This window comes from Echiichthys vipera (assembly GCF_963691815.1).
Source record: "Echiichthys vipera genome assembly, chromosome: 6".
NCBI classification, from domain to species: Eukaryota; Metazoa; Chordata; class Actinopteri; order Perciformes; family Trachinidae; genus Echiichthys; species Echiichthys vipera.
In genome coordinates, this window is record NC_139831.1 from 15,481,177 (window position 1) to 15,533,626 (window position 52,450).

A 52,450-nucleotide genomic window follows, 5' to 3' on the forward strand; every position below is an offset into this window, starting at 1 on the left:
CTTATGCCAGGGTTAGTCTGCAAATGTCTCTCTCTTCCATTTAAGTTACAGCCGTTTACACTGCACACTATGTTTATAACCAAAGATAAATTGAGTTTACTCTTTCCGTTTCTCTATGCACCTTGCTGTGTATTTAAGTGACAGATTGAAATTAAAAAAGCTTGATTTCTGCCTCAGATAAAGGACCTTGTGGCGCAATGGTAGCGTGTCTGACTCCAGATCAGAAGGTTGTGTGTTCAAATCACATCAGGGTCAATCAACAGAAGTGGTCATCGACTTCTTATACAACTTAAGTTTCTTTCAGCTACATATATTAAATGTTTCCATCTCAGATCAGAAGCATTCACGTGAAACATCAGGTGGGGACATGAAAACTCCCAGCAGGCCAAGTTCCTCTAAATGCCACATGCAACAGTAGTTTGTCTGACTCTGAAGGGAACAGAAGGCTGCGTGCCATTATGTATCTAGTAGTCCAAGAAGTAGAGGACAACAGGAAGAGTGGTTCACCACAACGTATTATAAGCAAAGCATGTACTCACACACAAACACAAAAGAATGAGGAGAATATGACTGGCATGAGGCACTTCACTCAAAGTAAAGACAATTATTTGAGACGATCCCTCAACAATGGCAAATAAACATGACAATGGTAATCACACAGTAGCTATAAAGTTATCATTTGAAACAGGCAGGCAAAGTAACATAAAAACACTCTCACTGTTTGGTCACCTGTTGTGCTTTAGTGATTGGGTCATGAGCAGGAAGGAGTGGGACAGATACACAAGAAGGCGGTGACATATTTATAGCCCACGAGGCTTAGACAGAAGGGAGGAGGAGAAGAAGGAGGGTTTGGGGGGTGAAGAGGATAATGACAGACAGAGTGGGAATAAAGATAGACATTTATTTTTATAACCATCTGTTTTGTGTTGAATGAGGGCTGTTCGGCCGGGATGACAAGTCTAAAAGTAGTCTTGTTTAACCATGGATCTACTTTATATGTATCCTCTATTAGAACATTTTATGGTTATCATTTGCAAGTAAAGAGGGAAGACCATTTGTTGAGAAGCTAGATAGTGCTGGACAGGGAGAGTCAAATTGGAGAACAGATTAAGAACAAATGAGAGAAAGATGAGACGATTGAAGTTATGTATGTATGTCTTTTTATTCAAATATTTTTATTGAAGATGAATGCAGAAATAGGATGTGAGTAGTGATTGAAATGATTGAAATTTTAGGTGCCTGGGTTATATTCCTGTTAAGCCCTTTGGACAAAGTGTTGATGAATGACTCTGTAATATCACCAGCATATACGGTATATGATAAGCTCTATATGACCCCTCTGAAGACGGTATTCATTACCTCCACCAGAGTGCACGTTGAATATATTCACCGGAGACGTGCGTTTGTGCGAGCTGGGCCACGTGTTGTCATTTGCGTGTACTTCCATTGACTGTGTTTCTGCCAAAACTGTTGAACTGACAATAAAGTTCTATCGTATGGTAATGTACTGCATCATATCGCATGGTACTGTATCATATTTTGGGAATATGTTGTTGTTTTCTTGCTGAGAGTTAAAAGGGGACATTGGTCCCACTCCCTTGTTTGTCCGTTAAATATAAAGCTACAGCTGAGAGACAGTTAGCTTAGCTTAGCATTAGCTTAGCATTAAGACTGGAAACAGGGGGAAACATCTAGCCTGGCTCTGTGTAAGGCATAGTCCATATTTTTGCAAAGGTAGCCTTTTAGAAACTCCTGATAGAAGATTTTTAGAAACTCTTGGCACAAATGAGGTAAAATTTTGTGCAATGGTGGACGTGGCCAAAATAATGCTGTAACCTTGCTAACGGAATTTTTCACATGTTTACACATGAATGTACAGTTACTCTTCCACTATACTGATAAACAGAGGTGTCCGAATGCACTACGGAGCGATAGATGCGCCATCCACCTTCCAGCAATAGCTTATTTTCAGGCTTCTAATTGGCAAACTTGCTCTTTGTGTGATAGGCCAATGTGGCTTTAGGGTTAGGTCACCACCCGTGGTTTGGCTTGCTCTTGACAGCGCTTTTGTTTGCAATTTGTTATTCTTCTCATCTAACTTTTGGCAGTAAACTGAATAGGTGTATCCAAATCAACATTTCCATATTAAGAGCAAAAATGAAGTGGCAGATTGTGTGTCTTTGAGCATGTTAAATGGACTGCATGCATGCACCCACGTGTGCAATATACTGTATATATGTGTGTGTGTGTACAGCCATGGTTTCCACAGCAGACGCAGCTGCTGGCCCATTGGACTGCACCTATGTCACTATGACTCTATTTCAGGACCCCGTGTTGTTCGAAAGGTCAGATAAAGAAGCAAAGGCATCCTCAGAAAGCAGAGGGTGGGGGTGTCTGGTGAAGCAGGGTGAAGGCGGATATCCACAAACCAACAGACACATCACAAACACAGGGGCAGTGCTGACAGAGACGGGGAGACAGCAGCAGAGAAGCAAAGTGGAGTAGTGAGAAGCAGAGAGTGAGACACTGAGCAGGCTTTACGTGAAGAAGATTTTGAAGAAGAGATTTTACCCAATGAAAACTTTCTAGGGAAGATAGAAGCAATCATTTAAGAGTCCTGGGAAATTAGTTGAAAGAAAGTCTGATTTGACCTTTGATCCAGTGGATAAACAGACATTTCTGGACATCATGGACGGAGAATCGCCCAGCCAGGAGACATCTGGATCTACAGAGATGACCAGTCGGACTGACACCAACAACAACAACCAGGTCTGTGTTTTTTTTTGCATGTCATATTCAATTTCAGCGTAAAAGTTTTCAAATTGTTTCATGATCCATACCAGGAATAAGCAGCGAGTCTATTTGTGACCATGGCAGGTGTTTTTATTGGACAGCAATACAGCTCACTACACCTGTTTTTACTTCTGGCTTTAGGACACAGAGACACAGAAGTTATGCAAAGAAATGCACATTCATACACACACCACACACACACACACACACACACACACACACACACACACACACACACACACACACACACACACACACACACACACACACACACAAACACATACCATGGAGTTTCCTATTCCCTCTGATGAGTCACCAGTGCAGGGTCTGACCTGCTGTGACTGTTCCTGCAGAGACAGACATTTGACCAGATATAAAGGATTTCAAATAAACTTCAAATCATCGCTAGAGTGAAAATTATGTGTGCCACATTGTGTCTCAATGGGACCTAAAATCAGTGAAGACTCTAGTGAAGTTTCAAAGAAGACTGCATGACCCTCAACTGACTGATGAAACATTTTCTTCCTCAAATTGGTTAAAAGCACTCGTGGTCAGGGAAACAACTTGAAATCTAAATGAAGAGAGCCCAAAGAGGTTTTGCTTGCTCATTCTCCTTAGAAGGAAGTTTACCCAGAATTTTAAAAACTACAAAAGGCAAATTTCCCATCTGACAGTTCAACCTCTCAGCCGTATTCAAATAAGCGAGATACTTAACAAGTCCCAGCTGCAGGTCTTGCATTACATTATGATCTTATGTTTGAGGACCGTGTTATCCCTGGAGTAAAGCGTGGACACTGATTTTAGTACATCTGACATAATGTTACCTTTCAAACAGAAGTCATGTTCTTTATCATTCAAACATGACTATGCAAGATACATAATGTCCTTTAATTAATATTAATGCATAGATAATGTATTTGTATTGTATACTATACAGTATATTGGTTATGTATTGTGTGGGAATAGTACACATTTCAAACATGCTTTAGAGAAAAGCCTTCTGTGGTAGCTTTCACATCCCTCTACACTAAAACTCTTCATTCGCTCCAAGAATAATGAACATCTCTTTAAAGGAATGAAGTGAGGCACGGGTTCCTTAAAGTCTTAAACAGCTGTATTATCATTGCTATTATCAACAGATGTTCAGAGAAGTTGCTGCATGCTATTTAAAGTTAGCTGGCTAATCCTGCTTGACGCAGTAACACCAAAGCTGATATTCTTTGCACTTTCCCGTGAATAATAGGTTATTTAATGTTTTGGGTTTATGTATGACCTGTAACCGACTCCGAATCTATTCATCTGACAAATCTGACTTATACTTATTTCATCCCCCTTTCCCCATTTTTAAATGTAGGTTATTATTTATTTTTTATCTTTATTATACTCCTCATGTAACTTACTGTATATATTTTAATTATATGTTTAGCTATTTATTCTCTAAGTTATGTATCATCTGTGAAAAAGTGGGCACAATTTTTCCGATAAACTCAACTGGTTGACATTTTTTGAAAATATATTTACTATATTCATATAATTTTGTATGCTGTACACGGTCACTTTGACTATTTTACGAAGTCGTTTGAACTACTTTTTCTAAGTTGTTTTAGTTACCCAAACTATATTTCCTCCTAAACTTCGACCAGTGTGCAGTAGTTGGTAGCTTGCAAAGTTATGCTTTCAAAGCAGCTTCCCTAACAGGGTTGTCAAGATATAAATACTAGCATGTCTTTAAGAATAAATAAGTATTGAAGATAATCCACAAATATTTACAACTTACTTGAAAACAAAATGTCATATCATGTCTTTCCTCAACAGATCAAGATGCTCACTTCTCACAGAGAGGGTTTAGTTATTATAATGTATTGAATTTCAGTCACCTGCCTGAATTTGATTACATGTGAAGGTGATGTACAAGTCAATTTAATATTTAGATACTATAAAAGCTGCATAAAGTCAAGACATATTTGTCATTAAAGGTATCGGTTAGAAGTAAATGCGAAAGTGTGAATTGCACATATAGAAATGTGTGTAGAGGCACAAACATGCATTGTAACTTTTGTAAAAAATATATGCAGGTAAATTTGATGCATAACTAAACTTTATTTTACTTTGCTTGTCCTGCAGACAGATGAGCGAAAGCCAGAGGAGAGTACAGACCCAGTAAGTGCACCTCCAGCAGGGGAGCCAGTGCAAGGTCAGGGTGGGGTGGAAGTGAGGGAGAACGTAGAGGAGGATTCAGCACCAGAGCAGGGAGGAGAAGTGGAGACCAGTACTGGAAATACAGACGAGCCCCAGACTCCTTCATCAAAGCATGATGACGGTGACGCAGAAGAAGCTGGACACAATAAAAACAAAGCTGACGTGGAAGATCCTGAACCGACAAGTGGAGAAAAAGATGGGGAGGGAGAGAGGAAAGAAGACAAAACAGGTGAGCAGGTGGAAGAGGCCAAGAGTTGTGAGACTGGGAGGGATGGAGAGGAGGTGACGGATAAAAACAAAGAGAAAAAGAAGAGTAAAACAGAGGAAAAGGCGAAAGAAGCAGAAAAAGATGTCAATGAGAAAGGTGCAAAAGGGGCAGAGAAGAAAAAACAAGTTGTGGAAGTGGATTCAGACAAAGACAAAGGCAAGATTAAGGAGGTAGAGAAGCAAAGTAAGCCCAAAAGAAAGAGTGGTCCTCCCGCTTCTTCTGTCTCCCGACCGAGACCCTCTGCACGCTCTATGAGAGCAGCCGCTAAAAATGACATCATTGCCAAGTTCAACCAAGGCGCACCAGAGTAAGTCATTGTACGTACAGTAAATATGGTCTGCTAAATATTTAATTAGAAACTGGGTAATCTTGGGACATTTTTAGGAAGCCAGCACCCCGCAACTTCAAAATTCAGAGGTCATCTACGGCTGCGGTTACGGGAGCTTCAATCAAACAGAAGATGCTCCAGTGGTGTCGCAACAAGACTCGCAAATACGAGGTGAGTTCAACACTCAATCAAATTTCAAGTTTTGTCATCTAGATTTGGGACCAGAGAACTTTCAAAATATTATGTGTGTCCATCTTTCTCTCCCTTGACCTGCCAGGGTGTCAACATAGAAAACTTCTCATCGTCCTGGTGTGACGGGCTGGCGTTCTGCGCTCTGATCCATCGTTACTTTCCTGATGCTTTCGACTACAGCTCTCTGAATCCAAAGGAGAGGGAGAAAAACTTCACTTTGGCCTTCCAGACTGCAGAGTATGGAGTATTTAATTATCTCGTCTTCATTTCTTTCTCTCGGCTCAGTTCAGATCTTTATTATCCCACAATATAGCATGAAACAATCACACAATAAGACAACTGAAGACATTAAAAGTTCTGATTCTATACACACATTGCATACCACTTAGAAAGTTCCTGTCATAAAAGCAATGAACTACAGGAATAAGAAGTCGTTAGTGTATTAATGTTTTATAATAAAAATGTATCCAATGACGATGTTACAATGTGAAAGGGGTCACTGATAATGAAGAACTACACTGGACAGAGAGTTATCACCTGAATCTGCAGCCCCTCGCAGTTTTATAGAACTCTCTATAGAGTTTCAGCTCATTGTTGAGCTCTCTGACAGCTACTTTACCTGGCCTACTCTCACTGCTGATGAACACAGTGGAGCATCATCAGCTAAAGAAGCAAATTTTTTCCAAGAAGTCATAGAGAGTCATATTAATATTCAGTGATATTGAACATCTGTTCATGTTCATCAGGACAGAAATATGACTCCAAATCAATGATAATGTCACTCATTCCTGCTGAAAGTTGTTGGACAATTTAACTTTTTCAAAATTAAGTTATTTTAGGTTTAAGAGTGCATATGAGGAGCTCTTTTCCAAAACGCTATAAATCCATTTTAATAGTTTTCAGGAAAATTCCATTTTTTGGCATGAAACATTGATGAAGCAGTGAATAGTTTCTGTATACAGCAAAGTGGCATGACAAACTCATTTTCTTTAAATTTGGCTTTTATCTCGTTTTGGAAAAGAGCTCTTCATATGTATATATTACACATATATCTGACTGTAGATGGATGTTAAATTCCTCAGAGAAAGTCCAAATTGACTATGATGAATTTATCTTTGATTGCAGTTTGCTAGATAAAAGTCTGCTAATTTAAAATGACCATACCAACAAAACAATGAAGTCAGGACTTTCTCTGCATGTACTGTAGTTATTATATGTCACTGCTTTATCTCACCTCAGTTCCTTCCTTTCCTTTCCTTTCCTTTCCTTTCCTTTCCTTTCCTTTCCTTTCCTTTCCTTTCCTTTCCTTTCCTTTCCTTTCCTTCCCTTTCCTTTCCTTTCCTTTCCTCTGTCCCCTTATCACCTCCCTCCCTGTCAGATCCCTGGCCGACTGCTACCCTCTGCTGGAAGTGGGCGACATGATCATGATGGGTAACAAGCCAGACCCTATGTGTGTGTTCACATATGTGCAGTCCCTCTGCCACGGCCTCACCAAAATAGAGAAAGAGAGGAAGGACAAAGACAAGACTGGTGATGAGGGAGAGGAGAAAGAGAAGGGGGAGCTGTCTACGGAGAAGGACGAAGAAGAAGAAGAGTCAGCTGAGAACGGGACAACAGAGAGCCAAGAGGAGAAACAGAGAGATGTTACAGAAACAGAGGGTGCTGGGGAGGAAGAAAATGCATCAAACAGCTGTGAGACGGAGGGAGATGGGGGAGTGTTAGTCCAGGCAGAGTCCTAGAAAAGTACTGACAGCAAACAAAAAGACTGAAAAGACCAAAGGATTTTTAATGGTTGCGGTACTTCAATGAAAAAGTCTTAGTTTGATGTTGGATTGACTACTGGCAATGTGATATAGCTCTTTGTTTGAATTTGCACTATGCTGTGTTTTTGTTACATTATGTTTGTTTTGAGCACATAAAGTAGAAATGTTTTGTTTGATGTGTTGTAGAAAAAAATGATTAAATGAGAAAGTTGTTTGTGCAACAAGAAAATCTTTGTGTTGAAGGCACATGTGATGCTCAGCCAAGCTGAATGGGAATGAACTATGACCATAATATGATGGGTGATGTATGTCACAATAGAAACAGGTTTTATTTCATCTCTTTGTACACAAATTATATTACAATTATAGAAATATCTCAAGTACAATACAATAAAATGTGGCATAAAGTCATAACTCACTTTTGCCTGATTTTTAGGAACGTATTCAAAATGCGTAAACAGCAATTCATTAAAAAATCTTAATCCACCTTAAAGTTTGAGCCAATTAAGGATAGTCTTTTTACTTATTTATCAGTAATACAGTTATTGTTGTTGAATGATGTTTAAGGGAGGCTCTAAGGTCTATAAAGAACAGGTTTGCCCAAACATAGCCAGCTATAAACTCCCACTGAACTAAAGTAATAAGGCAAAGCCGTACCCACACATTAAGCAATATAAGCAGTTGTTTTTCACCCTATGGTCTAAAAAATATATATTTTATGAAACAAGAAAAAGTAACACAATTGAAATTGAAATTTCTAAACAAAACTGATAATATTTCACGTCATGATTGCCAAAACGCAGTGACAAAACAATTAACTCTGAGACATGCAAAATGAACAACTTCGGTAGGCTAAGTACATCATTTACTGTCCCCGATGAAACAAGCACTCCCAGGATTCTGCGGTAAACAAGCAATCATTCATAAGGTGAGGGGGTAATAATAGCCAAATACTGTATTTACTGTAGTCTATTTAAGGGTTCAGTGGGTAATTTAGTGGCATCTAGCGGTGAGGTTACAGATTGCAATCAAACTCCTCCTGTGTTTCAAGAGTGTGGGAGAATGACAGTGGCCGACATGAAAACACAAATGTGTGTGAAAGAGGACTTGCCCTGCTTGTAGATATAAACCGCTCATTCAAAGGCAACCAAAACAGAACAAATTTTATTTTAATTATAGTTTAACTTTAAGACTTTAAAAAAAAACATACTTTATACATTATATTCCATTTCTACCAATAGATCCCCCTGAATCCTACACACTGGACCTTTAAAGAAAATGTTTCTGCTTGTCTCACTTTAGTCTCTACACGCCTATGTCTACATCCTGTGTGCTTAATTTTTACAATACACAAGTTGGTTCAGTGTCATGTGAAGTGACAACATGTAACAATAAGGGTGACCCAATCCTGCTTATTCAAGAATTCAAGAATTCAAGAAGCTTTATTTATCCCGAGGGAAATTATTGTGCAACAGTTTCAATACAAAGATGGGAAAAGACCAAAGTAACAATAAGCTTACATAAATCAAATAAAAATAAAGCTAACATCAAATAAATCAAACAATAACTAATGTGACAGAGTGCAACGGACATTGTGGTTAACCGTAGGAATATACAATATACAACAAAACAATATGCACCGTGCTGTTTAGCAGCATATTGAAATAAAATAAGTACAAACTAAATAAGTGATAAGGAGCGATCAGTGATAACAGTGTTAAAAGTGTAGCAGCATTTCTTACTGAGGTAAGTTACAGTACAACTAAATAAAGTGATGTAGTGATAATATTAGGGCCCCCGAAAGTCTAGGGCCGGCCCTGACCTAAAGAAAAACAATTAAAGAAACAACTAAAGGTAAGTAGAATGTTAAAAATACTTTAAACCCCCTTTAGAAATGTTTCTAATAGTAATAAATATATATAATGTTTCTAAAAAAATGTTCTAAAAAGATACATTTACAAATGAGTAAAGCCTTTTTTCATACTACTCTTTAGGCTAAGATCTCTCAATTGTTGATAACAAAATGTATTTTGCTTTTAATATAATTGCTATTTCTCATTGATTGAACCAAGAGGCAGTGGGCGCTGGGAACTGCTTTGGGTCCCAGGCCAGTAGGGGACCCGAGGACTGACAAACTTTAAACTACAGCAAAGACAGTAGAGGAACTTAACTCCCTCGGCCAGGCAAGTTTATTTGTATAGCACAATTCAACAACAAGGTAATTCAAAGTGCTTTACTGTACATAAACCATTAAAAGCATTGGTTATACATTTTTTGTGCACATTTTATGTTGATGTCAGATTATTTATAACATAATAATGATGAACGGTGGTTCGAGGGGGGCCCTGTGGATTTTTTGCACACAGACTCTAGCCTTGCCTTTGAGTAAAACCGTTTTCAATGTAGGCCTACTCTTTAGTCTGCTCACCCTTTATCTATTCAATTCAATTAAAAAAACTTTATTTGTCCCCGGGGGCAATTCAGGGCACACAGAGCAGCAAATAACGACAGTGCAACTATACAAAAACGTTTTAACCTATCAACAAGAATAAAGTGTAAAAGAAGAATAAGTGTCAGGATGTTAGTGTGTTAGTACAGGTAGAATAAATGTCAGGATGTTAGTGTGTTAGTACAGGTAGAATAAGTGTCAGGATGTTAGTGTGTTAGTACAGGTAGAATAAGTGTCAGGATGTTAGTGTGTTAGTACAGGTAGAATAAGTGTCAGGATGTTAGTGTGTTAGTACAGGTAGAATAAATGTCAGGATGTTAGTGTGTTAGTACAGGTAGAATAAGTGTCAGGATGTTAGTGTGTTAGTACAGGTTAGAATAAGTGTCAGGATGTTAGTGTGTTAGTACAGGTAGAATAAGTGTCAGGATGTTAGTGTGTTAGTACAGGTAGAATAAGTGTCAGGATGTTAGTGTGTTAGTACAGGTTAGAATAAGTGTCAGGATGTTAGTGTGTTAGTACAGGTAGAATAAGTGTCAGGATGTTAGTGTGTTAGTACAGGTAGAATAAGTGTCAGGATGTTAGTGTGTTAGTACAGGTAGAATAAGTGTCAGGATGTTAGTGTGTTAGTACAGGTAGAATAAGTGTCAGGATGTTAGTGTGTTAGTACAGGTTAGAATAAGTGTCAGGATGTTAGTGTGTTAGTACAGGTAGAATAAGTGTCAGGATGTTAGTGTGTTAGTACAGGTAGAATAAGTGTCAGGATGTTAGTGTGTTAGTACAGGTAGAATAAGTGTCAGGATGTTAGTGTGTTAGTACAGGTAGAATAAGTGTCAGGATGTTAGTGTGTTAGTACAGGTAGAATAAGTGTCAGGATGTTAGTGTGTTAGTACAGGTAGAATAAGTGTCAGGATGTTAGTGTGTTAGTACAGGTAGAATAAGTGTCAGGATGTTAGTGTGTTAGTACAGGTAGAATAAGTGTCAGGATGTTAGTGTGTTAGTACAGGTAGAATAAGTGTCAGGATGTTAGTGTGTTAGTACAGGTAGAATAAGTGTCAGGATGTTAGTGTGTTAGTACAGGTAGAATAAGTGTCAGGATGTTAGTGTGTTAGTACAGGTAGAATAAGTGTCAGGGTGTTAGTGTGTTAGTACAGGTAGAATAAGTGTCAGGATGTTAGTGTGTTAGTACAGGTTAGAATAAGTGTCAGGATGTAAGTGTGTTAGTACAGGTTAGAATAAGTGTCAGGATGTTAGTGTGTTAGTACAGGTAGAATAAGTGTCAGGATGTTAGTGTGTTAGTACAGGTAGAATAAGTGTCAGGATGTTAGTGTGTTAGTACAGGTAGAATAAGTGTCAGGATGTTAGTGTGTTAGTACAGGTAGAATAAGTGTCAGGATGTTAGTGTGTTAGTACAGGTTAGAATAAGTGTCAGGATGTTAGTGTGTTAGTACAGGTTAGAATAAGTGTCAGGATGTTAGTGTGTTAGTACAGGTAGAATAAGTGTCAGGATGTTAGTGTGTTAGTACAGGTAGAATAAGTGTCAGGATGTTAGTGTGTTAGTACAGGTTAGAATAAGTGTCAGGATGTTAGTGTGTTAGTACAGGTAGAATAAGTGTCAGGATGTTAGTGTGTTAGTACAGGTAGAATAAGTGTCAGGATGTTAGTGTGTTAGTACAGGTTAGAATAAGTGTCAGGATGTTAGTGTGTTAGTACAGGTAGAATAAGTGTCAGGATGTTAGTGTGTTAGTACAGGTAGAATAAGTGTCAGGATGTTAGTGTGTTAGTACAGGTAGAATAAGTGTCAGGATGTTAGTGTGTTAGTACAGGTAGAATAAGTGTCAGGATGTTAGTGTGTTAGTACAGGTAGAATAAGTGTCAGGATGTTAGTGTGTTAGTACAGGTTAGAATAAGTGTCAGGATGTTAGTGTGTTAGTACAGGTTAGAATAAGTGTCAGGATGTAAGTGTGTTAGTACAGGTTAGAATAAGTGTCAGGATGTTAGTGTGTTAGTACAGTTAGAATAAGTGTCAGGATGTTAGTGTGTTAGTACAGGTTAGAATAAGTGTCAGGATGTAAGTGTGTTAGTACAGGTAGAGTAAGTGTCAGGATGTTAGTGTGTTAGTACAGGTAGAATAAGTGTCAGGATGTTAGTGTGTTAGTACAGGTTAGAATAAGTGTCAGGATGTAAGTGTGTTAGTACAGGTTAGAATAAGTGTCAGGATGTTAGTGTGTTAGTACAGGTTAGAATAAGTGTCAGGATGTTAGTGTGTTAGTACAGGTTAGAATAAGTGTCAGGATGTTAGTGTGTTAGTACAGGTTAGAATAAGTGTCAGGATGTTAGTGTGTTAGTACAGGTAGAATAAGTGTCAGGATGTTAGTGTGTTAGTACAGGTAGAATAAGTGTCAGGATGTTAGTGTGTTAGTACAGGTTAGAATAAGTGTCAGGATGTTAGTGTGTTAGTACAGGTTAGAATAAGTGTCAGGATGTTAGTGTGTTAGTACAGGTTAGAATAAGTGTCGGGATGTTAGTGTGTTAGTACAGGTAGAATAAGTGTCAGGGTGTTAGTGTGTTAGTACAGGTAGAATAAGTGTCAGGATGTTAGTGTGTTAGTACAGGTAGAATAAGTGTCAGGATGTTAGTGTGTTAGTACAGGTTAGAATAAGTGTCAGGATGTTAGTGTGTTAGTACAGGTTAGAATAAGTGTCAGGATGTTAGTGTGTTAGTACAGGTTAGAATAAGTGTCGGGATGTTAGTGTGTTAGTACAGGTAGAATAAGTGTCAGGGTGTTAGTGTGTTAGTACAGGTAGAATAAGTGTCAGGATGTTAGTGTGTTAGTACAGGTAGAATAAGTGTCAGGATGTTAGTGTGTTAGTACAGGTAGAATAAGTGTCAGGATGTTAGTGTGTTAGTACAGGTAGAATAAGTGTCAGGATGTTAGTGTGTTAGTACAGGTAGAATAAGTGTCAGGATGTTAGTGTGTTAGTATAGGTAGAATAAGTGTCAGGATGTTAGTGTGTTAGTACAGGTAGAATAAGTGTCAGGATGTTAGTGTGTTAGTACAGGTAGAATAAGTGTCAGGATGTTAGTGTGTTAGTACAGTTAGAATAAGTGTCAGGATGTTAGTGTGTTAGTACAGGTAGAATAAGTGTCAGGATGTTAGTGTGTTAGTACAGGTAGAATAAGTGTCAGGATGTTAGTGTGTTAGTACAGGTTAGAATAAGTGTCAGGATGTTAGTGTGTTAGTACAGGTAGAATAAGTGTCAGGATGTTAGTGTGTTAGTACAGGTTAGAATAAGTGTCAGGATGTTAGTGTGTTAGTACAGGTAGAATAAGTGTCAGGATGTTAGTGTGTTAGTACAGGTAGAATAAGTGTCAGGATGTTAGTGTGTTAGTACAGGTAGAATAAGTGTCAGGATGTTAGTGTGTTAGTAGAGGTAGAATAAGTGTCAGGATGTTAGTGTGTTAGTACAGGTAGAATAAGTGTCAGGATGTTAGTGTGTTAGTACAGGTTAGAATAAGTGTCAGGATGTTAGTGTGTTAGTACAGGTAGAATAAGTGTCAGGGTGTTAGTGTGTTAGTACAGGTAGAATAAGTGTCAGGATGTTAGTGTGTTAGTACAGGTTAGAATAAGTGTCAGGATGTTAGTGTGTTAGTACAGGTAGAATAAGTGTCAGGATGTTAGTGTGTTAGTACAGGTAGAATAAGTGTCAGGATGTTAGTGTGTTAGTACAGGTTAGAATAAGTGTCAGGATGTTAGTGTGTTAGTACAGGTAGAATAAGTGTCAGGATGTTAGTGTGTTAGTACAGGTAGAATAAGTGTCAGGATGTTAGTGTGTTAGTGCAGGTAGAATAAGTGTCAGGATGTTAGTGTGTTAGTATAGGTAGAATAAGTGTCAGGATGTTAGTGTGTTAGTACAGGTAGAATAAGTGTCAGGATGTTAGTGTGTTAGTACAGGTAGAATAAGTGTCAGGATGTTAGTGTGTTAGTACAGGTAGAATAAGTGTCAGGATGTTAGTGTGTTAGTACAGGTTAGAATCCAGTCACAGAGTTAGATAAGAAGAACAGCAGAGAGGAAAGTGTCTAGATGTTATCTATAATAAACAAAATATCATGTATTGTGCATTTAATGTGAATCGCTACTTCTCGTTGATATCTGAGTCCAGGTTAACTTCTGATATTAATAAAAGAGAAACACTGTCCAAACAGAACAACAAAACCTGATTTGAAACTGCCCCTGCTTTCTAGGGATTACGGTAACCAGCGTCATGCTACCGGAAGGCCATTCTGTTGTCCCTTTTGTGAGCTAACATAACGATTGTGTCGCGCTTTTCTCCCCACACAATTGTCGGCAGCAGCCCAGTGAAACATGTCCACAGACATGCCGCCGGGCAGTCTGAACGTGGAGTCGCAGCTTTTGTCCATAATGGACGTGCTGGTGAAAGCGGCCGTGGCGGAAATCAGTCAGCTGTTCTCGGAGAGCTCGTCGTCTCTCCGCCTGCATCTCACCCAGAGCCTGAAGGAGAACGAAGCCCTGAGGATGAGGATGAAGGTGATGAGGAGTGAGCTCTTCTCCCTCCGGCTGCAGACCAGGAACAACCGGCCGACCAGCCGCTTCTCCCCGATCAGAGGACTTACACCCAAACCACGGGCGAAATCACAAGGTAACGAGTACTTTCACTTTAACATCAATTATACTAATACATCACAGTCCTCCTCCTCGTGTATTAACAGTTAAATACCGACTTTTGCTAAATGTACAGTCCATTGTTTTTTTTGTTTTTTTTAATTAAACCCTGCTGTAACAGTTGCTTTGATCTTCTTCTTCTTTGTTTTTTTAATGGTGACTGACTGGCATCCAAACTGTTGCATTACCGCCAACTACTGGATTTAAACTATAATCTTTACTTACAACAAAATAATAACAACCGAGTCCCCCCGTCTGTTAATAATACATGTCCTATGTTCTTGATGTTTGAGAGAGTTGTTGCAAACCTTCTCCAGAAATTCCCAACAAAACACCCAGAAATCTCCAGGCTTCATAGATAATTATGTCAATTTTCTCACGTTTTCTTTCTGCTCCAGCAGCACAGTTAACTACCATCACCACCGAGGCCAAAACACCATCCGATCTTTACTTAAACAGCCTGTCTGTCCCCTAATATATTGCCTTAGGCACTTCCTCATGCTTGTGTCTATTCTTAGATCAAGCTCTTATTATTTCTGTCACTCTCTTTGAACAGTTATTCTCCAACGCTGCACGATCCCCTTTGTAGAGAAGACGCTCTGGTTCTTTCTCACATTCATGCTCCCCACATTTACCACATGAGTCAAAATCACTGCTGCACACAAACACACTATGTCCAAACTACTACTACGTCTGCATTATTGTCTCTCAAATACTCTTTTCTAGTTTGTAAAGTTGCTGTTTTTATTGTGTTCTATTTTAGGTAATGCACCTCTTATTATAAATGTCCTGTTACCATCTACCAAGTATCTCATTTTACTGGTATAATCCAATGGTTCAAAAACACTCAATCCGGAAAGTACTCTAAATCAAAGTGAAGCAGATTCAGGGTTACAAAGGTGTCAGATTTTCATGGAACGATAACCAACTTAATTATTCCAACCAGGCAATCTGATTAGTCAACTAGACATCTCAAATGTGAACTAACTTTATATTGTTGACACAGGCTTGGATAGATTACTGATTCGGCACAGGCCCAGGGGTTCTGACTCATAAAATGCTGCTGAAAAAAGCACAAAATGATTACATACAGACTCTAAATGACCATAAGGAAACACAAAATGACCACAAAGAGACAAAGAATGACTAAAGGGATGCCAACAAAAACACAAAATGACCACAAAGACATTCTAGATGACTGAAAACAGACGCTAAACGACCACATAGAGACAAAAAATAGAGACAAAGACATGCAAAATGATTAAAAATAGATGTACAAAGACCACAGAGAGAAACAAAACGAAGACAGAGAAAATGCAAAACGTAGATGCAAACCACCACAAAAAGATGCAAATGACTTAAAATAGATGCAAAACAGTCACAGAGATGCAAAACAACTACAAAGACATTCAAAACAACTAAAAATAGATGTAAAACGACCTCAAAGAGAAACAAAGTCACTACTTTTAAAAGCGTCTAAAGATAAGTGCACAGTGACCACAAAGAGACCCAAAATTACTACAAAATGACTAAAATAGACTCTTTGAATGTGTGTGTCTCGATCCTTTGTAGACACTGTGTGGGGCCTCTTGCATGTCTGTCTTAACCAGAAGCTCTCCGTCATATTTGTATAAAATGATTCGTCAGATTAAATTAGTTAATCTTATTTTTACAACGCTCTGGAGTTGACCTTTAGTGGGTCACTGTTTGGCTCACATCAGCTGTGCCGGTGAGTTGATGACACAGCACTTTCTTAATCTTAAAATAACCCCACTTGTGAAATTTGAGGATGTAGTAGCTTAATCTGTCCTCGGAGAATGTATTTGTTTCAGCAGATGTCTTAGTTACAACAAGATTGATTACCCTATTTTGTGACTTGGTTTTCTTTTTGCCTTGTTTTTGAGTATCAATTAATACTAATATTGTATCAAAGTTTAAAATTCTTGTATCTTATGGGGAAGAGCGGCTGGGTATTCCCTCCAACCGCACAATTCAATACATACTGTAATACCATACACAGACCGAACACGCTGATACTGACTAATGTGCCATGTTGTAAATTTATAAATCTTCTTTATACTGTCCCTGTTATTCTGATATTTTATATTTCCCTGCATTTATATCGTTCATATTTTTCTATATTTCCTTAATTATATTGTTTGTTATAATGTATTGGCTCTTATTGGTGCTTCTTTTTTCCCCTTTGTTGGACTAATAAAGGAATATCTTATCTTACCTTATGACCATGTCTTACACAGATTTTACTTCAACAGCTGTTTATTCATCTGTATAACAGCGATCACACAACTTCAATTCCAGGCCCCACAGAGATCTTAAAAGGAAAATATCATATTCGGTTTCTAATCCAAGAGTTATTTATTAATGCAAATTAAATATTCTTACATGGTTAAATTTAAAGTGGTTGAATGAATCTTTGTGTAGTGTGGATTGGCCTTTTGCACTGCACCACAGGTCATTTGCTGCTGCATCGATACAGTAGCACCGGCATGGATGGTCGTATCAGCGAGGAGTACGTCCCGATATATTACCCTATCGATATTTTGAGCACAGCCTTATGGGGAAGTGCTCAAGATATTAAAAGATCTTATCAATAGCGCCATCATTTGGTCAATTATAAAATGTATTTTTTTTAATTTACAGCTGGAAGCAGGATACTTATTCTCACATGTGCAGCATGTTTAGGAGATTGATGCTGAGCTTTCTGATATCTGTTTCTTTTTCCCCCTGTAGTTGTCATTAAGCCACCAGTGGTTCAAAAGACTGTTGAAGAAGATGCTTCTGTTTCTCTGCAATCAGAGACTTCCTCCTCTGCCACTCAAGTGGGGGTAAATACAGTATATGTACTTTCAGCGACTAACACTTGTGTTTGAAATGCCTGTTCAATGCGTATCTGTTCTTATTTATAAGTGTGCAGATGTGGAGGACATCCCAGATGTCATTCTGATCAAAGATGAAGACGAAGGCGGCAGATGTGGCCCAGCTGTAGGTGAGGAGTCAACAGATGCAATAATTCTTGATTTAGGTTGTCAAAAGTATCATTACATACCTGATACCGTGTGTTTAAAACAATATGATCGTCAATAATTATACATTCAATAACATTAAAGGTACAAACTCTATAAAAAATCTCATCTAAAATCAGATTTTTAATCAAACAATCCCCTTATTATAAGTCTATTGGCATACGTTCAGTGGCTTTTTTTTTACCAGCACTGTGCAGGTTTTTAATTTTTTTTTCAAAGAAAGAAATATCCTATTTTGTGTGGGGTCTGTAGGCACTTTATCTTTATCTTTATTTATTTAAAAGTTGTATTTGTATTTTTAAAGGTAAATATCTTATTATACTTAGCGCTAATAAGCTTTTTTCACGCATGCGTCAACATATTGAAGCACATGTCAGGTTGGATGTTAATGAGTCGGCTTTCAGGGTGATTTAGTCCAACATTGTGAACTGAAACACGATGAATGGCATGATTCTGCCATGACACACACAACTGTTTAAAGACCAGCACTGGCTGATTCAGTATTAGAGGAACAACGTTTTGGGTAGATGGAACTGCTTTAATAAGTAAATCAATATGATTGCCAGTTTAATACATCAGAGTTTCATTCTGCAGCAACGCACTGCTGTGAGTCCATGAACAAGGCAAGTGTCTGTGGTTAGTTCACATGTCTGTATTCACAGTAGGACAGTCCAGTGTTTGTTGTCCGTTTTGCAGGTGAAGTGAGAATAACATATCGTTGATGCCCTTGTTGTACTCCTGTAGTTTGACTGCATCAAACAATCAGACAACATTTAAAGAAAAGAGATAAAAAGCCTCTAAAATGCCACATTGCGTTTCAGCAGCTGGTCATATTTTAAATTGGGCTGCAGTTTGGCCTTGTGTGATCTGCATCTTTTGTCATGCAGGTAGCGCACCAGTCATAATTTTGTTTTAATGAAAACACAACTCCTGCATTTGATTTTGTTCTTCACCACAGCTTTGGAAAAAGGTGTGTTTCTACATCAAGTGCTGTGCGGTGGATATGAAGCTGGCTCATGTGATTTCCAAAAATAACTGATAAATATTTAAAGTCACTCACATTTAAGAACAGAATTAGGCTAGGTGTGATGGTTCAATGAGTGTGTAACTGCCCCATACAACCTGAACTCCCCTACCTGCAGAATCCCACTTTAACCATTGGTAGACGTCACTGTGCTCATTATTTTTTAACTTATTTTCAGTACTTTACAATCACAAAGACTTTGCCGAAGCTACTTTAAGATACTTGATACTATTTTCTTGAAAATAATTTTGTGACTCATAAGTCACAGTCTAAAAGTTTCATACAAAAACACCTATTTATAATGTAATTTTGCGGTTTATCTTTTTAGGTCAGGATGACTTCGGAAACCACAGTACGCAGGGTGGCGTTGCCACAGGGACTCAGAATTTAGAGTCCTGCCTGACGGGTAATAATGAGGAGCTGAGAATTGTGAGCGTTCACGGAGGAGGGGAAGGGCCTATGCAGGAGGAGAGTGACACCCTGTTCAGCGTCTCTGAGCTGCAGGCTTTTAGCTCTCTGTCTCCTGACCACAGTGTCACCCATGACAGTCTCCGAAATTTCACCGCCGGTGCCAACGACAGGGTCCTGATGAGAGGGATGCAGGATAACATGAACAGCCAACTGGAGAGAAATCCTTCCACCCAAATGTCTTCAGCAGCATTGAATCCTGCGATAAAAACACAGATAGTAGGAGCTGATGGTCAAATGGGGCACTCCAGTCACGTCAGCCCGTTCGCCCAGCAGCAGAACATCTTCCTCCACGGCATCAACAAATCTCTGGACTGTGGCTTCTGTGGCGAGCGCTTCCTCAGCCGCGAAGACCTGATCGTGCACAGGGCGAGTCACACCGGGGAGCTGCCCGTCCTTTGCACCTTTTGCGGCAAGTCGTTCGTAAACAAGACCACGCTGAGCATCCACATGCGTATTCACACCGGGGAGAAGCCTTACGCTTGCATGCAATGTGGGAAACGCTTCACGCAGAACGGCAGCCTGAAAATCCACCTGAGGACTCACTCTGGAGAGAAGCCATACACCTGCAATCTGTGCCCCGCCAGCTTCAACAACCCCAGCAACCTGCGCAGGCACATGATCACACACAACACAAACGGAGTACTCTGACCATGATGACAAAGATTTACAGACTAAATGTGGAGTTTTACATTTTTAAGCATGGTACTTTTACTGCCACAGTGTGTATTTGGGGAATAATGTGTTTACTGTTGCAGTAGCTCATGTTCTTGTCCTTTGAGTTTCTACAGTAGTTTTGCCACTGCACAAGGAACTTTTCATGGTCAAACAAACTTGATAAATGACAAGTACACCGATGTATATCTTGACAACCTCCGAGTAAAATCAATGGACTGTTGTGGACACAAATAAGCATGATCTCTGTTCAATATGAAGAGACATGCATTATTTTTTTTAATTCTAGTTAAACCAGCTATAGGAAAACAACTCACTGAAAGGAAATGCCTTTTTTATTTATCTTTCCTTTAGTATTTATCCTTCCGTTTTTATTTATCTATCCTTTTGTATTTATCTTTCCTTTTTTTATACTGTCTGAAAAGCAGACAAACGTATGCCTTATTCATCATTCAAGAAAAATACAAAGTACCTTAATCTAATTCAAATTTGATAAATGCTCAATTCTTGGTAAGTAATTGTTCAATGTGTAAATCAGGACCCTTGCAGTCGCTGTCTTGACTTATCTAACAGCATTAACGCTTGTATACTGTAACCGTTCCCATGGTTACAGTTGCAGAAGGAAACCATGTGCAGGTCAGAGAGGGACGCGGATGGCTAAGCGTGCAACAGATGGGGACTTTGGCACTAAAATGGACAGTGACATTAAAATAGAAGTTCTTGATGAGTGATTTGAATAAAATATATTGTGTTATGTCACAATACCTGCATATACTGTAATATAGTAACAATCGGTCCAATATTGCCATAAAGCAGTCCTGCTCATCTGTTTGCCCACTTTGGCCTAATAAAGGGAAAGCTTTTTGTTTTTGGTCTGGCAATAATCTAGTTATATGTTTCACAAATGTCTATTGGTTTAAATTGCCATAACACCCAACCCTAGGTACATGAAAATGTTTCCAGAGTTAATGTAAAGTGTTAAACTGCTTTATCACACAGTTGACAAAAATCCCAGATACACTGACTGAACTTAAAATGTTTGTCTTACTGTATAGTGAGCTGCATAGCTGGCATAAAGAGAGGCACATTTAACTGTTTTTAATGTGTGCATGTGTGGGTTTCATTTAAAAAGCAAACTACCTCCACTGTCGTCTCTCTTGCAGCTCTTTTGTATCGTCTTTTTGTACTTCCCCGGTGGTTTCAGACTGGGCAATAATCAATTTAGTGTGGATTCTGACTGTGGATTTGTAATCTGGATATGCAATTATGAATAAATATAGTTTTTGTAACAGCTTTCAACGTCCCACAAGTCTCTTTTATCATTTTACACCTCTAGAGTGCAGCATTGTTTGTGTTCCCTGCTATGATTGTGACTCAGGTTTACTCATACTGTAGCACTGTAGGGGGACTCTTGAGGAAACCGGGGGAAATTCCTTGCATTGTTCCTCTTTCCAACCCTGCCCACACAAAACTATTGTTTATCAGGATCTGGTTTGGCTTCGGTTTCAACCAAAAATATATCAAGTCTGACAAATATCAAACACTAATATGCAGGCTTAAAAGTAGAATAATTACTGGAGTATCAAGAGAAAACACAAAGTCTGACACTTAAGTTAGAGTTACAATAATGCAGTGATCCCTAAATAGTTCAGCGGTCAAGCATGATTCATATAAATCATGTGAGGCTGTTTGCCCTCAGTCTATTTTCTGAACATGCGGAGGATGTGATGGTCCCTGATTGTGGTTTTTATGTGCCAATAGTTTTATTATCATGTTGGTGTGGAATGCTGTCGTTTCTACTTCCCCAAGAAATGCAGCTTCCTCTCAGGCCATTGTTCTTGGGCAATCAATGAAATGACATCAGTGTGTGTATATGTGAGGGAGAGGGAGCAACAGACGGAAATCAATGGGAGGAGAGAGGAGGCGATGGGAGGTCGCCTATTTATTCTACTACTGCAATAAAATTTAAATCCCCTCCACTCTGCTTTTATAGTCATAGGCTCATGTCCGTGTCCGTGTGGGTTTTTAATCTTCATTCCCGGTCCGGCTACTGAATAACTGTCTTCAAACTTGTGACTAAAAACACCTGTATGAGAAGAGGAATTCTGCGTGCGCCGTGTTTACGGTAAAGCCGCCTGTTGACCCCGCCCTCTCTTTGATAGAAAACTCGGTGATGTCTCTCCGTCTTTAACGAGCTTGACCCAGAACCCAGGGAAGGAGGGGAAAAGAGGGGAGAAAACACACTAAAAACGGAATAGTCTGGGGGCAGGCTTTTCCACGAGCAAGGTGAGTTATTTCATAAATGTTAGCAGACGGTTGATACACCGTGGGGCCGCGGTTTTTGTCCCCCCCGCACAGATAGTGGGTGCACTGCAGCGTTGGCAAGGAGTGGTCACAGCAACACGACTCCCTTTGGCTAATGTGAGCTAACAATGCTAACGTTAAAAGTTCGAACCGTGACCCGCGGTTCCCTTGGTTACCGTCCACAGTTGTTCTATCTCATTCAAAAAAAAACATTGATACCAACGGCTTCAACTGAAAATAAGGTCTTTGCTTTACAATGCCGCTTCACCAAATACACGCTAACTAACTGCTAAGCTGCGGTTGCTATGCTACCGCTAGCCTGGCCGTTGGCTGGTTGATATGCTAACGCTAGCCTGGCCGTTGGTTGGCACGGCTTGCAGTCGTCGTCGGTTATTGTGATGCTAACGTAGCAAGACAGCCAAACCAGGTCATGCTGGTGCCGACTGAGCGAGCATTATGACCCAACTGTGCGGATTTTGATCTCCAACATTGCTATTTATCTGGGCAACCACCGAGTAAAACTCATCGGTGCTCAAATACACGAGTCTTTTGTTCGTGAGAGTCATTTTATACCCACGTCGTTATTGTTTCTGCAGCTCGGCTCTGCCCTATATTTGCTAGGGTTATATTTCAAATCAGTTCACGACAATTTATGGGTTTTTTACTAGAACAGATAAATGCTAAAGGAGAGGGTTTGGACTTGAACGGGGAATTCAAAGTGTCATGACAACGTGACGACCAGGTTGGTTAACAACACTGAAGTGGAGGCAGACTGTTTTTATCAGTTTAAGCAGATAAGTAGATTTCCACCGCACCTCGATGGTTATCGTTGGTAATGAGCACACGGAGTGAAGAAGAATGTAGTTTTTAAGGCAATGCAAGTTTATTTGCATAACCCTTTCAACTAAGAGGTAATTAAAAAAAATCAAATATTAAAAGCATTGGGAAGATGACATTCAGATAAAGATAATTTCAAAAAATAGCAAATCAAATAAAAGATTAACCCAAGAATATCAAAGTAATTGCAGTTACAGGGCAGTGTAAGCAGTTAATGCATCGTTTTGTTTACTAAAAGGCAGCCGCAAACAGAAAAGTCTTTAGTCTTGTTTCAAAAGAGAGTTGCAGGAGATCTGAAGTTTTCTTGAAGTTTGTCCCAGATATCTGGTGCATAAATAGTGAACGCGGCCTCTCCGTGTTTAGTTTCAACTTTTGGGGACACAAAGCAGACATTTCCCAGGGGATCTGAGAGGTCTGGATGGTTTGCAGCAAAGCAGAAGATTGAAATGTATTTTGGCCCTAAACCATTCAGTGCTTTGTAAACCAACAGTAGTATTTTGAAATCAATTTGAGGTAACTCTAAACCTTGCAACTTGTTTGTCAGCACATGTATACGTTGAGCCTGTTTTGTGTATTTGATTCTGTCTTAAAAGGGTGGTGGTCCTCCCAGTTGTAGTCTGTCGCGCGGGCTGGGCTTTTTAAGTTTGTCCGCTTGTGAACCTGTCGGGTGGGTCCTGTGTGAACATGTTGCGGTAGGAAAATGGCTTGGGTGGGGATAACTGTCAGGTTTAGTGTGAACAAATAAACTACCTTTTTCCCTTGTAAACATTCAAGCACGCATATATTGCTCTGTAGGTAAGAGCCATCCCTGTGGGCTTTAGGACTGTCCTGGTTAGATGTTTGTACAGTATGTGTGTAGGTATCATTACTGAGTCAGTGCTGCAGGTGCCACCACTAATAACACCATGTGTGACTGTGAAAACCCATGTATCAGCCTTTCCGGGCTACTCGTCTCCAAGTCATTGTCTGATTGTTGATGCGTGAACCAAGCACCTACTGCACTTGTGTCTGCTCTCTTGAGGTGTGCAGGTTAATCCACAAAGGGCCTAACCTGTGTGTGTGTCTAAGTATGTGTGTGTGTGTGCACGTTAACAACGTGTGTATTTGTTAGGAGGTAAGTGGATTAGCGGGCTAAAGCTTCAATCCCATTACAAGCCCCGCTCAGTTCAAACCATCACTGACGTATCAGCTAACTGTTAGTGACCATTACCCTGAGATACGTGAACAGATGTGCTCTTTGACGGTGAATGTGTTGTTTCAGGAAGAGCTTTTGCTTCTGATGGCAGGTGTAGGCGCTTATTGCATCAACTAGAGTTTCATTAAGTTGACAAAGGTGGCATTGTTGGTTACATGTGCGTATGATCACAAATGTCTTCTGACAGGGTCGGGTGAGTCATGCTGACCGATGGATGCAGAATCAGATGGAGATATGTGACTTATTGGTTTGTAAGGGCTCGATCACATGTTTGAGGGATGTTTGTATGTTGTTAACCTCAAGGCACTGTGCTTGACATTTTGATCATATAACCTTTTATCTGTGCACTCTTCTTTCCTTCCCTTTTTTTAAAAAACCTTTGTGCTTAACTGTTGATATTAACTTTTACAGGTTTTATCATGCATGTGTACTGAATGCATGTTTACTGTGTAGATTATGTCCTTGATTTAATGTCAGAAAATAATGAAAAATCACAATTTCTTAGTTTAAAGTGACGTCTTGCTTGCTTTTTGTTTAAACAGCCAAAAAAAGCCAAAGATAATCCATCAACCCTTCACATTTGAGATATTAGGACCAGTGAATGTCATATTTTTACTTGGAAAAATTAATTGTGTGATTCATCAGTTGTCAAAATAGATTTGACCTGTCAGTTGATTTATTGTTTCAGCTCCTTAAAGAAAAAGGATTCAGCAGTTAGACAATGGGAGCAAACCAAAATGTAATAACTTATTATAAAAAAAGATATGAAAATGTGATTATTTGGCCACACGTTCACAAAGATTGCTTCTGAAAGCAGAACAGAAAATTGTAGATGCTGAACAATATTTAATAAAAAAAGAAGGGGGAAGTGGTTTGTGGTCGTGTGATCAACATATTGACCATGGGGGATTTTCACCGCAAAAACTTCCTCAAACCATCAGGTGGTTTATTAAAGTGTACATCCTATAGGCTTTCATGGTTTTGTGTGCAAGCGGTTCTGTTGAGGAATATGTTTTTTGTTGAGCTTAAGTATCCGCCGCGTCCATTTACTCATCTCTGATGTCGAATCCATAACATCCTGTTACTCAGGAAGTGGGTTAGAGGGGAAAGGGGAGGGGAGTGGCAATTGGACAGGACCGATTGTTTGCATTGTTCAAGGAAACTCGCCGCTGTCAAGGCCAAAACTAACAGCTGTGAAAGGGGGAAGAACATAAGTCACAAGTCACAACTGGGTAAAGAGCGACATCAACTCCACCCCCTCCAGACACATACAAACACAGATGCACGCACACTCAAATGTGTCCGATAATATCCTCCTCGCTCTCCAACTATTTTCACACTTGCGTTCATTCACTTGGTTGCACAAACCACTTATTGTTCCGCCAACCTCCTGGACAGCTGCAAATTCCCCCCTGACTGTGGTTAAAACACAAACCCACACATACAAATCACATTCCCAAGAACACTTGCCAAGAAATATCAATCACAGTTTATAATTTATCTTGCATGGATGACAGTTGCGCTCATTAGTGAAATACGATAGCGTGTAGCATGTTAATGATGACTTTTTTTGCTCCAACTGAGATAAGACATGGAGTGAGGCAGTGTTTGCGCATGGCATAGTAGTATGGAAAGATGCTAGAGGAGAAGAGATTGAAATAAATAGTTTGTCTTTCTGTGTTTTGGGCAATTACGACCAGTGAATTAGCCTTTAAGTGCTGCTCCTGCGACAGTATGGTAAACACAGGTTCTCTATTAGCCAGTGTCCTGCTAAGGGTGTCCTACAGTGGATGAGTGGGTGGGCTCCTGTGCTGAATTGGCAGGAGACAATGCTAGGAATGCAAGATTAGCTTTTATCTTTTATTCAGCACTCCTTTCCTTATCTGTACCCCCCTCTTTCACCCAGCTTAACCTCTCACTCTGGTGTGTTTTCCACTGCCCGTCTTTTGCCCTGTTTTATTTGTTTGCAGCTCTAACTCTGTTTTTCTCTGTCTGTTGTGGATAGTATCAGCCCAGTCCTGGCTATGACCATATATAGGCATGTGTGGTACAAGACATTGGTGTGTGATTTGCTCAGGTGGGAGGTTATAGCTCTGGGGCGCCACAGCCACTAAGCAAAGGAGTGAGCGAGTGTGACATCATGTCTTCCTGACAGTCAGCTCTGTCCCATGCAAATCCTGGTTTTGGTTCTGACAAATTTATTTATTGTTGTGAAATAAGCATCAGCCACTCCTCGTTTTCTCATCAGGCCATCCCACTTTCCTCCCCTTTTTCCCACACTTGTCACACCCTGAGCTGTTTAAAAGGATAAAGCACCGAGTCATATATATCTGTGTCTGTGTTAGTCATTTATTTAACAGACATACAGAAACGGACGCAGCCTCTCCAAGCTTCATTTACCAGCTAAGGGTGTCATAATAGTCTATTTATCAAACAGTGATATCGTCTCTGCCTTTCTTTTTCTTTCATTCTTGTGTGCACAATCTGATGTAGGAGAAACAGTGAGTCATTTGTTAAATCTGTCTTCTTGAACTCATTACACATATGCTTGATAACACTACCTGTCTTACACACAAACACCTGCTGCCTGAAATGAAAATGCAGGTCCCTGTTTGTTGCCCAAATCCCTGTGGACAGAAGAGTATGTCAGTGCATGTTGGAGAGACAGAGAAAGGCATTGAGAAACAGAAATTTGGTCACCCCTCCTCTACCTTGTCCAACCGGTCAGACAGGTGTGTGTGTGTGGCAATGCCTGTGTTTATTCACCTTTCAAACTAGGGCTGACGGGGAGACGGGTTGCTGCAGCAGAGGGTGTTTCAACAGATAAGGGTCTCATGAGTCTCCACTTGTTTGGCTCCGGTACAACAATGTCTTTCTCTCAGAGCACAGCCAAGATAACAGAGACGTAGGGGGAGGGATAAAAGGCAGTTAAGTTAAGAGAACAAGAGTAGAGGACTGACAGTTAGGCCAGCAGAGGTAGATGAAGACTGATGAGAGAGGAAAAGCTGGAAGAAAAACTAAACCAAAAAGACATGGTCAAGGAGGAGAAAAAACTGAGTTGAAAAGAGAACATCTCTTTTTGCTGACGGTCGATGTTCTCTAGTCCAAGTAGATCTGCAGGTTGGTCAACTTCCCACAGCTCGCTGCCGTACACAAGCCAAATGTTGAGTAAATACAGGGTGTGTCCAAAGGCTGAAGCTACTGTGTCTCTTGCTGTGTTTTTTTATCTGCTCACAAAGCAAACACAACCCTGTTGACACACTTGTACGGTATTCTCACTATGTTGCTGTTTTTCAAACCAAGGTGCCTTCATTCTTGACTAAAATATTTCTCTGTTTCTCTTTATTATTCTCCTGCCTCCACCTCTCTCTCTTTCTCTCTGCAGTCCATTCCTCACTGTTTCTGGGCTTGGTGGTTTGGTGACCTTCTTCTACCCATGAGCAACTAGAGCTCAGCCTCTGACCTTGGCGTGATCTCTCACCTCTACTACCAAACCACACCCACAGGTGAAGGTGTGTAATTCTGATATATATTTTTCTTTTCTGAAGTGAGCTTTGACAGTGTGTTTATGTTACTTGTATGCGACTTTCCTTTTGATTGAATGTGGTGTGTCGTGGTGTTGAGCGTCCTCCAAAAAGAGCGCCTCTCTCCATTTGAAACAGGCCTCACCGCCTGTTTGTTCACTGACTGTATTTTTCATCACCATAATTGGTGGTTTAATTCTCAATTCATGAGTACAAGTATGGAATAAACATTTGTCCCATGCTCTTTTCACTCACATTAGTTGTACATCCATGAAATAAACATGTATGTATGCATGTAAGCGATACTCATTCTTTAAAAATATGGAAAGAAATGAATGATGAGTGATTCCTTTTTAAAAGGAAGTGTGATTGTAGCGTTTTGGTAAAGCATCAATGCTGTTTTTCTTTTCAAAGTCTAGGTTTATCCAAAATCTCTGTTCGTTCAGTTTGTATTTAGTATTTTCTGGTGTGTGGTGTCTGAGACGTTGAAAAACCCAGAGGGCTCCTCTGTGCATGCCCAGAGTGGCAATAACAGTATTGATCTTTCTGCACGGGGTTGGTGATATTGACCAATGTAATGTTGAAATGACTATCTCTATATTATCATGATCAATTTGTTGCAATATTAATGATTATTGCAATAACCAGGTTTTACAGCCTTTCCTCCCTCCTTATCACTACCCTCCTCCTGCAGCGTTTGTCTCATTGTGTCTTCTGTCCACCAGAAATGTACAGTTTCTCATCTCATATGAATTATGCTTTTAATGGCAAATTGTAGTAGTTTATTATTCTGCTGTGTTTTCTTTTAACATGGCACCAGCCAGGAAAGATTTCAGGTATTCCAAAAGTAAGCTTGAGATTTGAGCAGCCAACTATTAAGTCTCTGTTAGGGTGAAAAAACTTGAATGAATGAGTCATTACACCCTGGCAGGCTTTCAAAGGAGTAGACGTTGTACACAAGAACTCAGTTTAGTTGTGGATGTTTTCATGTCTGAGTTTCAGCCAGACATGTCTTCACAGTTTTGCTGTGTTTTCATTATTGAGTTCCAAGAAAGTGTTGTGCAATCCCAACGGTGCAAATTTTAAGAAGTCACCAAACAATGCAGATACAACACATATCCTGCTACTTAAAAGCCTGAAAAATCCTGCATTCACTGCATCTTGCTATACTTTATATGGAGAGGTGTGTCTGTGTTTTTGTTAGACTCCCCCTGTGCTGTGGTGTGTAAGAGGCTGAATGGATGTCTGTAACGCCCCCATCTCTCCCCTTGGGGTTGTGTAGTGTGTATGGAGCAGTGTGAGAGCGCAGCGGCTCTGCTGGAGTCGGTCAGGGAGCAGGAGGTGCAGTTTGAACAGCTGACCCGGGCGCTGGAGGAGGAGAGGAGGAGAGTGGGCCTCCCTGCCACCAGCCCCTCGGCCCTGGGTCGCCCCCTCCCTCACACACAGGTAACACTCCCCAAACATCCCCATCCAGAGTCTGTGGTAGGCGAGCACAGCCACCATCCTTCACTTGCCATCCAATCCATGGGTCATAATTTTCTCCATCCATCATTCATCCCTTCTCTGCCTCCGCCTGCCTCCTCTCCACCAGCGCTCAGCCAGTCCCTGTATGTTTGACCGTCATTGACCGTCTTTCTTAATTGATTCTGTGTCAAGTCCCTCTGTCTTTCAGCCCTCATCTGCCGACAAATCAGTCGGTCTTTCCTGCACGTAGTCCCACTACTTTCAACATGCCCGAGATGGTCATCATCACACATTTTCTGCATGCCTTCACTGTCACCCACCGGAAACACACTGACACACATATACACCTTTTGTCGGCCCCTGCTGTGGAATCTCAGTTATTTTCCTCTCTGTTCCAGCATGTCGTGTTATGGAGCACGGTCATCTGTCGTGCATGTGTCTCATAGTCCTGCATCTAGTGTGGTTTCTTGTTCATCGTGATGGATTTGGTCTTATTTTATTTTCATTTAAATCCTTTATCAAGCACTTTAATCCATTACTTCTGTTGTTCCTGCCATAGACTAAGCATTCTTATGCATGCAGTTCTCTTTTGTGTGTTAAACATCCATGCCATGTAAGCTGCTTTATGATTTTGTGTAAGAAAATCACTGGTATTTGTTGTATTTCTGCTACATTATATCAGCCTTGTGTGTTAGGTTGGGCGATAGATTGAAAAGTACCATCAGGTTAATGTGTCTGCCATCAATGTTTTGACATAGCCTTCAGATGTACATCTAATTCATTTTTTGTTATCAATTAATGTGCAGATTACTTTCTTGATTTCAACCAACATATTCATATAACTATTACTTTTCACAGGGGACTGTAATTATTCACATTCATGCAGTCAGAACTGAGCAGGATTTACATCTGTCAATTATGGAATTTAATTTATTTATGGTCTTCACATCAATGTGATACTCTACATTGATTGCCACGGTATTTAATTTGTCTGGCGAACTAAAAACCTATTTTATGTTCAGTTTCTTAATTGATTTCCGTCAAATGTACTTTATTATGATATAGATCTGTTTTGTAGAGGAGTTGGAGATGAGCTTTCCTGAGTTTTAAGGCTCTCACTCTGCTTTTAGAGCAGAGTTATTTGCCTAGACGAGACTTTGGAGCCTGCAGGTTAGAGAGAGCAGTTAAATCAGAGCCACAGAGTCATATTCACAGGTTAACGTTTAAGCACATTTTCCAGCATGTTTGGCATTGTACACTTCTGTTCCTAAATATTTTCCTTCCATTAAGGGCTTACTGACCTAGATTAGATTTTATGTTTTGTCTCTGTGAATCCTTGAAAGTGACTTATTTGATTAGTGTGTGGCAGCTGGAGGATGAAGGCTAAGAGAGCAAGAATCTGTGTTTTTGGCCTTGTGCTAACTGTACATCTTATGTTTCTAAAAATAATGCTGATGAAGATACTCTTGCTTTGCCAGACTTGCAGTCTGAGCATTTCTCCAAGACCATGACAGAGTTTTGGTAAATGAGCTGGTATTATGAGAAGGTCCAGCTGTGGAGGAAGTGTGCCCTTGTACACTTGCACTTCTCATTTACTTAAGTAAATGGGAAGTGCCTCCTTGTGGACATAATCTAAAGTGCATTATGACATACTACTGCAAATGAAGTGGGAGGGTATATATACTATAATATTAGTGTGTCTTTATAATATATACTGAAACTGATCATCACCCTGGGTAGTGAAACATTTGCTGGGAAAAATGTCCAAAGTATCTCAATCACTGTGTCACAATGTGATTCAGCTTGAGGCCATTGCTGATAACTGAGGCATTTACTGTACATGAGTGTTACTCAGGGTTGGGTAGAAGGAATCAAAGTTATACAGTGTGACAGTCATTGGTTATGTAACAGAATACAGCAGGAAGAAGCGGGGTGTGAGGATGAGTGGCTGCACTCCAAAATGTCCTCCCTCATGTCTGGCAGCCCATAAACACGCAGAGACAGTTTGGTCAGCAGTGAATTTGCTCTAGCAGCAGTAACATCATCTGGGAGGTTGTAAGAAAGTAGACAACACTGACTACTGGGAGTCACTTTCACGTGTTGTTTTCAGCTAAATTCTGTTTTAAATGTATATTTCACATTGGTGTCTTTCTCTTTCATCCCAGAACGGGCGTTTAGGGGATGCAGACATAGAACGGCTGAAACTGACCGACTCATACTTAAACGGCGCACAGGTATGTGTTTGTATACAATGTGTTTACAAAGTGTGTCTACACATTTTGTTTTAAATCGACCTTTGTTTGTATGATCCAATATTGATTAATAAAATCCAGATATCGATCTTTTAACCCTAAGAGACCTATGTAAGCTCCGGCACTCTCTGACACATTTGTCTTTCACGCAATAGTAGCAGGCTCTGTTTTAAACTTTTAAAGTCAGTGAATATATTCATGTCATGAAACTAGATTACCTAAGGCCTCCATTGTTATCAACCATGTCATGCTAGTTTTTTGGGAAGGGGGCTTAACAATGCTCCAAAATTAGGCTTGATTTTGGCAAGGGAAAATGGACATGGCCATTTTCCTTCCACCACACGCTCTGCACTAAAGAAAGCACTTGTACATTTTTTTCCCTCAGGTCACTCAATATTCACTGACTGTAGAGTCTGTTGAGTTGCACTTTACTGTGTTGACTGCTCTAGTGTGTCATGTTAAATAAAAAGTGCATTAATGTAACTGCTTTTGGGTCATTCCCAAATCTAATCGAATCCAGTTGAGAAATCAATGTTGACACCCAGCCATCATATGAATGGCAGTAAGTGCCAGTGATTCTTTTTTTTTTTTTTTAATATATAAATGTGTGGTGTGCCTCTACGTTACAGTACAGAATGGTGGACCCTGCACACGGTGCTCTAGATGAGAGCTACACACCAGAGGATGACTCCCAGGAAGTACACTCAGTCTTCTCTGAAGAGGGCACCACACGGCGGCCAGACAATGGCGTAAGTGATTTCTGACACATGCACCATGCTCATCAAGCTTATGCAAAAATCAAGTTGACAGTAAAAATGTGTATTCTTTTGAATTTAGTTGTATGGAAGCAAATGTTGAGCTATATACCCAAAGATTTCACACCACTTAATTATTCTTTACCATAAACGTATAGTAAAACATAACTCCCCATCTCACTTTCCCTCAGATGAAGAAACCAATTTCGCGCACAGTCCTGCCCTCTGACTCCATGTCTATTGACGGCGGTTTGTCGGTGTCTGGTATGGGCGGCTACAGCGCCACACTTGACCGTCCTTACAGGCAGGCTGTACCAGCAGACTACCCCACGGCCACAGTGCCCAGAAACTACCACTATGCCTCTGTAGGGGGTTACGATGACTACCGTGGAGGCCCACCATCAGAAGCATACACTAGCCTCAGCAGGGGCTCGCACATGGACGACCGCTACAGGTACAAGACCCCGCCTTAGAGGATCGCTGTGAACGCTGTTTATACATTGGGAAACACGTTGTCTTTAAGCCACACTAACTGTAGGTTTTGGTTTCATGAGTGTACACAAAAGTACAATTCCCTGCTCTGCTTTATCAACATAATGTGTCACATTCGTCTGTTACATGCAAACTCTGTGATTCAAAAGGTTAATGAATTCATGCTCTTTCTATGTTTGAACCATTTAAACCAGGATTTTATCTGTCACTGTTAAATCCCCGAACATTGTTGTTAAGACAAGAACTGGAACTGTAAGTCATTACACAGAATAACACCAAACTAAACACAGAGTTGTTATTTCAGTTCCTTTTTAAAAATGGTCACTAGAATATTTACCTTAACAAATTAACCAATATTTAGGACATGGTGGTTTAACTTGGTTTAACTTTTATGTATTTCCTTTTATATTTTCATTGTTTAGGAAATTTGAATAGAACAACCTTAGAGAGTTGAAAATCAACACTCAATAACATACTGTTTTATATATATATACACACACACACACACACACACACACACTGTTACTGTAGACAGACGTTCCTACATCGACTCCAAAGTCACAAAATGTCAGACCTGCTTTTAACCCTGTTCAGAATCAGCGCGGTGAAGCGAGATAACACACGTTTTCTTGTTTTCGGTTAGAAATTAATCCCACATCACTGTCTTTCTGAAAGGGGGATCACTCAGGACAGGATCTCACTGTAACAACTCTGTTCACTCCTCTCATTCCCTTCATCCCCCAGGCCAGTTGACGGCTACCGGACCCTGGACTCTGGCTACCGGGCCCCAAGCCGCCAGCAGCTCGACCCGTATGCAGCACAGCCCCAGGTGAGCCGAGGAATGAGGGCCCTGGGCTCAGCTTTGGAGGTGCGGTATGGCCACGGTCACTACGGTCTGGAGGATGACCAACGCAGTGTGGGATATGATGACTATGGCATGGGGCCTCCACCCATGCACCCTGGTGGCTATGGCACCATGCCACGCCTAGGGCCTGGCCCCGGGGGTATGGACAGACGAAGACTAAGGTAAAACACAAGAAGCATTGCTGTCATATCACACTTCAATCAGACCGTGTGAGCAATATACCACACTCTCTGCTGAGCTAATGTGAGAGATTTAAGTTTTTCCTTCAGGCACACCTAACAAATGCTTCTCTATCATCTCCTTCTGCAACACGCAGGAGCTGTGAGGATACTTTGGATGGTGACGTGGTAGGAGTTGACCCTTATGCCTGGGGTGTTCCCATTCCGATGGAGAGAGGGAGTATGGCTTCACTGGACAGCACACTGAGGAAGGCTCCTCCTGGTTCATGGAGACAGCCAGAGCTGCCGGAGGTCATCGCCATGTTGAACTACCGTCTAGACCCTGTCAAGACCAATGCTGCCGCGTTCCTCCAGCATCTCACATTTAGAAACGATAAGGTGAAACAATGGTCTCATTAAAGTGCAGAATGACAAGATTTAACAAATGTTTATCTCTTATATTGTGGCTATTTGGAAATTCCTTGAAGAAAGCTCGATCATTTTGTGTGTGTGTGTGTGTGTGTGTGTTTCTGTAGGTTAAGTCGGAGGTGCGTCGCCTGAAGGGCATCCCAGCCTTGGTGTCACTGTTGGACCACCCCAGCAAGGATGTGCACCACTCTGCCTGCGGAGCACTAAAGAACATTTCATATGGGCGAGACCAAGACAATAAGATTGCCATCAAGAATTGCGATGGAGTACCCGCTCTGGTCAGGTTACTGAGAAAAACCCACGACCAGGACCTCACTGACACTATCACAGGTATCAACATCATATGATGCTTGAGTAGATCATTAGTGTTGAGTATACACCTTGTTATAAGTTGTAGCCCTTTGTTCTCATGTATCACTAGAGCATTCAGACACACACATAGGATTGGTTTGCTCATAACAACGTCCAAAACACGCTTGTCCAAATATTCATAAAACAAAAAAGAAGAAAACAAGTTATTCAATCCAATGTAGTTGAGAAAAAAGGTCTTGTTGGTTATGTTACTTTTTCAAAGGCCAAACTGTCTGTTCTATTGCAGTGATAGTAACAGTATTTATTATATTGTCCCAGGCACCTTGTGGAACCTGTCATCCCACGACTCAGTGAAGATGGAGATTGTGGACCACGCCCTGCACGCCCTAGCTGACGAGGTGGTTGTTCCTCACTCCGGCTGGGAGCGAGGTAGCAATGGAGGAGAGGAGAGCTGCAAACCTCGCCATCTGGAGTGGGAAACCGCCTTGACCAACACTGCTGGCTGCCTTAGGTACACAAAGAGGCAATCAATGGATTGAAAGCAGAGAAAATCAAAGGAGAACTAGAGCCTATTTTGAGAAGGAAACGTGCAATTATGTGCTTAAACCTCTCCCTCTGTCCAACAGGAATGTGAGTTCGGAGCGCAGCGAGGCCAGGCGAAAGCTGAGAGAGTGCACAGGATTGGTGGATTCACTCATGTACATTGTCCAGTCACAGATTAACCGCAAAGATGTGGATAACAAGGTACCTTGTTAGCTAAAGTCAGATGACAGATTTTGTCTTTTGAAATAAAAGCACCCCTCTTCCTCGGTCTCCATCTTTTGATCATTTCTTCCACTTCTCTTCCTGCAGTTGGTGGAGAACTGTGTCTGTCTCCTGAGGAATCTTTCCTATCACGTTCACCGCGAAGTCCCCGGGAGCGAACGCTACGCAGAGAGCGCGCCCGTCAACCAGGGGCCGGCCCCCGCTAACAAAGGTGGCTGCTTTGGCTCTCGAAAGGGCAAAGGTCAGTCAGTGTCAGACAGCTCAGAGTTTCACTGTGCTCATGAGATTTGCTGTTGAAAGATGGCTAGCTGCTGGTGGCTTTGAGCGTTTCGGTGGCGGATGCACCTGTCGCTGTTTTTCACACTCTACCACTGTTTCCCTCCTCTCTCTCCTCCCTCCTTCCTCTGACCTTGCCCCCCAATCTTTCTTCCAACCCTCTCTTCCTCGTTCCTCTCTCTGCCATGTTTAGATGAGTGGTTTTCAAAAGGTAAGATTCTCCTCTTGGTGTTGGTGAACTTTTGAAACTATTGGCCACTCTGTCATCACTCATTTTACTAACGCAGATTAATACTTCGCTAGAGAAAATAAGAATGTCAAATAATGTTGAATTCACATCCAGTTCTCATGAGCATGATCACCTGATGTCACGCAAAGGACATTGCATGTTCACAGTGCTTGTTCCACTGGTTGCATGGTCACATTTCATATAACAGTGTGCCAGAGTAAAGGCTCATCTTGACCTGCTTCATATAATCGATGTTATTTCTTCAGCTCAATCTTTCATGCTGTCTTCTTTTTTTTTTATTTGATTTGTTGCTGCAGGAAAGAAGGATGGAGACGATGGGAGTGCAGATCAGGTCGACATTCCAAAAAGGACAACTCCTGCCAAAGGTACGTCTCTCGTCCTTTCAAATCATTTATAATGTAATTAATCAGGTGAATAATTGATCAGTCTTCAAGGTAGCATGTTTATATACTAAAGTATGAATCCCCTTGAGTCCCATTTAGCACTCTGTCCTGCTGTCAAGGTTTGCTCCTGCTAAACTTAAACAAGATAATATTTTAAAATATGTGGTTCTGCACCTGTTTTCAATGGATATCTGCATTAACTTTTGAACCATTCTGTGAAGGGCTTTCGGGGAAAACCAGCTAAAAACATTAATAGTTCATTTTAATTATTTTCCTGCATTTTACACTCAAATGATCTACGTTCTGAACTAGTGGACATAAGTATGTTTTTATGCTTTGAAATATTTAGAATGGTCTCTATATAAGGTGATTAAAATATATATGTTTATCAGAGTTCAGGCTTAGTTTGAACAATTTTAAAGGTTTAGCTGGTGTAAGTCATTTTGGGTATAGGCTGTTGTCCAAGAAAGTTTGTCAAACTGTAAATGTAAACTAACACCTCTCTCTCTCTGTCTGTCTGTCTCTCTCTTCAGGTTATGAGCTGTTGTTCCAACCAGAGGTGGTTCGTGTTTACACATCGCTGCTCAGAGAGAGTAAGAACCCCTCTGTGCTTGAGGCTGCTGCCGGTGCCATCCAGAACCTGTGTGCCGGCCGATGGACTGTTAGTACCATTTCTTAACAAACAAACTGCTGTTGAAAAAAAATGGGAACGTTATTAGTAATGTTTTCAGCTGAAATCTCAGAGTGAATGAGCATTTTGGGCCTATTGATGTCAATTTAATCTGATTAGTCAGTTGTGAGGTCCATGATGTTGTAAGTTTTGTAAAGTTAGTGGAATTAAACTGCTGTTAATACAAATTATAGTCATTGCTCCCTCTCTATCTGTTTGCTTTTCAGTATGGTCGATATATCAGGGCCACCGTGCGTCTGGAGAAGGGTCTTCCCATGATGGCAGAGCTACTTGCTCATGGTAATGACCGCGTGGTTCGGGCGATGTCCGGAGCCTTGAGGAACCTCTCAATCGACAACCGTAACTGCCAACTGCTCGGTATGGATCTTGTATTGTGCATCCACATGAGCTACAAAGTACTCAGTTATTCTCAAAGAGTATAACTTTAACTTATATTATAAATGCAATATACAATGCACTGCGGCAAGTTTTCAGACTTGAATTTTTGATGTTTACATCTCTATTGATGATAGATTTTCTAACTCACTGCGTGTCTCCTGCAGGTTTGCACGCAGTGCCTCACCTTGTGGCCAACCTGCCTGGAGGCCAGAGTCAGTCTGGTCGCACTCTGTCAGAGGAGACAGTGGTGTCTGTACTGAGCACGCTCACAGAGGTGCTAGGCAACAGTGTGGAGGCAGCAAAAACCCTCCGAGCCTCGCAGGGCATTGAGAGGCTGGTGCTGATCAACAAGGACGGGTAAGTCTGCACAGATAGCTGAGCTTTCAGTTTGTTTTCTGGTGCTTTCATTTTAGAATGCTGGGGATTGGAATTAATACGATTTTAGTGATATGTGCTTGTGTGTGAACAAAGTGTAGATGGAATGAAAGTATTTGTACAGTCTTTGATTTCATTTAGTTTTTTGAGCTGGGATCGGCTCCAGTCCCCCGCGACCCTGACAGGGACAAGCGGTTGAAGATGAATTAATGAATGAATGAATGATTGGTTGATCACACATTTCTAAAGTAAAATAGTTCTTGGATGTATGAACATATCTCTGCGTATCCTACAGCAAACGCTCAGAGCGTGAGGTGAGGGGGGCCGGCCAGGTGCTGCAGCTCATCTGGGCGCACAAAGAGCTGCGCAAGCCTCTTGAAAAAGACGGCTGGAAGAAGACAGACTTCATGGTCAACCTCAGCGCCGCAACCACCACCAACGGCCCGAGCACCCGGGCTAACGGCACATATGAAGACAGCACCACACCACTGCTGGACAGAGGTCAGTGTGCAAGTTATCATTTATTGTATAACATTTCGAAAGTGTTTAAACCCTATATTTAAAAAATGGAAAAAGAAAAGTTCTGAAAGTTCAGTTTTAACTTGTGACTCTGTTTTGCTTCCTCTCAGGGGAAAAGAGGGACATGATTCCACTAAATGACCTTGGCCCCGGTTAGTAGATTTATCATCATGCTTTTTTTCATCAGGACACATTAGTCAGGATCACGGTGAGATGTCATGTGGTTTCATATTCTCATATTTTGTCCTATTTCCTCAGAGGCCTACTCTACACTGGACCAGAGGGAGAGGAGACACACTCTGGATGAAACCACAGACACTTTACCGGTACTTTAAATCTTTCCTCACGCACATTCACATGTCATGTCATGTTGGATTGCTCACTGAACTACACTAACCCCTAATCTCACCTTTTTATGAATATTTCCGGACTTTTAACCTTTTCCTTTGGTAGCATTTACAATTACTGACATTTTTCTTTTTTCACACTCACTTCCTCTTCCTCTTTTCTCTCTCTTTCTCTGGTTATCTCTCAGCGAGGGGTGTATGGGGGCAGAAAGGGCTCCTTGCCCCTGTTGGACTCCTACGATGGTTAGCCCTCCCCCCTCCCCTCTACCCCCTCTGCATGTAACAGCATGGTATGTCCAACTCGCCTCTTGTCCTGCATGGACTCTGAGCTCTGTTCCTTTTGTCTCTTGTAACTTCAGACCCTCAGTGAAACATGCTCTGTCTAGAGTGGTGTTCTGAAACAGTAGTTGAGGTTTACCGTACCGATATTTAACTATTCAAAGCCCTGCTATGATGTGTACATGCTGGTATAGTATGCTGCAAGGTGCTCCTTGTGCATTGTGGTCTATGCAGTCCTTCAGCGCGGAGATAACCATAGCTGATCAATAAGATTTAAATCCTCAGAATAAAAACTGTTATTTGTGCAGTAGTGTCGTCACAAGACCATAACTTTGACTGTGATACTAACAACTGCTAATTTTAGTTTAAAAAAACAAAACTTCTTCAACGTATTCCTTATTTACTCCTTAAAGCAGCGTTGTACTGCCAGAGTGGTAGTGCATTGTAGTGTACTACAGTACAGTGTTGCAGTGTTGGGACTCAGATGAATTTTTGGACTTAAGTCCAGGATCCAAGAACTCAGCAGCTGCTGAATCTTTTGTCACCTGTTATCTGGGATTTATGTTTCAGTGCACTCGTGTGGCTCTGCAGGGTATTACAACAACATATGTGCCAGAAAATGTACCAATTTAATGGATTCGATTTATTATTATTTTTGCCCGCAATTCAGTATCTTCATGTGTCCTCAATACTTGAGAATAAGTATTAAACAAGAAAAAATATGAGAAAAATTATAAACTTGTTGGAAGACTTGCTGAAGAAATAATCCATTATTTATTACTTGTTACTTTTATAAAATTGATTATATATTAAAACGTGTTATTATGACTGCGCTACTGTGCAGTGTGCCATACTTTTACAACGTACTGAGTCTTTGTGTTGCCTCCGTGTTTATCCTGTAAATTACCCACATTTAATTTTTTGGGTTCACATTTTGCCTCAAGTTTTAATCGACATTTTTCTCTCCTGTTCCTCCAGAAAAACTGATAGTGTGCATCACCCAGACTGGGCCGTCCCTGCCCTACCACTGCTACTGAGGAGAGAAGATCCAGATGCACAGACTCTCTCCCTCTTGTCTCCCCGCTCCTCTCCTCTCCTCTCTTTCTCTCTCTATCACTACACAGATGGGATTAGAAGACGAGGGTTGGCATCCAAAGAAAGTGGCCGTGTTGCAGGCAAAACATTTCGCGCAACACACGCGTACAGATACATACACACGTACTTTTTATTCATTCAATTGTAGCAAGAGAAATGTATTCAGTTTTTAAATTATAACTCACCTGTAAAGGCAATCACCTTTGTTGACAATCATTTTAATTCTGGTGTTGTCATCCTGCTTGTTTTTATTTTTTCTTGCTGTTGTCAACATTTCGGTCAACATCCTGATGATGAATTTGTACGTAGACTTATATGTAGGGTATATACTGTATATAAAAAGAAAAGGGGATGACTGCGTTAGTTTTGGCTCATTAATTTAAAATCGTCCCTTTGCTGGGATTGTCAGGAGGTTTGGGCCGACAGACTGACGGCCTTGTAGATTGCGAATATTGTTTATATAGGAGTTATTTTCCTGTCTAGAGTTATTTTCTCTTGGTTGGGATGAGCACAGGTGTAGACAAGAAAAGGGTAGGTGTGTGTGTATATTTGTCATACAGTCGGCCTGTGACCGCGTGTGTGTGTGTGTGTGTGTGTGTGTGTGTGTGTGTATGGAAAATGAATATGGACCTTGGAGTGTGTGTGTGTGAGTGTGTGTGTGTGTGTGTGTGTGTGTGTGTGTGTGTGTGTGCGCGTGTGCGTGCACGGACCAGCCCCATAAGACCACGCGTTGATTATTTCATCCTTTCATGTTGTCTCTCGTTTTACGGTGTGCTCCTACACCTGTGACAAAGCTGTTTTTGTTTTGTTGGGTTTTATGCACCAACTGCCTCTTTTTGTGTTTGATACCTTTTTCTCTTTCCTTTTTTTTCTCACTCCATCTGCAGAAAACGTTTTTTCAATCTGAGCTGCTCTGTTTAGACTTTTCCAACGAGACCAGTACAACACATACACTACTAAACCACTACAACATTTTGACCATTCCTGGGTTAGACACAACCTACGCGAACAGTTTGTTCTTCTTAAGAAAAACACTTCAGGAGGGTCTCTTTGGAATAGCTATCTCCTCTAATTCTTTTTTTTTTTTTCTTTAAATCACTACTTGCTGTTTTATTTTGCAATATAATCGTTCATATTGGCATCTTCGGTGTGCCGTTCTACAGACAAACAAACAAACAAGGGAGACTTCTTCACTCAGAGGAAACCTGGGAGAGATACTGACGTCTAATTTTGGAGGTGGACAAAAAGCACATTTTAGTCCATTAGTTTTTACAATTTTTTGTTGTATTTTTTCCACTCTGTGTCAGATTTGTTTGTATTTTATTTTGGTTTGTATGTATGGGAGCGGTGGGTGAGAGCATTATGCAATTTGTTTAACTTTTTAGTCCCAGTTTTACTCCTGAGTTGTTTTTAAGGCAAAAGAGACCAATCATCTTTGTGTTGTTTTTTTACTCTCCACAGTATATTTGTAATGTTGCCTATCCATGTAAAAATATGATGTACCATTCATACCTGCCTTGGCTCTGAGAAGTTGCTTTTTTCAGTAAAGTATGTAACTGGTAATACTGTTGTTTTTTATAAATAAAGATCTTTTCTTAGACAATAAACTTGTGATCGATGTTGCTGTGTGGTGTGGTGAGGTGAGGAAGGACTGCTGTATCATGTAGATAAACGTGTCTAATTAAAGACAGCCAGTCTGTTAGGCTGGGTAATTTCATCCCTTCACTCTTGTTGAGGCAAAAGGCAAACATGCAGACTTGACACTATGTCAGATATTCACTCTCTCACATCAATGTGCTCCATTTTTGATGCTCTAAATGTCATCTGTCACCAGACCATTTTTAAACTCACTACAAACACATTCATCTCCCAACTTAAGACTCCAAACTGTGGCCAGGTTCATATCTGTGTAAAGCCGGTTAACTTTCAAACACGGCGTACACCTCAGCGCAGCTAAAGACCGTTAAGTGTTGACGTTCTCAGCTTTGCCGTTGTCTCCTGTTACACACGCTGACAGGGAATAGCTGCCTTGTGTGTGTATGTTTGTGTGTGTTTGTCAGGCTCCGGACATGTTGAAGGAACACACAAAGGTTGTACGAGGACGTGGAAAGTGTATCGGTGTTTCCAGTATGCAACACATCTGAAATTCATCCCGCACAGCTTGAGAAGCAGCTGCTAGGTCACGAGGGCTGTAAGAGCATGTCAGAGTGTGGAAGTTTGATATTAGTCAGGTTTATGACGACTGCGTTTGTCAGCCTGTGACACACACACACACAGTTTCACTGAGTGCCTCATACTTTGTGTATAACTGTTGAGCCAGCAGACAACCCTAATTTTTTATCAATTATCCTGATGATTATTTTCCTGTGTAATTGTAATTCTTTTTAGAAAAGTTTTCATTCAATGCTTCAATTACTCAGCACTTTTCCATACTTGATGCAATAGGCATGTGTTATCAAATAGTATAAAAGGACATTTACACAAAACAACATTCATTTCAGTTTTGTTTCCCCAGACAATGTCTCTTGCCGCAGCAGAGGGATCACAGGAGCCGATCACTTACACTGGAATGTCATCAGGGGGGAACAATTAAACCCAGCACACGGTCTAACCTTCATCCGGCATTTGGAGGTCTGGTACTGAAACGTTGCTAATAAATGTGTCTTTGTAAGTTAGACAGTGAGCATGATTTAGTTTGCAACTCTCGACCTACTTGTCCATCTTCTACGCACTTATCTCATAAAATAGTCTTATATTGTTTTAAGACAAAAAAATACAGACCAATCCCTTAAGGTTTGATACTCAACCCTATAAAATATAAAGTTTCTCCTTGTTATTGTTGGTGAATACAGGTTTGAAACAGCATTTTAACCTTCATGTTGGGTACTTTATTTTAGATTCATACACTGGAGATCAAAATTTGAAAACAAGCATTAATACTTGATTTATTCTTGATAGACTATCAGCTCTCTCTATACCACTGCTGTACTAGCATTTTTTAAAAGGTACTTTTTTAATTAGAGGACAGTAACCATTGTGTCAGAAGATAAGATTTAAACAATGTTTTCTTCTCTAGGATTCAAAAATGAACAGGAAGTGTAGAGGCCACAGCTTTGAATGACTTCAGCACATCTGCGCCCACAGGACATCACTAGTTTCTCACACTGCTCTGGTTTGACCCTGGTTCATTCTTCTTCAGTCTCTTCCACAGTTCACTAACTGTAGTTTCTTAGACATTACTTTTTCACCAAGGATTTTCCAGAGATTCTCTGAGGTTTAGATCTTGACTGGCAGTGTTTTTTTTCAGTGCCTTGGTTATTTAAAAAAACATGCTAGTACAGCAGTGTTATAGCCTTAGCAGATATTTTAACAAATTCTGAACATTAAAAAATTATATTAAAAAACGTATTTCAGAATAAATCAAGAATTCATACTTTGTTCTCGATTTTGATCTCCAGTGTATATACGAAAAATGAAAACAATGAAACAGTGGAGAGTTGGGGACATACTGGGGGGGTACTTCTGACCCAAGTGTATATAAAACCTTGGCCACAGCCCTGATAAGATGTAAAGTTTATTAGGTTAACATAAATCCTGTTGCTGCACCTGCTACAGAGAGGTATTATTAGAGCTGCTGAAAAACATCAATGGTTTTGCCCTCTAGCTGCTACAACCAGAGTGACAAGTGTGTGTACGTCTGTGTTAGTCACTGAATGACTGTCTGATGTTTGTAACACACACACACGCACACACCCTTCCTTAAATTTGAGACCACCAAACGCAGCAGATTCTCCCTCCCTCCCTGTGTCCTCGTGTCATATCTATTTAGGGCTCCCCCGCTGTTCTTCAATTGCTCTCAATTTCTCTCTCAAGCTCAGAGAGAAGACGCAACATTTAACACCAGCGTGCGAAATCTGGTGGGAAAACCGAAGGAATATAACACATGCTCAGAGAGGGATTTAGCTCCGGATTCGTCAATATCCACAGGGAGTCCACTTTCAGGACAGGACCGGGTCTGTGGGAAACCGTACCACTGGGAGATTATGTGAGGCCTAATGTTTCCTTCCTCTTGATCCCTGGAGCTGATTTGTGGAGGAAAGTCAGTACAAACAGATCAGTTTTAAGAGCAAAGGAGCTGCACAGTCTTGACTGGTAACTCATGGGTGCCCTCAATGTCAATAGTCCCTCCTCTTCAAACTCAGATGACGAGTCCCCCGATGGCACTCCGGTCCCGGATTCCTCCCGCCACACTTCCCACGCCGGGAAGCAGAGCTGCCTGGGCTACGGGTTCTGGGTGGCCTGGCACCACCTCAGGCCCTTCATCCCCTTCTTCCTCATCAGCATCATGGTCGTGGCCCTCGTCTACCTGATGCAGGCCATCATCTTCGGGGGGCCCTTCAAGGACCCACTCTTCTTTGTCAAGTTCAATGAGCGATGGCCCCGGCCCGCTCCAGACCAACAGGTCTCTCCAAAACCTACCAAGTTTTTCAGTCCGGTCCCCTCCTCCTCCTCCTCCTACGAGCAGTTCCTCGTTGAACTGCACGGAGACAATGAGACAATGTGAAATGTGTGAATATAAAAACTGAATATGAGCAACAAGGACTCACCAGGGATTACACCAAGTCTCAGTGCTTTTAAAAGCAGACTGGTACTTTGACTATGTTTATGAGTAATTTATTATTGGTTGTATGTGAGTTGTTGTAGCTCAAAGATCTCTCTTTCGTAAAGGTAATTGCAGGTGTGTTTTTTGAATCTCATTTTCACTTGTTTTTGAAGTTTCCTCGGCTGTAATCATCGCTCTTTTCCCTGGGTTTTTTTTTTAGGGGCCATCATAACCATTTGCTCGTAACGTTTGCAGAGACGTGGAAAAAACAGTACAGGTGTGTTGAAGAGCGGGTTTGTTGTGTTAGCTCCATCTATCTTCTCTGGCAGACTAAGCACTGCTGGGTGATGGAAAACTACCACTAACCGCACCGGGTTGGGATTTTTCCCAGGAATGACACCACGGATACCAAGTTCGTAATACTGCAAATGCAAGCACTTTCATCAGTTCACCATTGTGTTACCTCATCGGACGATAGGTAGTGACTTAAACCTGGGGTTTATTTTTGGCGATGTTGGTCAAAGAATCCATAATGATCTTTCATCATATTGTAATTCAAGTGTTCTGAGGGAAAACTACACTTCTGCACCTCCTCTTGGCTGTGTTCAGGCTTTCAAAAATCTACCTATGATGGGTGACTTCAGCCAATCAAAGGTCAATTCAGAGAGAGGGGAGAGGGAGAGCTGCAGGGAAAGGTCTCTTTATCTTAAAGATAATTACTTTAACCTGCCTGTCCTTTATACCCCAGGGTTGGGAAATAATGTAAAATAACATGGATCAATAATGTAAGACTGGATAAAAAAATCTTCCTTTAGCAATGCGCAGCTGCATCAGTTGCTTCTCAAATCAAGGACAGCAAACGTCAACCAATAAGTGCTCCAGTCTCTTTCTCCTTGTGAAACATGTAAGACTGGGCTATGATAATTTAACAACCTTTTCAATTCAACAATCCTGCAATTTATTAATGTAGTTTGTCTCTGTAGTTACTTTTTGAACAATGTTTAATTAGACAATGTGGCTGCCTTTCTTATACGTACAGTAAAGCGCCAATTATGTCATACATTTGGTCTGTATTTTTGTCTGTGACTGGATTTTCCTGTATGTATATATAATATACATATGTATATATTACATACATACTATATGAGGTTTCAGTAATCTGTGGTTGGTAAATGAAGAGGGAATCTTCCAAAGATTGAATCTTTTAATCTCACTTTTGTGACTGGCGCTCCACCATGGCTCAGCAAACAGAGAGGGAAATTTGTACTAAATTCAATTATATTATTTATAATTGTTTATTCATATTATATTATGTTGTATTATATTATACCAACTTGATTTGACGGATCCTGACTGCTGAAATCTATTTCTAATTTTAGCTTCAGCTGAACTTTAGAGGTCATTCTGCACTGAACAAAGCGAGGACTGTGGAAACTACTATGAGTGTCCCTAAAGACAGAGTTCGATTGATGAACTAAACTGTGGAAACCATTTGTCACCTCTCACAGGCTGATAACATCTCAAAAACTATGTTTACACGCATGCTAACACAGGGGGCCAGGGGTTGACAGGCAGACTGGTAGCTGTGTACAAGATGACAAAACGTTGGATAAAAATAACATCTTGTTAATTTGTTTATTCATGTCACACAGGGGCCGGGGATTCAAGGCTGGTCATTAAAATTGTTTCCCAAATAAGATCTTAACCAGAGTATGGCAGAGTTGGTTGGTAACGATTTACACAGGGTTATGCGTTATTGTGTCACAGTATGAAGTGTCTGCAGCCACAGTCACATTCATAGGGTTTCCCCCGCACTCCTTACAGAAACTCAAACGTTCTCACACGTGTCCAGTTTTCTTAAATTTTAACGTCCTATTATAAAGGCACGCAAAACGGCCAAAAAGAAAAGCAAAGTAACTAACTCAAGTCTTTAAATAAATGTAGTGAAGAAAAAAAAGTAGCTTACAATATGTTCCTCTGGATTGTAGTGGAGTTATAAAGTGGCATAGAATGGAAATACTCAAGTATACTGAAAGCTTTAAGTACAGTACTTGAGTAAATGTTTTTGTATTTACTTGTTCTTCTAGTTGTCTGCTGTAGTACTAATGGTTAATCTGATTTTTTTTTACTGCTGTTGTCTGTCTGTTTATGCCTTGTTGTGTACATGTAAGGTGACCTGCAGTGCCCTGAAAGGCGCCCAAAATAAAATGTATTATTTATATTAATTATAATAATAAATGTACATAGTTAATTTCTACCACTGTCCTGACCCCCCAAAAAAAGATACATCTAGAGTCTAATCTTTTTAAGGCGAAGGTGGAAGTAGCAGAAGTGAACTATCTCGTGTTTAATGACGTGTCTGTACTCTTTGACAGTTACCTGTTGTGCTCGTGCTGTGTGGTCGACGCCCCCGCCCCCTGGTGGCGGAGCGACACACTGCAGCAGGGACCGCGGGGCTCCGGGATGATGACCACGCTGACCCGGGCTTGACCTCCCCAAAACAGACAGAAACAACAACTGGAAAAACAAAAAAAGATACTGTCTGTATGTTGCGCGTCCGTCTTAACGAATTAATGCAATTAATTTGCCGTGTGGACGGATTAATACGGAGCACTGAGACGGTGAGTGACGCGGGTGTGTTTCCGCGTTTATGTGACGGGTCAGCCGGGAGAAAGTAGTTCAGCTAGCTGTCTGCAGGTGTGCAGATTAGCATCGACTTTATGTTCCTGCACTCGTTTTTTATTTAACCCGATATAAAAACTATTAAAATATGCTAAAATACACTTCAGTTATGTGCAAAAGGCTCTTAATAATGGGGCTTAGAAATAAACGTTTAATGGTGGGTTAAATGTGCAAAAATGTAATACTGTAAATGAAACCAGAGATCTTCAACAGGAGGTCCTCAGAGTTACTGCAGGGGGTCTGCCAATAATCTTTCCAAAGTTGTCCATCTTTAAATATGTCTTACAATATACTCTAACATGAATACAACGCAAAGATACATTTGTGAATAAATAAATAAATAAATAGATTTACATAAAGGGTCTGCGACGTTAGGCTGAGGACTCCTTAGCTGAAAGAGAAGAACCAGGGAGTTGCATATTAAATTGGGCCTTGCAGCTTTTTATTGTGTATACTAAGCTATTACAATTATTATTAATAACGTATTCATATATTTATTCATCATATATTAAAAGTTGAATATGTAGAATCTTCATTAAAAGCTATATATATATATATATATATATATATATATATATATATATATATATATATATATATATATATATATATATATGTATATATATACGTTTATTTCTAAGATAGCTTAGACTAAATATATATTTTTCCATAAAAAATATATATTTAGTCTGAATTAATATTTTGAACATATTTAAGACGGGTTTGACAATGACTTTCTGTCACGTTCTGTTTCCATTGTACCAGCCAATAGCGTTGGGCATTGCTGGTTGCCAGGCTGGTCTGTTGTTTGGTGCAGCTACTGTAGGCTGGCACTGGGTGAAATGGAGTTTGCCAATCCTACAGCTGCTTATTTTAAAACAGAGACATTCAGTTTACTGTCATAGAGAAGTAAAAAACATTTAAGGAGCTGGAATCAGATTATTTTATACTTTTATGGGCTGCATTTGCAGTCACTACAGGAAACATCTGTGTTTTATTGTTTCTGTGTAAAGAATGCAGTCACAGATACAAATGAGCTGAAGGATTCAATGTGCCTTACTTAACATTCAAGGTTGAATATGGAGAATGAGCAGAACAGCGCCTTCTAGTGTCTCAAGATCGTAGTCGCAACAACAAAGCATAATTTCAGCAGTCGGGTTGCCAGGTTAGTGATGAGTCATACAGGGTAACGATTTGTTTTTCAACTTATCAATTCATTTTACAACCGTCATAGAGAAGTAAAAAAAAACAGAAACTGTTCACATGTAAGAGCTGGAATCAGAGAATTTTGTACTTTTATGTGCTGCATGTGCAGTCACCATGGGAAACATCTGTGTTTTATTGTTTCTGTCTAAAGAATGCAGTCACAGAAAAAACATATTTGCACCAAATACAAACTGTCATTATTCTCATTATGTCACACTCCTCCTCTCTGCTCCTGCGCTGAAGTGAATAGGGAGATGTGGTGTTACCAAAAACCTGGGTTTGAAGCCCTCCTCCTCGCTGAGCTGCAGAGACAGCAGCAGTGCAGCCAGTTCTGTGACACTCTGCTCAAGACAGAAGGTATAAATACTCTCACAAAAACACACATCCGAACATCTTTTATTCTTGTTTCATGTAGTTGTGGAAGCCATTATCTTTAATCTCCTTCAGGTGTATCTGTGCCTGCACACAGTTGTATTCTCTCAGCCCTCAGCCCGCTCTTCTCCTCTGCACTGTCCTCCGCGCCGCCGCCCCCTGCAGGACAGAGCCGTCTCTTGGAGTTTCGGGCTCTCGGCGCCTGCACCCTGCTCCACATGGTCAGACTGCTGTACTGTGGGGAGATGGCAGGAGAGGGGGAGAATGAAAAGCAAGAGGCTATTTCTGCTGCAGCCAAGCTGGGTATCCACGGGCTGGTGGAGGTCACAAAGAGAGAGCGTGAGAGCAGAAATGAGGAAGGAGAAGGTCGCCATGCTGAGGTAGGAGTGCAGACGGAGCCGCTGATGCCCGAGGAGAATGAAGAGAGACAGGGCAGGTGGAGGAGAGAAGTGAGGGATGGGAGCACCTTTCTGTGGAAAGAGACACTGTCAGATGGTGAAAAAGACACATGGACTCAGACTGAAGAGCTGCAGGTGAACACAGGTCTCCCTTCTTACCCAGCAGCCTCCTATGAGACCATTGACACCATTGATGTTGCTGCTCTCCAGAGTTTAGGACTGACAGACTACCATCGAGTTCCCTCGGAAATTCCCTACCTCCCCATGTCCCTTGTCTACCCAGTGGATGAAAACCAAGCACACCAACCTTCATCTGCTCTCGTAGTCTCGATGCAAGAGTCCACAGCAGCTGGACACACATCTGCTGCTGTCGCGGTACAGCCACACTCCTTTGCCCGCCCTCATCACTTTACTTTTTCCAGCCAAGCTATCCCGTGCACTCCTGACCCTCAGAGCTTCTGGGCCGACCCTCAAGCAGCAGCCGGAAATGTTGCAGCAGCTGAAGAACAGGAGGACGAGCATTTAGAGCAGTTTCAAGGCGACATCCCAGGATTCATCAGCTACTTCCTGAAACCAGAGAAAGAGGAGGGTCGCGGGCGAGCAAGGAGTAGGCGGAAAGCAGGAGCTGGAGGCGCCAGGAGAGCCGGCACAGGTGAGCGAAGAGCCAGGAGACCACAGGCAAGAACAGGAGGGAGGGGGAGAGGAGGGTTAACGCAGATGGTGGACGTGCAGGAAGTGGGGGTGAGCAGGCTGCAGAAGTTGTTCCTGCAGAGGTGGGGGCTGAGGGCATCCATGACAGGTCAGGGCGGAGGAGCCGCAGGCAGGAAGTTGAACCTGAAGACCAGAGAGTTGCTGAAGCCAACGAAGAGGAGAAGAGGCAAAGTGTGGGAGTTCAGCCAAACTGGAGACCTACCGCCGTACAGTGAGGGAGGAGGTGGCACGCAGCGTGGGAGGAGGAGCACAAAGACGGAGTCGGACCAGGTGAGAGTGTTGACGTAACGCTGCCCTGTTCGTAACATACTCAGAACATGACATAGGAAAATTAGGTTTCATTTATGAACACACCAGTCTGAATTTAACAATTTTTCATACCATATTAGATCTTGAAATACAGTATTTTATTTTGGATATCAGTGGGGCCATATCTGAGTTCAGTCCGCCCGTTTGTCTCCTGCTGTGTCTTATGTTTGGTTTGTTTAATGCTGGTCACAAAAAAAAGATATTAGAACTTCTGTAATGGTGTTATTGATTAAAAATATATATATATCTTCTGGATAAATGACAAAGAAAGCACTCGGCTTTTCTCACAGAATAAATAATAACAAATGTAAAAAATAAAATTTGGTTTTCAACAACTTTGTCAGTGCATAAAAAGTTTCTGCTGAGTGGCAGGATAGTATTAGCCAAAATAATAATAATAATAATAATAATAATAATAACCCATATTTGTGGGTTATTATCTCAAAGTTACCACTTTGAGAAGCTGTTGCCACTGCAGTACAGTGTGGCTACTATCTGGAGAATATATTACTATATGTGCAAAGACGTATCATATTCCGCCTACTTGAAATTATGTTCTTTTTAATTAAAATAAATACAATTGATGGACTTGACCAATCATTTAGCTTTGCTGCTCAGTGTTTTGTGAATTGACTAATTTTCTAAACTTAGTGTATAGTCACTGTTGAAAAGTAAGAGCACAGTATTACGCTTTTTTAATTTCTTGTACATCTGCACTGTGTATTGCTTTGTAATTAACACACTTTTCTCCCCGGTTACAGGTTGGTCTTCCAGTCGGCAGGGCTCAGAGAGTGAGGGCCAAACTAACAACATCAGTTCCCTCTTCTTCCACTCACCTCTGCAACACTCAAACCTTATATGCCTTCACCTCCCTCCCTCCTCCACCTCCGGAGGAACACTTTGAACGTCTATTAGAGGAAGTGATGATCGACCTTGACTTTTTACCAAACAATAACGAAAACAGTGCTCCACATTCTCAGCCTGCTTTACCAACCAGTATCAGCAGCTGTGTCTACTCCTCCTGTGGCAGTACTTTGGCCCAAAGCCATCAACAAGGCCGTACCACTGGCCTCCACGAAGCAAGTCCAGGTTTTCACGGGTCCACACAAGTTGTTCCTGTAGCAAGAGGAGCCGGCAGCTCCGGTTCTGCGAACAGTGAGATGCCAGTTCTGCAACAGGAGGGAGAGGGAGAGCTGGATGAGATGCTGGATCACTTCCTCCAGACATTTGAGCAGCATGTTGACAGCTGTACTTTCAAGGAAGAGGTGGAGACGGGCGATCAGAGGTACACAGAGGCTAGCCAGCCTTGCACTGACCTGAGAAAACGCAGAAAAACCAAGACCCAATCCATCAACACACAAAAAACACGTTCAGCCAGACACTCTCGAATAACTGAACCGCGACAGAGTGATGATGCTGAAACACCGCAGACACATTCACAGCCGTGCAAGGCTTCTGCTCGCAGTATCGCTCCACCCAAACACTCAGTGGAGGAAGTCACAACACCATCCAAACAACGGAAGAGGGTGAGGGCGAGGAAGACAGCGTCATCAAGCAATGTTAAGACCAAAGTCGTTTATGACCGAGAAGACATCCAGCTACAGCAGATGGCTGTGGTGAAACTGGAGAGGAGTGGCCCGCTGCCAGCCACAGTTACACTGCACCAACTCAGCTGTCTGGAGGTCAAGGTGACAAACTTTTTTTAACTACTCTCTGCCAACACTTCTGATGATGTCTGCTGTCACCGTGCAGTTGAGTCAAAATCTCACAACTAATATTAATATGAGAGCCAAATAGTTTATCTGTGTGTATGTGTGTTTTTCAGAAACCTTCAAAAACAAAGACCAGTTCATCATCAGTGAAATACTCAGGAGGAGGCTTGTCTGAAAAGGCTCAGCCAGTCTCATCATACCCGCTCAGCAGTTGGAATAGAGAAGCAAGTATCACAGTGAGTACCGACCTTTTGTTTTTTCACAAGATCCAAGACCTTATGTATGCAAATGTTTCTTCAAACACCTGTTTTTAAAAAAAAGAAGACCATGTTTTTATGTTATTATTTTTAGCAACAGTAGCATTAAGGCTCTGTGGATGACAATAACTGAAATCTGTCGAAAACCTCCGGACGGATTGTCATGACATTTTTACAGACATTTGTGATTTTCCTCTAACATCTCCAGTGGGCCAAGTGTCCACTTATCCTGAGAAATATCGCAACATCTACAAAATAGATTGGCCCAAAACTTTGCACAGACATTCACGGCTCCCAGGTTATGACAGCTGCTTACTTCTGCAATCCTCCATGCAATACTTTGGTTCATGTGTCCAAATACCTGCAAGAT

At 41.0% G+C, this 52,450-nt stretch overlaps 3 protein-coding genes across 8 annotated transcripts; all 3 read left to right on the top strand.

The window, feature by feature from the left end:
* The first annotated feature begins 2,380 nt into the window (after window positions 1–2,380).
* smtnl1 (smoothelin-like 1) lies at window positions 2,381–7,757 on the top strand. The gene is made up of 5 exons (XM_083915823.1): window positions 2,381–2,769; window positions 4,918–5,567; window positions 5,645–5,759; window positions 5,866–6,017; window positions 7,159–7,757. Exons 1-5 carry the CDS (start codon window positions 2,689–2,691, stop codon window positions 7,517–7,519), a joined length of 1,359 nt encoding a protein of 452 aa, XP_083771949.1. The 5' UTR covers window positions 2,381–2,688; the 3' UTR covers window positions 7,520–7,757.
* Window positions 7,758–14,310: 6,553 nt separating this feature from the next.
* On the top strand, window positions 14,311–20,951 carry LOC310948583 (uncharacterized protein). Its single transcript, XM_083915758.1, has 4 exons — window positions 14,311–14,651; window positions 17,426–17,520; window positions 17,603–17,681; window positions 19,071–20,951. Exons 1-4 carry the CDS (start codon window positions 14,357–14,359, stop codon window positions 19,859–19,861), a joined length of 1,260 nt encoding a protein of 419 aa, XP_083771884.1. The 5' UTR covers window positions 14,311–14,356; the 3' UTR covers window positions 19,862–20,951.
* A 1,076-nt stretch (window positions 20,952–22,027) lies between these two features.
* Window positions 22,028–41,437, top strand: LOC310948171 (catenin delta-1-like). 6 transcript variants are annotated; one of them, XM_083915207.1, is made up of 22 exons: window positions 22,028–22,171; window positions 27,607–27,733; window positions 29,028–29,191; window positions 31,375–31,443; window positions 32,091–32,210; window positions 32,408–32,670; window positions 33,453–33,734; window positions 33,890–34,130; window positions 34,268–34,490; window positions 34,791–34,983; window positions 35,099–35,216; window positions 35,325–35,478; window positions 35,707–35,724; window positions 36,060–36,128; window positions 36,680–36,807; window positions 37,044–37,194; window positions 37,380–37,572; window positions 37,886–38,091; window positions 38,220–38,261; window positions 38,368–38,435; window positions 38,645–38,746; window positions 39,714–41,437. In XM_083915207.1, the coding sequence occupies exons 3-21, from the start codon at window positions 29,033–29,035 to the stop codon at window positions 38,702–38,704; spliced, it is 2,757 nt and encodes a 918-aa protein (XP_083771333.1). In that variant the 5' UTR covers window positions 22,028–22,171; window positions 27,607–27,733; window positions 29,028–29,032; the 3' UTR covers window positions 38,705–38,746; window positions 39,714–41,437. The 6 variants fall into 6 exon arrangements, with proteins under 6 accessions (XP_083771333.1, XP_083771335.1, XP_083771334.1 ...); XM_083915209.1 differs by lacking the exon at window positions 38,645–38,746; XM_083915208.1 differs by lacking the exon at window positions 35,707–35,724.
* Window positions 41,438–52,450: the final 11,013 nt, after the last annotated feature.

What these genes read in the sequence shown, in the direction of transcription:
- LOC310948171 (XM_083915207.1), top strand. Translation starts at nt 29,033, where the DNA reads ATGGAGCAGTGTGAGAGCGCAGCGGCTCTGCTGGAGTCGGTCAGGGAG. An exon ending in TGTGTGCCGGCCGATGGACT is followed by an intron (nt 36,808 to 37,043) that starts GTTAGTACCATT and finishes TTTGCTTTTCAG; the next exon opens with TATGGTCGATATATCAGGGC. An exon ending in CCGTAACTGCCAACTGCTCG is followed by an intron (nt 37,195 to 37,379) that starts GTATGGATCTTG and finishes TGTCTCCTGCAG; the next exon opens with GTTTGCACGCAGTGCCTCAC.
- smtnl1 (XM_083915823.1), top strand. Translation starts at nt 2,689, where the DNA reads ATGGACGGAGAATCGCCCAGCCAGGAGACATCTGGATCTACAGAGATG. An exon ending in ACACCAACAACAACAACCAG is followed by an intron (nt 2,770 to 4,917) that starts GTCTGTGTTTTT and finishes CTTGTCCTGCAG; the next exon opens with ACAGATGAGCGAAAGCCAGA. An exon ending in TTGGCCTTCCAGACTGCAGA is followed by an intron (nt 6,018 to 7,158) that starts GTATGGAGTATT and finishes CCTCCCTGTCAG; the next exon opens with ATCCCTGGCCGACTGCTACC.
- LOC310948583 (XM_083915758.1), top strand. Translation starts at nt 14,357, where the DNA reads ATGTCCACAGACATGCCGCCGGGCAGTCTGAACGTGGAGTCGCAGCTT. An exon ending in ACCACGGGCGAAATCACAAG is followed by an intron (nt 14,652 to 17,425) that starts GTAACGAGTACT and finishes TTCCCCCTGTAG; the next exon opens with TTGTCATTAAGCCACCAGTG. An exon ending in CCTCTGCCACTCAAGTGGGG is followed by an intron (nt 17,521 to 17,602) that starts GTAAATACAGTA and finishes CTTATTTATAAG; the next exon opens with TGTGCAGATGTGGAGGACAT.